The following is a 72,089-nucleotide window of genomic DNA, read 5'->3' on the forward strand; positions in this document are numbered from 1 at the left end:
GTCTATTACAATTATTATTATTATTATTATTCTTAGACAAACTAGATTCATTTGATTGGGATTGCTCTTAACAACAAAAGCAAAAGTTAGGAGTGTTATTGATCACGTTGATATCGTTAATTATTATATGTCAACGGGAGAATAAGTTATAGTATACGTTATTAAAATTTAACAAACTGAGTTTTGATTATCCAAATTCCCAAGTATGATATGCAGACTCATAATAATTCATATTTCTAGTTGACCAATAACAAGCCTAACTTTTACCTTTAGTTGCAAAAGCAATCCCACTCACATAATAATTATTGATTTATACTTTACATCAACTCGATTTCTCTCACAATGATTATTATAAGCAAAATAAAGAAATGCAGAAGAAAACACGAGTATAAATCAAACGTAAATTGAGTGCAAAATCTACTATGATTATGCTAGCAGAATTGCCCTGACAACAAAGTGAAAATTACAAGTGTCAACAATCAAAATTTTATTCTCTCTTTTTCATCTATACAACCCAACCCAGTTCAATATTTTATTCTCTATCACAACCCAACCTAAACTAATATTTTATTAAATAAAAATGCTTTAGTTTTTAATAAAATTTATATCAAAATGTTCAATATTTTTTTATTAATAAAACCATGCCTGCATTTTTTTTAAAAAAGGTTACAAGTTGTACTTTTCATGAAAAACCAAGTTATGTAAAAGTTTGGTTGCAAACTTAGGTTGCTGGAACAACCTAGGTTGCAACCGGTTGTGGACAAAAAAGAATTTCTTATTTTTTAATTAAAATGTTTTCTTGTCCTTTTGTATCACCTTGCAACCGGTTATGATAAATGGTCACCATAGTGGATAGCCCCTCCGCGTTACAACGCGGGGGACGTAAAACCGTAACAAGTAGCGCCCATGTCACTTCACGTCAGCGACCACCAACACACACAAAAAAAAGAAACTCGTATAAAAAGAAAATAAAAAATTGACAATTTAAAACCGAACGAAAAGTAGCCTAAAAATGCAGGTTAAATATAAAAGACAGAAAGCAATAACTAAGTCGATCTAGAACCAACGCGATGCGACAAGGCCGTTAAATGAGAAAAATCTGCTTAGAAATGTTGAACCACACACACACAGTACGACATGTTAACTCTCAAAATTTAGATCAAAATGTAAAATTAAAAATTCGTAAAAAATAAAAAGTATAAGGAAACAAAGTTGAAAGTAAAATCTGCTGAGGTTAAATTGTAAATGATGTAAAAGTTTTGTGCTAAAAATCAAAATATTAAAGATAAAAAGAAAAGAAAAAAAAAACAAAAGTTGCTATTTGTGTGTGTATAAAATTAGGTTAGAATAAAAACCCACTTGAGTTGTGAAAACTCTAGAAACTCATTCTCAACCACATGTTTTTAATTAAAGATTAAATCTTGTTGTTCACAATTAAAGTTAATAAAAAATGTAAGTTAATTAACATTTCCTCTCTCTTGAAAACATATATAAAAATTGGTAAAAATGTAAAAAAATAACAAAACATTTTTTTTATGTTTTCGATATTTTGTATTAAATGTAACAACATATATTACATGTACAAAAAAAACCGATGTTACATAGGGTTTTCACAACTCTCAAGTGGATGGGTTTTCATTTTATACTTTGTCTATATATATATATATAACTGCGGGTCCGTTGTCTGGCTATCAAAATAAAGCCCATAAAGTCCAGATGTTTCATTCGCAAGCTAAGTTTTATGGTCTTTAATTTCCGTGAAGTCTTTAAGTTTGAAGACTACCTATTTGTTATTTTGATAAATAGTTATGGGACCATAGTTATTTTGAAGATTTTCACTATATTTGCTCTATCGATTATCTTTTTTGTCGGATAAAATATACGAATTATATGTCACTCTTTTTAATAATGATCACACGTTTAGTCGGATTACAAAGCCAATTATCTCATGGAATTTCAAGTATGAAGTTGTTTTGAAATGATCTTTTATCACACACTAGATACTATAACCTTCAAAATCTCAAAAGATTTTACCTATGAGATACAGAGGACAGATTGTTGAGCGACATGATAATGGACGTCCACGTCAAATAGGAAAACAATGAATACGTGGCGGTTGTGCTGAAATTAAGATTCCACTTAATACCCAGGTACCGTCATTAGGTCGAGTACTAACAATACAATAGCCTTTCAAAAGAAAGGTAAAATATTAAAAGAAGATGAACAAAACATAATGGGACTCTGGAAGCGACCCATACACAATTACATCCACACTTCATGTCATCCAGTAAAAGAATAATTCAAACAGTAACTACCAGATAATAAATGTCAAAAGACCTTAACTGTTTGTCTTTACAGATTATTATCCATCAAACATTCTAATTACCTAATGAATACAACTTGTGACCACTAATTAAGGCCCAACATGAGCAACATTCATGCTCTTCATGTTAAATCACCAAGTGGTCCTGTTTTTAGAACGCTAACACATAAAAGTCCTCTAAACCCACTCTTGAATATACATTGATGTTCACTATGGGACTCAAATCCTCGACCTCATGGAAAGGGACACAATTTTACACACCATAATACTACTAGACTAGGTGTGTGTATATTCGTCAAAGATTAATCGATTGTTTCTCATATGTTGCTTATTGACACGCCATAAGCAAGGTACAATATAAAATCTCAGAATGCTAATAAACCATTTACTAGATCCGTAATTCATTTACTAGATCCTCAATCTAAGTCTAACCTTGTAAAGTTTGATAGCAACACACTTACTTTTGAGTCGCCTTCACCATATGCCTTATGTAGCTTTTCTCTCCACTTTGAACGTTTGAGAACATATCTACCATTTTACTTTATTCTAAGGCTCTAAGCTTTAAATCTCCTCGGTCTTAACTCCTAACTTTACTCTATTATACATTTAAAAGTAATAAAATGAAATGAGTTTTTTTAAAAGAAAAAAAGAGAAAAGTTTAAATATATAAAAGTGGTCTAATTATCAAATGAAATGGATCAAGATAATTTGTTAGCCGTACCAAATGGAATAGATCAAGATAATTTGACTACTAAATATATTAATAGCACATTTTTTTCGATTAATTAAATTGCAAGTCAGCAAGTGCATAACTTAAAAAATAAAAAAATGATGGTCATGTAAAATGCAAGTCACTAGGTAATAAAATATGGCAAGGTGTGTAAAATGTTATTAAGTACGTTTATGTAATTTTCATCTAAGACATTGAAATTTCTAATTACAAGCATGAAGGTTTTTTTCTATTTATATTTATTTTTTTATGTATTAAATCATGGTTTCAGGCAATAAAGATTTTAATAAGCCAATCATGTATTGTATTATGTCATGTGCAACGGTAAGACAATCAAGATGTTATGAGATATTCTGTGTAGTCGAACGACAACAAAAGTGACATGTCATGGCATATGTGTCACCAACTAGACGATTGTTACATGCATCAACATGTTTTTCAAGCAGTGTTGTGAAATGATTACCACTAACCTAGTTTTGAGATTAAAAGATCATTTGTTTTGGAAAAAAAAATGTCGTTAGTACCTTCCTATGAAACAGCCACTTGTGAGTCTTTAGGGCATAATTAAATTCATCTGATCAATTTTGTAATTATGTTATGTTTGATATTAAATATCAAACAATCTCACTCAAAAAGTTGAAATGACAAAATTCAAAATTAAACAAGCTTCAACATATTATAACATAAAATAATATTAATTATAGTAATTTCAACCTCTTAATTTAGTTTTAAATACATGTTTGATTACTCAGTCTCTCGTGTCCTTGTGAGTATGGTCTGGTTCTACATGTTATTGCCTTATAGACCAATCATAAACAAATACTCTTTCAAGTGTGATTTCTTTCTATTTGATTATTGCTTAAATCAAATTGATTATCGTTTTTCAAGGGGTGCGACGCCTCCCAATTGAAAATTTAAATTGAAGTGAAAATAAAATAACGGGGATAACATGTGTCAAGCCCATGAACTTCAACCATTTGATTGTTTGCTTGTTGCTGTTAATTAAATATTAATATATATGTTTAGTCTGGTTTTTATGATTTCATATACATTAACCATTAATCAAACACAAAAAAATAAAAGAAAACAGTTGTAAAAAACCATAACAGAACCCACATGCGACATGCTTATCTAAAAAGAAATAAATAATATTTTTATTAACTTCTTGATCTAGTTAACTTTTATAATTTATATTATTTAAAATGGCAAATCTCAATATTCAAGCACTAGATATAAAAATCCATAAAACCATGACCCACACGCTTTGTAGTTATTATCATCGTGTGATAATAAGAACACGACATTCTAGGTGTGCAGATAAATATAAGTAAAAGTTGATTTATTTTAAAATAATTTAATGTCTTTTCTATACAAAATAGTATTATTATGTCTTTTATCTTATCTATCAAATATTTATTATTTCATCCTAATATAAATCTAAATAAACATAGTTATTTCTCATAACAAATTACACTAATGCAATCATTATATGTTTACAAATTTAAGACGGTCTAGTTTTATTATTACGATTATGGTTACATGTCCGAATTTTCATACAACAAATGCTATAACAATGGCATTCAAGTAGCGATGTTTGAAGCACTGCATAATCGCAAGTGTCGCTTACTACTTGGTTGGGCAGAAGGTGCCAACAAGCAATTAACTGGTCTTGAAATTGTTCAAGAGAACATTGAAAAGATTTTCAAAATCCAAGATCAATCGAAACAACACGTGATTAACAAAAGAGCTATGCCAACAACCACCGGAATTCCAAGTTGGTAAACAAAATACTTTCAGTTCTCTTTACTTTGATTATTAGTAAGGGAGGAGTGATCATCTAAGGTGCCTCAATCCCTATCAATCTGATAATGTTATATTTATACTCCTCTCAACTACCCTAAATACATTTAAACAAGAGGCAACACTTCTCTCAGCTACACTAATTTTTCTTCTTTTTTAAATAAAGCATATATATATATATATATATATATATATATATAATAGAAACCATTCCATTAAACCTTAAAAATAAATATTGCACTACAATATAATTACTTAGAAAAAACACACACGTACGAAGAGTTTAAAAATTGCATGTCCAACCATATTTCCCTCTATTTGGTGTTTTCGATCTAGAGTCACTTTCAACATTTCACTGATCAAATGGTCATGGACGCGAGTAAACGCTTTCAACTCCCAGTCATACATAACCGGGTCCATCGCCTCTTTTTTTGTGCTAAGAACTCGATGGTCGCCTCTTCTTGCCTCTTTCACTTCGACATACTCCTTACACTCCGATTGTTTTCATGTCGTGTACTCGCCAAGTGTCTCGGCCATTTCCTTTTTGGTTGACATTGAGCTTGACAAAGTGGGCACTTTATCTTTTCGACGTGGCCTTGTTGGTGTGGAGTTTTCATTGAGTTCCGGCATACTCAAAGTCAAGAAGAAACTCCCGGATTCTAACGACCTTCTTCTTTTCTTGGAATTACAATCCGACTCTTCACCCATCAATGTGACCATGGGACCAAGGCCCATTTAGCATGTGTTATTATAATCTCTCATGAGTCAACATGATTAAAACCGTTCGGATAACGTGATTGGTAATCACTTAACTCCTTTATCACGTCAAGGTCGGCGCACACACTTTTGCATAGAGGTTCATAAAATTATAAAATATATATTAAATTATAACACTGCAAATATATATCTTAAATTATAAAATAAATTTTACCGCTTGGCATCAATAAAACTTGTTCATTTTAGGCCTGATTGCCTCCTAATTAAACTAATTTAAATCATTAACAACTCCTCACATGATCCCAAAATACTGAAATAGTCTGAATACTAATCTCTTCTCACTAGGCTTACTCGCGAGAGGCCGACGGGTTCAACGAAAAAAAAAGGATAATTAGATCGACCAAATTTAAATTGACAAAATGAAGGAATGAAAACAAATCAAATTATAATTCCAGAAAAGAAATTAAATAATAATAACAAAGCATGCATACAAACTTGTCCCCTTTGACTAAATAAATAATTCTCAAATTTACAATTTACCGGACTTGACCCGACCAAATGTTTGGGCTTTTACCATCAAAATCAATGGTGACAAAAGTTATTTCATCTGTGTTCGGAATAAAGTCAACCGGCTAATTGGGTTTATGGGCCCCTATGTTGTACGATTTGGGTGTTAAGTGGCCATACATTTATTTTACTTTAATATTTGGTTTTGTATGTTGTGACTTATATGCAAAATAAATCTTACTACGTTGCCACAACATTCTGCTATTATTTTAGTTTAATTATTTGCTTATGTGCATAAGCTCCACATGTGAAGGAATATAGCTATAGCCTACATATACGCATTGCATATAGATATATGTATGCAATATAATCTATATATATGTATAGCCTATAGGCAAACGATACAAATTAAAACAAATATAACAAAAGTTAGTTTTGATCATCCAAGCCATTCTCGTCTCAGGTAACACATCCAAACCATTAAAATTATCCTTCATGGTTTGTGCATGACTACATGTTCAACTACTGTTGTTATTGCTGGTTTTGAAAAATAGCTGAAAAGAAAGTTCGTTAGTAAATTTTGTTAAGCAACAACTTTAGTAAGTTGGGCCTTTTTCAATTAGGCCTTTCATAGCTATTAGTTGCCTTTTAACGACACCAATGACTACCCTTAGTTGCTACTGCTCTCTTAGCATTACTAAATTTATTTGATCCTCCTGATGTATCTTTTGGCCTAGATGCATTAACAATTGCCCTTTTGGCTTCGATTCAAGTGCTACCGAAGAATCTTTGGGTACGCTAGTAGTAACTTTGATCTTTTATCAGCAGCATTGATTACCATTAAGGCATCAATACCATGTTTAGGTTTATTGATAGTAACACTTGCCACAAGTTTACTACTTCAATGAACACTATGCTATGAAAACGATTTTAAAAATTGTAGCAATCGCATGCAATAATATTATTTGACCTCCTACGTATAAAGTACCTCCTAACTGATAGTTTTTTGAAGTTTTTGTGCCTTAAGTGGCTAAGGTTTTTTGAAGGTATATCAAATGTATGTTTCCAAGACATATGTCAAATTTATAAGATTTGTAAAAGAATCTGACTGTAAATTCTTGGTTTTCTCTTTATAATTGTAACCCAAATGAATTCTCTTTTAAGTTCTTGAAAATTTTTCGTATGTTTCTGAGTAACCAACAACTGTTTTACAAAGAAGATTGCATAGAGTTTGCCTTGGCTAGGAGTCTCATGAGGCATATCTGATGCACAATGTCCATATCTTCAAGATCATTTGGATGAAAGTAATCCATATATTTAGTAACAAGTGAGTTGTCCTTACAATTAGTCAACTTCTAGAAACATAAAGCTGCTTTAGTAAATGCAAACTGTTGCTGGGAACTTCAAGTTATGATTGCCCGAATGTTATGTGCAAACTGTTGTGCAAAACATACAGATTGTGTCATACAAAATTAGTTTGGTAATATCATTAGTTAGAACCATAAATGATACAACTCTAGTCAAGCAAAACCACAAACACCAAGGTCACAGCATAAAATGAAAATGAAATCAAGATAACACAAAAAAAAAAAAAAAAAACAGGAACTTTATATAAACTGAAGTCTTTATTTTTAGCATATATATTTAGTAACATCCCAAAGTTACAGAAATACTTTTCTGCTATTTAACTTTTAACCATCTACTTCATTACTTTCTACTTTAAGCCACCAATTTTCTGCAGCCTTGCTATACTTCTAAAATAAAAATCAAAATATAAAGAAAAAACATAACTTAGTTACATATCATATTTCTTTCTTCTTTCTGTACCCTTTTCTGCAACCATCTTTGTCGCCCCGAAAACATTCTCTATATAAACCCTTTTCTCATATTAAATCGCCTTTGACATTCTGTTATCTCTAACCCTATAAACCTGCTCTTGTTATCTATCAAGAAACTATATTGTTGTTGATATTTCACCGCCTAGTCCTGATGCAAATGGGCTGTCCGGAAGATTCAGTCCCTGGCTACTGCATATTAATTTATAAAATCATTAATACAACTTTTATAAAAAAAGGGGGGGCTAATACAACATAATACCAAGATACTTCCTTATTCTTTACAAAAAATGTCTTGTCAACCTAATTTTTGTGTGTATGTGTGTGTAGGATTCCGAATAATTTAAGAAATTTAAGATCGCCTAACAACCAATCATTTTATATTAAAATGTTGAGTTTCACACTATTAATAAGTCATTATATATTTTTTTCCCCACAAGTTAGCGCATTTTAGACCAGTTTAGGAACTTTAAAACACATTTATAAATATAAGAAAGTATATTGGTTTTATATAGTATTAAACCATAATAAATTGAAATCTTCATATTTATTGCACACACACCTTTCTTGCTCACTGTATTTGGTCTTGATCTGCCTGATTTTCTCTTGACTAGTGTCCCCGTTGCTTAAAACATTTAAAAAATAATTGAAATGCGGGAATTCCATTTGTTGTGCATGAGCATTGCCTATAAATATATATAATAGAAGGAAATATTTAGAAACATAGAAACTTTATCAGTATTCGTAATTTTTTTTACCTTCTGATATCATCAAATCTTCTAGTGAGGTTCCAGAACTTGGCCATTGGTTATTGGTTGAATTATCACAAATTCTGGACACTGCAATTAATATTTAAAAAGTTTTAATTAGCAAATCCCGTTCACAAAATATGCCAAGAATACTACAAAAATCTCACTTGATTGAAACCCAAGTTCGGTATCAAGACGATGTGAACCATGGTACATATGATTTTGATATGTGTCTCCATGTTTCCTGAAATATTTACATTAATGCCGCAAGAGTATAACAGTAAACTCAAAAACACAATCTTGAGCCATATGATATTAGTAAGAGAACAACTGATAATAGTATAATAAAATTTATAATTTGAAAAAGATAAAAATTGTAAATTTCTTACCTCTCATCAAGCTTACATTTTTCGCGATATGGTTTAACCAAAACGCGCGCACCGCTAACAAAATGAGGGTTACCCTTGTTTAAAATAAGCCTAACTGTATCAGCAAACGAAAAGGTCACAAATCCAAACATTCTCTTTTGCTGACATGGAATTCTCACGTCATTGACTGGGCCGAATTTTCTGTTATATTGAATTAAAAAAAATGAAAATATAAAATCATTTCATGTCTATGATATATACACATGTAACTTGAAACTAATCTAACATTTATCATTTCCATTATAACTTACTTGAAGTAATTGTAAACATCAAGCTCGGAAAAAGTACTGTCGGCTGGAAAAGTCAGATATATCTGTCTAGATCCAGCCACAATTCCCCCATGTTCGTTTCTATCGTCCTTTAGATCCATACATTTTGCCATGTCATCGGCCAACACAACGGCGTGTTGTCCATGCGGCCTATTTACACAATATCAACATAAATAAGGTTCATTATCAAGAAATGTGACATAAACTTCTCACTTCTGTTAAAACTTAAGAGAAGTGAAAGTTTATGTTTAAATATCTTTAAAAGGAACAAATTACATAAATGATCCATGTGGTGTACCAAAATTACAGAGTCGATACATAATTTTAACATATTTACACCTTTAAGACCACACATTTTCAAAAAAGTAACACATTTAGTCCCAGCCCTTAAATGAGGTAATTTTTTTTAAATAGATTTAAAATGACTAAAATAGCCTTGATAATAAAAAAAACAAAATAAAAAACTATTTAATAGGGCCCCATCTTTTTTAATAAGAAAATAATTTTTTTTGACATTATTCAAAAACTAATCCAAAAAATTAATGACCCTATTAAATATATGTAAAATGACTTGGGTCTGGATCAAATACAAATTAAATTAACGTGCTAATCATGAGAATCAAGTAGTGAAATTATATATACAACATAGTGTAATTATATTGTAGTGTAATTGCAGCATAGTGTAATTACATTATGATGTAATTACATAATTACACTACTTGTATATATTATTACACTATTTGATTCTAACAGTTAGCACATTAATTTAATTTGTACATTAACTTTCCCCAAATGACTAAATGTGTTACTTTTTTGAAATGTCTAGTCTAAAGGTGTAGGATTTGAAAAGTATGTATCAAATCATTAATTTGCGTAAACCACAGAGACCGTCCGTGTAATTCGTTCTTTTAAAAAAGTTTAAAAAGTAACGCATTTGGTCCTTAAATTTATCGAAAACACCAAACTTACAAATATTCCTTCTTTTAATAAGCGTGTTTGGGATTGCTTATTAAAACTGAAAATCTGCATTAAGTTATGAAGGTTGAAAAAACTGACCTATCGATGAGACAAATGCTTTTGAGGCGAGCAAGAAGTTTGGTCAAACTATAATCGGCTTTCCCGTGCCTTTGACTTTCGGTCAAATACCCCTCGGCTTGAAGGGTTTTCCCAAACTTTTCATAATATATCATTGGTAACGAAGCTATGGAAACCGGAAACCCTCTTCTTGATTTTAACAACTCAGTGAGTTCCATCTCTAGGTTATCAAGAGAACCGGGTGAAAAGACATTATCGTCCTCAATAACATTAGTGTTGTTAATGATTTGTGACAAATTTTCAGGGGTAGGATGCAAATACCTACAATTGTTTCCATGTCTACAAAACCCTTTAACGAAATAGTGACAAATCTTAAACGGAAATTCGGGTAAACTTGACGACCTCCTATTGGTTGATGCCGGTTTGACTCGATTGATTGACTCGATTTGATCTTCTAACGACATGAAACGGAGATGATTGTGAATGTTGTAATCATCTTCAGGGTATGAACCCAGGCTGACCATGGGGAAAAAGTCAACGGGTTGACCATGAGGGTCACGACAACGGGTAGGGATTTGAATGGTTAATGGTGATTGGCGGGTTGATGGAGAGAATGGCGTGAAGTGAAGCAGGCCAGAGTTGACCCGAGGAGGTGAAATGGGTTGACCATTTGAAGGTAATTTGAGGTCGGTTTTGGCTTTGTTGATTAACGAGTGGATTAAATTATCGGGCCCGAATGCTAATCTTATCATCTCGCGTTCACCATGGTCTTGTAAAAGAAGGTACCCGATTATCTTGGAGACGTTTTCGGGTTCTGTTTTTTGAATTCTGTCATATACGATTCTTGTCGATTCTGAGAAATCCATTTTGCACAATAACCTACTAACTAATAAAAACAAAAATGTAACAATGATTAATTCAAGAACAAGGTGCATTAAATTAATTCGTGGTCAAATACCAATTGAACAAAAATTGTACAACTATAAACAATTAATCCACATTAATAAGTAATAATAAAAAAACCAAAAAGATTACTTGTAGCACTGATGGTAGGTAAACATAAAAGACTTGCAGTACAGCTGAATCTAAAGAAAATTAAATTTATAGATATAAAATCACTGATTTTGAAATCAATGTATGCTGTAATTTGAAATTTGAGCGAATTTAAAGAAAATTAAATTACAATATTGGATTTAAAAAATCAATGATTTTTAGCTTGATTTTTGGTGTAATTTGAAAATTGAGCCATGAAATTGGTATTCCAGAAATACCCTTGAAGGCATTTGATTCCATGAAGTGCAAAAACACAAAAATGATTACAACTTTATGAGCAAAAATGGGATGAACAAGATTCCATGATGAAAACCATGATTGAAAAAGTACCAGAATTAAATGGCAGACCAGATATGTTTTCCTTACTTTAACTAGCAAAAACATATAAATAATTACAAATTCCACTTAAAGAAAATAAAATAAAATAAAAAATAAAGGAATTTTGAAATTAAAGGTGAAAAAAAGAGGAAAACAGCACCAGCAATATTTATGCTATCCACAAAACTAATGTGTGTTCTTTGACACTTTTTCACAAACAGTTGGTGTGCATAGAAATTTCACATGAAATCATTTCACAAAACTCATATAATTCAAGAAAAACCTGTCTATCGACAAGAAACACTGCAAGCAAACACAAAACATGCAAAAATCATCAAGTGTTTGATTCAGTGAATAAAAAGGAACAATTTTTGTGGAAACCCACAAAAACTTTATGGAAATGAATGGGATAGTGAAGAAATAAAGAACAAAAAACTCACCGAATCGAAGGGGTGAAGAAATTAAAACCTTGTCACGGCCTCAGAAACTCCTCCATGAATAATATTATGCTGCTCCGCAAAAAAACAAACGAGACATTGATTGATATAAAAACATAAAATGACAGGGAGGATGATACTGAAAGCAACAAACTCAGTGGTAAATTATTATTATAACAAAATGGGAGTGAGGAGTAAATTAAATATGGTGGGTATTGTTCAGTATCGGTGAAATCTGGGTGTTGGGGACATTGAAACCTGCGAATTGTGTGATGGCTTCAAACTCAATGAGAGAGAGTAGGAGAGGAAGTTACAGTGTTGAATGATCTGCTGCTATAGTGTGTGTGTGTGTGTGTGACTGGTTAAAACTTTAAACACTAAAATGTAGGAGATTATAGAGGTGACAGTTCCACAGGAACAAATCAAAACTGTTTTATTTATTTTACTCTTTTTAATTTAATAAACTACTGGGTTAGGTATCCGTGTATACACGAGTTCAACATCTAAAGTTGTATAATTATAACTTTATAAATAAAATAATAGCAAATAAATTCACGTATTGAGTTAAAATAAGAACAAATTAAATTACAGTTTTAATTCACGAACGTTGTGTGTCACATTATAAACAGGAAATTATAGGCGGGAAATAGATAATTAGACAGTTCCGGGCAGGATATTGAGGAGTGAGAGGGCCTAGTTAGTTAACACATGACAAGTAAAACATTTATTTATCAAGTAAAACATCATATTATGGCAAAGTTTGGACCATTTAGAGTAAACGGCTTATAGTCATCTCTAAGAAAAAAAATGTGATCATATATTTAATGTGTAAAAAACTATGAAGACATTTATGATTCATAAAAAAAGTTTCTAATCTGATGTTTATGTAGGAACATTTAAAATTAAAAGTTGATTGAAGATTTTGGTAGGGTTAAATCGCAGGAACATTTATGACCCGTTTACTAAAAAATAGTAATTTTTGACTATTTTACCGATGCAAAAAACTTTATTATGGCTCTTTACTAATGACATAGTAAAAAGGGAATTTCCAAAACAACTATCATCGCTAGTTCAAATTCGTTTTGGTGGGTATTTTAGTATCATTTGCATTGCCCGAATAACCAAGATATAAGAATAAAAAATGATTGGGCTCGAAAAGATAAGATTTATTTATATTAAGAACACAAATGAGCGAACAACTAATCCTACAATCGGTGATACAATAGAGTTAGCACACATATTTGCATATGTTTATACAACTGAATTATAATATTTCAAGTACAACTTACTTTCTTTAATTAATTTGGTCCTGATTCCTATAACTTCAGAACATAGGAGTCACAACAACTAACACAATTTTTAGTATCAAATTATATAGCTTAAAATATCAACAACTTTAAGTTTACAAAAGATAAAAAGATGGACAAACACCTATTAAGCCAACCCAAACCGTTTTACACACATCAAAGGAAAAAAGACACTCATGATATGGAGTCCCTTTTACTCCATAGGAGATCCATTCTCCTATTGTAAACCCTAACCAAAAATAAATTTGTAACTTACAACAAAATCAAATCAACCCACAACTAAAAGATATAAACTAAACAACTTTTGTTAGAAAATAGGTAAATTGATTGATGTAAGAATCATCTGATGAATCAGTGGTACTAACAATGCATGAATCGATTTGAGTTGGTAGTTGATTGTTTGAGGTACCAATGGCTCCAACCATCATATTTATATACACATATGGAGAGATGGATACGAACCAAAGTGATAATCACTGAATGTCATCCCCCTTTCTCATTACTATCCTCCATATATATTTACAAGTATCACAATATATTAAGAGAGAATATCTCAACATATTAATTATGAGATCTTATGAAATCATTTAAATACATAAGTGATATTATTTCTATTATACCTCCGCAGTTGAAGCGGGAGGGGAGCGGATGCTGAGACTGGACCAAAAGTCTTCAAAGAGAGCCCGTGGTAAGCCTTTGGTGAAGATGTCTGCGATCTGGTGCTGTGTGGGCATGTGAAGAATCCGAACTCGACCACGTTGAACCTGTTCCCGCACAAAATGAATATCAAGCTCAATATGTTTAGTGCATTGGTGTTGGACAGGGTTACCCGACAAGTAAATGGCGCTAATATTGTCACAGTACACAAGAGTAGCACGTGACAAAGGGTGTCGGAGTTCCAAAAGAAGGTTTCGTAACCAACAAATCTCAGCTACGACATTAGCAACCCCCGATATTCTGCTTCAGCACTTGAGCGGGAGATGGTGGGTTAACGTTTGGAGGACCATGATATGAGGTTGTCCCCGAAATACACGCAATAGCCCGAGGTGGAGAGAATATATTAATTATGAGATCCTATGAAATCATTTAAATACATAAGTGATATTATTTCTATTACAAATATATTATAATCAGGTTGTTTGCTAAGATGCCTCTTTTCCCAAACCATCACGTCATCCTTCCTGACAAATTATCAATACGAGGCATAACAAAAAGAATGGTACGTGGACTTACTTATGAACTTCAGGGTCCCCATGCATCCTAGTCATTTGCCATGTTAAACCTCAAGTGCTAGGATCCAAACCAGGTCACCGGGCTAAGATATATCTAATTGATGCTTCCTCACAAGTTTAACACTGCATTTTGAAGTTTGCTTCCAAACACAAATAACGTAAATCATGAATTTGAGCTTTTAAACCTAAATCTTATTTTGTATTAAACACCAAACTACATTAATCAACAAAACAAATGGGCAACACTTAAATAAATACCTGGTTTCTTAGGTGCCTATGATTTTGTGAATGCAATAGCAAATATCAACATCATCTGCAACCCAAACATATGTGATTATCATTAAAGATTTATAATAATCAGTTGATTACACATCTTTTTCATTTTCAGTCTTCAGTATTTGTTAGATTCTAATTTAGGGCTTTCAACCATAACAATTACCTGGTTATAATGCACTATGTTAGAATATATTCATAAGTTAACATCAAGCAAAACCATGAAGAACAAAAAAATAAAATAAAAAATAACAGTTAGTTAAATTCAAATAAGCATGCCATAAATTTAGTAGAAACTTCCGAAGTACATGAAATACTTTCATGTCAGCACCTCAAAATTTCAAATTTTCAAAGTTCAAATTTAAAAAATTAATAAAATACAAAGTAAAAAATAAATAAATAACATGTTACCATGCAGTGCCTTCATTAGATAACACATCATAAATCAGTAGTCTACATATTAGTAAGAATCAGAAATTCAACTCGAAACGAACAACAAAACCCGATATGAATTTCAAATATCATAGAACTTCAAATTTTACCCAATCAATTAGGCATTTCCATCTGCAAACTACATACATGCTATAAAACACTGAAATTTGAAATAAAACACTATATAAAAATGAAGAAAATGATGTGATACTCTATGGAGCGGAGGGGCAAGATGCAGAAAAGGGAAAGAAACGATGACTGAACACTTTTAGTAAAATACTTGCTAGAGCAACAGACTGGAACATAAATCATGTAGAATGCCACAAGAAACGTAATCTAACCTGGATTTTGGCAAGAGTTAGAGGAGGCAATCAAAACCCTAATCGTTAATTAACCTTTGAATTAGTGGGATTACAGATAGCAAATTATTAAAATTAAAAAGAAGAATGCATTAGGCACAAACTTACAGTGATTGAAGATTAAGTAATGAGAAGATTGAGCAGGGGGTGGGACAATCTCAAATCGATTTGCCATTGAAGATTAATAGAGAAGGACTGTACATCGACGTGACGAAAGCCTATTAGCAAATCAAAATCTGAAAAGAGTAATAGGATTACTGTTTCAAGTGATAGATTGCGGTGAGAATGGACAGCCGACATGAGAGTCAGAACGAAGTAGAAGACGGTGATTAGGGTTTCTGGCCGAGGAGTGGGTCGGGTTGAGGAGTTCAGGTCTTAAAGATCCAAGAATTCTAGGCGGGATATTGAGGAGGGAGGATGGTCTGGTTATTTGACATGTGGCAAATAAAACTTTTATTTATTAAATAGTATAAATTGAGAAAATAATATTTTATTAATTAAAATTACTTTAATTTAATTCACAAAAAAATGTTTATAGTTGATTAATAGAATGGAATTATCTATTATATAGTTCATTCAATTTTTTTAAAGCATCCTAAATTTATTTTCATCCGTCTTTGTTGTTTTTTATACCATTCTCGTTTTTTGCGTACATCACCACTACCATTGACGCCGCCACCAACCACCACCGCCACACCACATGCCATCGCTAACCACCATGACTGCCACCACCCATCACCACCACCACCACCTGTCGTCGCCACGGGTCACCACCAACTACCTCCACCATCACCATTGCTTGTTACCACCAATTTTTTTTATTTTATTTGTTTGTTTTTTCTTGCCTATCAAATAATACAAATTAATGATTCATTTCAATTCTACTTGGTAAACAAACAGGATAATTGAATGATCAATTTCATTCATTTAAACATTTCATTAGCTTATATCAAAGAGAGTATTTTGACCATGATGCTCGGAAGGGAGAGAATGAGAAAGAAAAGAGGGATTACAATTTTGGGTAAATTAACATGACTTGAGAGCATTCATATTATATCTTTCATTTTTTTAAGGATTTTATAATAATATAGGGCGTGATTTAGAGTGTTGTGAGCAAAGAAAAGATAAAAAAATACAATGGATTTTCAATATTTAAAAAGCTGTTGTTCACCCCTTACATTTTTTAATATTTGTTGAAAGTGTTTGTGAGTGGAGTAGAGAGAAAATGTAATGATAAAGATATAAAAAGTATTATTTAATTAAAAATGAGAGAAAAAAATCATGATTTTTAGAGTAATTTTAAATTTAGCGATAGAAAAATAGATGAGAACGCTTTTAATAGTAAGAGAGTGTATCTTACTATATTAATAAACAAAAATAATGACTCTTAATTGTCATAATTTCATTCAATCCTAGCATAAAATTCCTTTATAATATTCTAATCTCTCATCCCTTTAATGTATGCTATCAATGGGTCGTTGGTGAAAATAAGTTGACCCATGAGTTACAACATTTTCAATATATTTCAAGATATTATACACATATTAATGACAAGTTAGAACAATTTAATACCTAAAATATAATTATTATGTATATCTTACTTTTTTTATTAAAAAGTCAGCATTTTATTAACAATAAAGGACTCGTGAATTCAGTTTGAAGTATGCAAAGCTTCTCACTTCGCGTATATAAATTTTTAATTATGCTATTTAATTTAAATTTCCAATTAACGTGATTATTTAATTTTGAATTATTTATTTAATTTTCTAATCATAATCATTCTAAAAAACTATTAAACATTAAAACCATTGTTAATTATACCTAAAAACTATTAAACATTAAAACTAGGGATGGGCAAACTCGGTACTGGTACCGGTTGGTACCAGTACCGTACCGGTAGTTTCGGTATTGGGACTTAGACCGGTACCGTTATTTCCCGATTTTTTTACGTTTGGTATCGGTACCGAACCAAAGATTTCGGGACCGGAATTTTCAGGACCGGGACCAGTCGGTACCGGTACGGTCCCGATCTCATCCCTAATTAAAACCATGATTAATTAAAACCATTAAAACTAGGTTGTTTGTTTTTTTGGAAACCGTCAATTCCGGTTTTTTTGATTTCATAAACATTTATCATATAATCAACTTCAACAAAAGAAATAGGATCATATAAAAAAACAACTTTTCCTCTTCGTATTGAACTCATAGACATGTACCAAATCATTCTATGTACTTTCATTTTTTTTGTATTTATTATTGTTGTGAATCATTATTACTACAGTATTTAACTCATAGCAATATTTAATTTGTTTCTAGGTGTAAGGCCCTGAACCCGGTGGCCCTAATTTAGCGTCGGATTTACTCATAAACACAATTCTTCAAATCAGAGTTTATTAAAACTTTTCGCGGAATATAAAGCATCAATCATTTGTTACAAAACATTAAAACTTTTCTTTGATACCATAACACAAAACTTTATATTTAAAACATCTTTACTTCTTTCTTCAGATGCCAGCCGTTCAATCCATGCCATGCGTCATCCTCATGCTAACTCTATAATCAGCTCACCTGCGTGCATACTAAAAGTCAGCTACGCTGAGTGAGTTCTAGTTAATCGAACGCCATACAATACATACACATACATACATATCCGTAGATACATATCTATACTTCACTAGTTACCCTTCTGTTCTACATACATACTTGCTACCATACATACATACATATCTACAATCACTAACCTCAGTCTACCGAGAGTACGTTCATGGTTCACCGTCTATACCTGTACTCAAGGTCGTGAACAGGTACAAGGTTCGCAGTCCTTACCTATGTTCACCATTTATGGTACGTACAAGGATCGCGGTCCTTCCCTATACCATAGTACATCCACAACACGTACAAGGTTCGCAGTCCTTCCCTATGTTGCAACCTAATTCATAGCACGTACGAGGTTCGCAGTCCTCCCCTATGCTACAAAATCAGCACGTATAAGGTTCACAGTCCTTTCCTATGCTGAAATACATCCACAACACGTACAAGGTTCGCAGTCCTTCCCTATGTTGCAACCTAATTCATAGCACGTACGAGGTTCGCAGTCCTCCCCTATGCTACAAAATCAGCACGTATAAGGTTCACAGTCCTTTCCTATGCTGACGCCTATCTACATTACGTATAAGGTTCGCAGTCCTTATCTACGTTACATATATCATCTACTTCACGTATAAGGTTCGCAGTCCTTAACTACGCCATCACCAGCCGAGTCTATGTCCGACAGAAGCTAGAGGGATTTGCCATCCTAACTTACTATGTCGAACGTAGAACTCACATGCCATTCGTGTACCTATATACACATACTTACATTATAACAGAAGAACACTCTAGGCATTATTTACCTCATTCATTTAACAACCATACCCCTTGTCGTTACGTGCAATATCCGAAGATCGTTCACGCCCCGACAAGTATTCATTTGAAATATTCATACATCTTCGATATATAATATTCGTACCTTTATTTTTAACCTGACAGTACGCGCAATATCCGAAGATCGTTCGCGTACCGACAAACAATCATTCATATCTATCACACATATCACATATGACATACACTTATCACTTAGGATAAATGTATTAACAACACATCGAGTATGCACACAGCCCCGAAAACATAACAAGGAATGGGGCTAGAAACTCACCTGAACACGGTTACGTTCACCGTTGATCGTAATCCCTTTCTTCAGTTGTGCACGGCTGACTGTATAACAAGTATACGTATCAATTAACTATCACTACTCATATCATCTTTCCAGTCTTAACTACTACCCACAACGAACGGGGGTCCGGGGGCAGCGCCCCTGGCAGCGGGGTCTAGGGGCGGCAGCCCCTAGCAGGGTCCAAGGGGCAGAGCCCCTGGCTGGGGTCGAGCTGCCAGGTCAGCTTGGAAAAATTTTATTTCCATTAACTGTCTTAACACATTTTTCATTAGATTTTTAATTTATTTTCTAATCGAACTTGACTTTAGGCGAAGTTAAACCTTAGGCAAACTTAGCTTTAGGCGAAGTTGTCATCAGGCGAACTTAGCTTTAGGCGAAGTTGTCATCAGGCGAACTTAGCTTTAGGCGAAGTTGCCATCAGGCGAACTTAGCCTGCAGGCGAAGTTCATCAGGCGAACTTAGCGTGCAGGCGAAGTTCATCGCTTTGAAGGCGAAGTTGCCCAGTTGCAGGCGAAGTTGCCCAGATCAGCCGCTGTTCGGTTTCTGTCCAGCATTTTGAGCGATTTTAACACCCTTGCTATGGTTCAATATCACCCACTACGCTTCCCGACCATTTTCGGTCGTTTATACACTAAAAAGCTTGGATCTTTAAACTTCAAAGATCAAGAATCATACCTTTTTGAGCTTGTTTGGATCTCGTTTAACTTGTTAACACAACTAATCGCTCTCTCTCTCTCTCTCTCTCTCGGATCTGCCCGTTCCTCTCCTCGGCCCGGCGGCGGTGTAGATGGTGTGTGTGTTTTTGGAGTGTGTGTGTAGAAAGTAAGGAAATGAAGATATTTTTGGGTTTAGGGGATATTTATATCCCTGAAATCCCATGGACCTAAGGCCCATTCTCATTTAACCCGTCTCCATTAATCCAACACTAGCCCGACTCATACAAACTCCTACTCTATTATTTATTTCCCGAACCCGAGTCAACTTTCCCTCTATTATTAAGTAATATAATTAATATCATTTTGGAAATTTCGAGATGTTACACTAGGTTATCCATACGAATGTAAATTTGAGATCTTGACTTCTTATTGTTTGTACTATACGTTTAATTTCTTTTTTACTTTTAATTTTGTGTCTTTATTTCTAATAATGGACTTTATTATTATTTTTTATTTAATAAATCACGTATAATACACAAGCTCAAAAGCTAGTTAATCTATATACTGAGATGGTGTTAATTTTAACAAAATACACAATTTCATGATTTTTTTTCCAAACAACCCACCAAGCCAACCTTATAATTTAATTCATAAAATGTTTATTTTGTCTTGAATTAATGAAACATCTGGCTCATAAAATAGTAGGGCTGTTCACGAGCCAAGCCGAACCGAGCGAAGGCTTGCTTGTTGCTTGGCTCGTTTACAATCGAACCGAACCGAACGACTGAAATTCGAATCGAACGAAAAACGAAACGAGCCAAAATCAAACCGAGCATTTTTCGATCGAACATCGAGCGATTTCGAGCATTTTTTATTTCTTTTTCACCTTAAAATTTTCAATAAGAAACAAGTTTGAAGGTTGTAAATAATATATTTTGTAAACAAATTAGTAGTTTTTAGACAAACGTATAATAGGTTATAAATTTTTAGAAGAATGAAGTTTGAAGTGAGATATAATGAACGTGTAAACAAACTTTTAATATTCTGAAAACTTGAATCGAACTAATAAAACTATAAAATTAACGGAATATGAAAAATTTAAAAGGGTTTAAAAAATTGCATACTTATATTTTATGCGTGTTGTCTATATATTTCTATATTTGCTCATATATAATTATATATAAAATAAATTAAAAATATTCGAGCCGAACTGAACCGAGTAGACCTTTGCTTGGCTCGTTTACAAACCGAACCGAGCAGAGCGGCTCGTTTACAATCGAGCGAAAAAATGAGCGAGCATTTTTCGAGCAAATTCCGAACGAGCGGCGAGCGAGTTCGAGCGTCGAATGGTTTGGACGCCCTATAAAATAGTACTTGTCAGTTTACTAAACAATGATTAGTATCGAGCCCATGTAGTGTTCATCTTCAGAAAAGTGGGCTTTGGCCCAATAGTCGACTATTTTCTGTAACGGTAGCCTTTTATATTGTATCGACTATCATCAGATAAGTTTTACTTTATGAATTATGCCGGTTCAGAAAAATAAAATCAGGAAAAAAAAAGGGAAGAAGAAAAGAAAGAAAAAAAAATAAGTTTTACTTTATTGGAATATTATTTAATACACTTTACATATTATTTTAACATTTTCAACATTTTTTAATCTATCTTTTTATCTCCTCTTAATTTTTTTGACGCCCAACAAACGTAAAATGCCTAGATACTTCGTACGAGATAACCCAACGGCAAAAGGCCACCGCCAGCTGGCCCTACCCAGCCGTATGGAGCCCATAAGCACCTCCAAAGTATCTCCAGTTATGGGGAAAACCCTCCCGCCCGAATGCTCACTGGCAGTAAAACCAGACGCCCTCAAGATCTATCCGGAGATCACAAGGATCTTAGTCTTCCTTCATTGAGCCTAGCCACCCTAAAGTGTTGTACGTGAGGACTGAACTTGAGTTTCTATTAAGATACCCATGTTTCTACCACTAGACCACACAGGAATGGACATCCCCTCTTAACACCATGCATATTTTGGTGTTTATTAAAACTGTTGATTAAAACAGTGTAAAAAATAGAAGGAACAGTATATCCAAATAAAACCAACAAAACTTGAAATTTATATGATTTCCAGGTTTCAAACGTAGCACCCGAAATGTGTATGTGTAACAAATCATTATTATTTTGGAGGTGAATTTGGGGACAACGAAATTACTAGAAGATAGGAGGATAAAGTAACAATGAACTTGAGGTTTGATCGTGATAAAGACGCTTGGCAGATTATGAAAAAGTTAGTAAACCCTGCACCCATCCAAAGAATTGAGAGACCGTGTGTAGTGAGACCCCCTTTTAACATGTAAAATGTGGTAAACCAACCAACCAAGTAACATAAAGTTTGGCCAAGGGAATCAAGAACAAGGTACAATAGACTAATAAATAATAAGCATATTAGTAACTACCAATTACAAGAAATGATAAGGGAACAATTTTCAATTAAGAAATAGAGCTATAAATTGGAAAATTTAAGTGAATTACTGAAAATGGAGCTATTGCTTAAATGATTGATTTTTGCAACTCTCATAGAACATGCATCATATATTCATAAAGGGAATGCGGCCCGGTTTCATAGATGGTTTCTACAAGTAGCCAAAGACATCATTTCGATTCAACACTATAAACAAATTTCTTTAACAAGAGCCGATTGTGTCGCTTGGCTAGACTAACTTCCCATGTTGAGTACTTGAGCATGAGACGTTTACAAGAGCCGATTGCGTCGGCAAGATTAAAACTTTTTATAATTTGTGGCACCATTTCAAACATGTACAATAGGAACACTAGGAATAACTAGAAAACAAATGCGTAAAGATAAAAAGATTAATCAAGATATTATAAGATGGCAAGACGCACGCGTCATTATTTGAATATTGGCTAAGGTACAACCAGACAAATTCCAAAGCTATCAACTTGGTACTTTGTAAACCGACAGAATTCTAGTTTTAATATTCACCTTAAATGTTTGTCTATTACAATTATTATTATTATTATTATTATTATTATTATTATTATTCTTAGACAAACTAGATTCATTTGATTGGGATTGCTCTTAACAACAAAAGCAAAAGTTAGGAGTGTTATTGATCACGTTGATATCGTTAATTATTATATGTCAACGGGAGAATAAGTTATAGTATACGTTATTAAAATTTAACAAACTGAGTTTTGATTATCCAAATTCCCAAGTATGAAATGCAGGCTCATAATAATTCATATTTCTAGTTGACCAATAACAAGCCTAACTTTTACCTTTAGTTGCAAAAGCAATCTCACTCACATAATAATTATTGATTTATACTTTACATCAACTCGATTTCTCTCACAATGATTATTATAAGCAAAATAAAGAAATGCAGAAGAAAACACGAGTATAAATCAAACGTAAATTGAGTGCAAAATCTACGATGATTATGCTAGCAGAATTGCCCTGACAACAAAGTGAAAATTACAAGTGTCACCAATCAAAATATGGGGTTTCCAACTCTTGAGAAAACAAGTTCATAGTCCTAACAGTTTGTTCACTGATGAGTTACTGAAAATGAACAAATACGTTACAGATGAACAAACAGTTGAAACCATATTGAAACCAAACTTAAATCACACATAATGTAACTTAGTCATAATGTAATTTACTCCTATTATTAATATTGTTTATTGTTTTTTATTTTGTTGAGAATTTTGGAGAACAAAGGAATGAAGAAAGTACACAAACAAGAAACCAAGGATGTAGACCATGGTATCAAACCTAACCTTATATTCCCACAAAAACAACATTCCAAATGCTATTGGATATATTCTCCCACCCTTTATCTCAATCAAAAAGTCCTTTTGTTCTCAAAAACTATCCTTTCTCTTTGTACCTTGTGCTCAAACCGCCGATTCTGGGCCCCACGTAGCTCACCCAGAATCAACAAAGGGAGGCTTGCACTTCGAAATATCATTATTATTTACACCTATGTTATAATATAAAGACTCACATAACCATATGCTGAATAGAGTTAACACCAAAAAATAAATCAGTATGGTTCTTCATTCCTCACAGAAACAAGGCAGCAGCAGTGGCGGTGATGGTGGTGGCGGTTCGTCTATAGCTCTCCTGCAAGAAAGATTCAGGCAGTTGCAGAGAATGAGAGAAAAGAGACAAGAAATGGAGCTTTTAAAGCTATTCCCTGAGCCTGAAAGTCAAACTAGTCAACCTAACCGTTATGAGCCGCTGGCGCATCCTGATATGATGAAAACTAGACCAAATTTTCAAGATTCTGCAACTATTGGACTCAATTTATACACCAAAAAAGCAGATTCCAAAAAACCTGCAAAAACCGCACAATTTATGGACTTTTGGCAAGCAGACTCAACGAAACATGAAGTCGACACCTCGCTTCGTTTATAATAAAGCTTAAGTTTTTAGTTATTATCTTGAATCTTTTTTTGGTGTAACTACGTAAGTATAATAATAACTGTGAAAGTTGATACCTTTATTATTATTGTTTGTTATCTTCTAACAAGATGTCACCACCACTTGAATTGTCATCGTTTCTCCATTTCTTTTTCCAAAATCGTGGCACGAGTCGAGCGGCTTCTTTGATTTCTTTTGCTGAGTTATTGTTTATTCTTTCAAATCTCACAGTATTAACTTTTCTACAATTTCCCGCTAATATCTGCAAATCAATGAGAACAATATTCATTCTTTTAACATGGCAAATTGTATAAAAAGGTAATATAGTCGTGAAAATAATTTTCACATTCTAAGAGAAGAGTTCACATCATCATTGGAGAGTGCAAGATTAGCTAAAAACAAACTTTAGAAAATTTGATATTGTTTTATTTATCAAATTCCGTTCTTTTTTTGCGTAAACTACCAAAGGTTTTTCTAGTTGTCTTGTTTTAGTCATTACACTTCTATTTCATACATCTTAGTCATTAAAACATAACTTTGTGTCCTGTTGAGATCAATTTGCATGCAAAAAACCAATTGTTGAAAAAAATCTTTATATAGAAAAATGTGATACTTATGTATAAATATTTTATTTTTATAAATAGTGTTAACTTTTTAACATAAATGTTAATTTTTTACCAATTAACAAAATGTGATATTTATGTATAAGTTAAACGACTCAGATGCACAAACAAAAAGAAACAAAACAAGTCAAAAGTACATTTATATGCTATTAAAAAAAATCCAATTTTGAAAGTTGAATCATTTAATTACGATATTTTCCTAAATATAAATTTAACCAACATATGTTACTTTTTTTAAGATTAGCCCTTTTCATATAAATATGTTATAAAATATGAAGTGCATTTATATAATAAACACTGTTATCAGCAATTTAGTGAAATTACCCCAAGCTTGAATGTTTGAGATCTATCTTTTTGATCTTGACCATCATTTTCTTGTTTATTCTCTTCATCATTATCTTCTTCATTTGCCTTTTTTAAAACTACTTTAATAGTTTCACCTGTTCTTGGTATATATCCAAATGCTTCACAAATGAAACCTGAAACCGTCTCATATTGGTGATCCTGCATGTAATATATAATTCAAATTAACAAATAAAGTAATTAACAATAAATATTGAAAGACATACAAATGTATATACACCTCTGGCAACATAATATCCAAATCTTCAGAAAGTTGGTAGATTGATGTATTTGCATCAACATCAAACACTCCTTCCGCTCGCTTTACAATATTACCAGTTTTTCTGTCGATTTCCTCCTGTAATCCAACGTTACGTACGATTTCTGAGTACGAACATTATAATATATATATATATATATAGATATTTTTTAATTATCTACCTTCGAGTCATTCTCATCAAAGATTTCACCAACAATTTCCTCGACAACATCTTCAAGGGTTACAATCTGCTTATTGAAAAACAAAGTCAAAGTCAATGTTGCTTTAAACTGCTTGAAAAACGTAAAATAAACAAAAGTCAAAGTCAATGAACATACACCCACAGTTCCTCCATATTCATTAAGAACAACAGCCATATGAACCTTCCTGATCCGGAATTCCCTCAAAAGATTCCAAACTAACATCGAATCTGCAAAAATAAAATTGCAAGTAATTTAAGAGTCAGTTTGACTCTAAAAATGTCAAAGCCAACTATTACCAGGAACAAAATATGCAGGCTTGTGAACAATCTCTCCCACCACTGCAGTTTCTAGCATATCTCCCTTCAAATTTTCAAGACAAATAAAAATCTATACTATAATAACAAAAATATAATAAAATAAAAAATAATCAATATCTTACTTTCTTAATAAGTTCTAACAAATCCATTGCATAAGCTACACCCACAATATTATCAATTCGCTGCTCAAATACTGGCACCCTGTAAGTGCAATTAATAATTGTTTTCACTAAATATGCATTTAGAAGTGTTTTATTTAACATAACTTTCTCAATAGTTACCTAGAATATTGATGAGTCACCCATAAGTGATGAAAATCAACTAATGTTGCACTAGAATCAACTGCAACTACATCTACAAGTGGGGTCATAACCTCTTTCACATGGGTGTCTTTTATTTCCAACACATTCTCAATCATATCCTGCATAAATATGTAGCACGTTAATTATAAGTATAATTATAATAATTTTTACTTTTTGAATAAAAGCGATTTAGAAGTTAGTGTGCATTAAAATAGATCCATTTGACCTATACATTTTTTAACGATTTTTTTTCTGATTTGATCCGTTTGTGATTAAAATATTTATAAAAAAAAACAAATTGACCTGCTTAGTAAATGGGTCAAAATGCCACGTCATATACCTGTTCCTCCTCTTCAATGGCCCCACTTAACTCAGCCACCCTTAACATCAACTTGAGTTCATCTTCAGTGACAGACGGTTCACTGGTCCATAGTTTAATTAGAAACAAAATAAAATAAATTATATAAATTTGATAACATATTTATATATGTATATATATAAACAATAATTAATTATTTACCTCTTTCCTTTCAAACCAAGTATTTTAAGCATCACCATCGAAAGAAATGTTACCACTCTTCCAACTGGATATAAAACCACAGAAAGCCAAGCAACCGGACGAACCTATGTAATATTTGAGACACTAATTATATTGATACTAAATAATAAATTAATATTTTGTATAAACAAGTTATGCTTACCACAGCTCTAGCAACAGCTGTAGCATTATGAACAGCTATACTTTTTGGAGTAATCTCGGTGAGAAGTAAAACAACAACCTGAATTAAATAAAACCACCAAACGATTTAGGTTTTTTAATGTAAACTCTAGTTTTAAGCATTTAATAATGTAATATAATATTTTTAGGCACAAACCGTCATAACACTAGTTGCTGCACTAACACCAGCTTCGCCAAATACTGTTGTGGCTGCTTCAGTGAAAAGTGCAGTAGCTCCAATGTTGACCACACTGTACAAATTATTATAATCATCACTAATAATAATAATAATTCAATTCGTATCTTTCTTTAAAGATGAGATTTTTACGTTGTGCCAATGAGTATGGTGGTGAGGAAACGAGTGATATCTGTACGAAGCAACTTGAAAACACCATTTTCTCCTTCCTTTTCTGCAAGCTCTCTCACCTGCAAACAATATCATTATTCATTTGGCCTGTAAACAAACTGCACTGGGCGTTTATTAACCCAATAAGCATTTAAAGCTATTTATTAGTTATCAGTAAAACTAGTGGTATGAAATATGAATGAGCCAAGCCGCTCGCGAGCTACTCTAGATCGGCTCGCAAAAATTGAACCAGGCTTATACAAGCTCGAGCCTATTATTTATGCAATTTTTATTCAATACATTTAATGTAAATTTCTTTACTAATTGTTATTTTATATAAACTTATGATAAAAAATAAATAAATTTTATGCATTATATCAAAAACTATAATTAAAAAAATACATAAGTATAATATATATATACAAACCTATATAAATTAATCAATAAGTAATAAACGAGCCAAACTTGAGCTAGAAAAAAATCATTCATGATTTGATCACGAGCCTTAGAAGCTTGAAACAAGCCGAGCTAGAGCCTAGTTGAGCACAGGTTCGGCTCGTTTACACCCAAAACTAATCGAGTAATTGGTCCATAAGTATCATACCCAATAAGCATTAATAAATCTTGTAGAATGTCACTTTAGGAACTACAATTCTAACTAGTCAAACAAACACAACACATTGATACATATAGCAAACAAATATGCATACATACCTTCCATGGCGAAAGAGTGGTAATTGAAGTTTCAGCCAATGAAAAGAAAGCAGATAATCTCAACAGTCCAGCCAAAATCAAACCTTGATCTCTAAACACTCTCATAATCTGTGGAAACTTGGGCCCATTCACAAAATCGTTCACACAAACAACACCCTTCTGTGCAAAAACCCCTAAACCACCACCAGTATCCATCGCCAAAGCCTTTTGACATCTAATTACACCTAAAACAAGCAAACCCACCATCAACCCACGTCTAATTAATCCTGCAAACCCGTCAAGATCATATTTTTTTGACGAATTGATGGTAGATTGGCCACATTCAGGTTGATTGTGGATTGAATTCGTTGAGTGAAGTTTGGGGGTAGTTGAAATCTGAAGCTTTAGCTTTGATGGTGAATTTGAATAATATCGATGGTATCGAATTGGGGCAAAATGTTTGGATGTTGTTGAAGAATTGAAATGGGGATAATGGGTAAAAGGTGATGCTTGGGGTATGGTACTAAACCCGGTTTTACGATCCTAAATTTATTATGTTTGGCTTATTTTATTATATGGACTAATACAATGTTATTGGGCTGAGGGGGTTTTGTGGAGGTAACCCTAACTGGGCTAGGCCCATTAGGGTACCATGATGGTGGCCATGAGGCTCTCTATATAAGGAGGTCTCCACCTCCTTATTAAGGGGTCATGCTCAATAAGAGCCACCACCACTTTTTTGTGTCTGTAAACAAGAGATCTTTGAGATTTCTTAGCAGTCACCTCCACACCCCCGAAAAACCATTGCAGGTCTCAAGCAACCGGAGAAGAAGATCAAGACGTGGTTCGTTCATCTCGAAAATCCGTGGAAACATCGTCAATGATCAGGTCAGATTCATTTCATGATTCGACAGTGGGATTAGTGGCAGGCGGCGAGAGAAAGAGGTCTTGATGATTTTAGCTAGTTATGCCTTTAGGGTCTCAAAATGTTGTTGAGAGTTTTATAAGAAATTTTCTTTAATCCAATCAAATTTAATGAAATATTTAAAAATAAATCGAACGGCTAATTTATTTAGCACTGGATACAACTTTCAATGGATAAACGGTTGAGATGACTAAATTATTGAAGTATATCTATTGGTGGATTTAAGATGCATTTTAAAAAATGGACTTGTAACAAATATTATTTGTGACTAATTTATGATAAAGTTGTGAAACTTTTAGCAAATAATGGGGTTTTTTTTTACATATAGCATTTACAACTTGAAATTAATAACAAACATTTAAAAAAAAGTTTGTAAATATTTGTGATGAATAGGTCATTTGTAATTTATTTTCTTGCATATAGTTTGTAAATATGCACGCCTATCACACTATGTGCACTAATAAAAAAAGAATAGTGAAAACAAAATTTCAAATTAGGTAACAAAAATATCCAAATTTAATAACTAGTATTAAAATATCTTAATTTGGGAATAACATAATATTCTTTAACATTCTTGTTAAAATTCGCTCCTTTGTCCATGTCACACTCTTTCGATTTGATCATATATATCCGCTTTTCTCTCTTTTGTTATTCAAACGCTTCTTGTGGTTTTTGTAGTTTGTATCTACGCTTCTTTTAGTTTTTGTAGTTTGTATTATATAACTTGTCATTCAAACGCTTTTTGTGGTCTTTGTAGTTTGTATCTATGTTATATAGATGTGATGGCTAATATTAAGTGTTAGCACGCTTTATTAGTTACAATGTGGAATGCTATGTCTAACTGAACTAACACCCAATAAGTAAATAAGTGAATATATATATATATATATATATATATATAGAATTTAGTTCATTTAAAAAGTGTTTTTAGTGTGAGAAATACGAGAAGAGATTATAACCAATCACATGATTTCTTTTTTAATTTCTTATTATTTAAATAAAAGGGTATGTTAGTAAAATATAAAATGTTTTGTTTTGTAACTCATACTCATTAATGGTTTAATTAATGTTAAGTTACTATCAAATGATAAGTTGTTGTTGTTGTTGTTGCTATTATTATTATTATTATTATTATTATTATTAATTTCATCTAAAATTTGAACAATTAAAATCCATTTGATCTAAAATAATTTTATTCTAACACGTGGTTAATTAATTTTTTTATTTGATCTCTAATGTGAAGTGTTTTTTTTTTTATTTTTTGTTTGATTTTAATCAACCTAATGTAGTGTAGGCTTATCTTATGTAATGTAGATAAAGTTACGTAATCTAGTGTATGCATACTTTCAACTTTTGTATAGTCATAACTAATGTAGTGTAGACATGTCATATGTAATCTTGAAAAAACAAATGTAATGTAGGCTTACTTTCAAATGTTGTATAGTCATAACTAATGTTGTGTAAATATATCAAATATACTGTATGCAAAACTAATATAGGGTAGGTACCTTTTCAAGTGTTATATAGTCATAACTAATGTGGTGTAGACATATCATATGCAGTGTAGGCAAAAATAATGTAGTGTAGTGTAGGCACTCTTTCAAATGTTATGTAGTCATAACTAATTTATTTTTGGACATATTTAATGTAGTGTATGGACACTTTCAAATGCTGTGTTATCATAACTAATGTAGTGTAAAAATATCTAATGTAGTGTAGGTAAAACTAATGTCGTGTAGTCACTTGAGACAAGTTGGTGTATGTTTTTATGTATCATCATGTATATATATTAAATTAGTATTAATCATCTTATGAGCATTGATTATGTTAGAAAAAATAACCGTCGGATAAATTAATGTCTGGTTTAATTAGGCCAACACCACAAAAGACATGCCCTTTTTAATTAAAAATATGTCATAAATATGTGTCTTTATTTACGATAATGTCATTTCTATTGTTGACCATTGATTAAACACAATCAATGGTTTAGATTCATTTTTCGCACTTCTCGCTATAATATCACTTATTGCATGATCTATCCCCTATATATATATATATAGCTCATTAAAACCTATTTTTACACATGTAATAATATAGGTCATATCAGTCTTAACGAGTCGTATTCAACATATATGTGCTATATGTTCTAGAATGGCCAAGTATGACTTAAGTAACACCCAACGTGTGAAAAATAGAACAAATTTATTAAGACTCATTACAAACTATTACTAACCATATTGACCTATATGGATCATAATGTAACGTTATGTTTTAATGAGTTAGACTAGGTATGAGTAAGTCATATCATACTTGAATAACATGTAAATATGCATATAAACTGATTTTATGTTGTTAATAGAAGCTAAACTCTATAATATATACATTGACATGTTTGAATCAAGTATTAAAACTATATGTGACTAGTGGCTGACCCAAAAGAAGGGTGATATTTTTTTACGTCTTTTGTATATCACTAAATATTTTTATATTCCGGCTTAATAATTTTTAGGCCAGGTCAGTTCAGGTCACATAATAATCACATATCTCATTGCTGAAAAGCATCCATCACTTATTATGACAGGTTAAGCTAATAATAATTTAAGTTATCTAATAACTAATATAGGAAGTAAGTTTGAGAAATCGTTCCACATTATATTCATGTTCCCTAAACCACGCATTATCAAATTTCACACTAGCACACATTAAATACCAATGATAATAATAATAATAAGGAAGATTGAAATTTATTAATCTCATATATTTGTAGTTGGCCGATAATCCCACATGAGAATATTTTTGTCACCACTTCCACATTTACACTATTTTTTCTCATTAGGCATCCGCTAAAAAAACAAGCAAACTTAACTCCGTTAATTTATATTTGAATTTCAAGCATATGTTTTAGGTTTTTTATCGTAAGAATATACACTATGTTTTAGATTTTATAGATTTATATAAAATCTATATATCTCGAAACGATAGTCCAAATGATGAAACCGCTCTTCAATTCAGGTTTCTAAACTTCCAATTAGTCAAGCGATCGTCATTTGGAGCATTACAAATCCTAAAATACGTGTTCACGTCATGATATACTTGTCATGAACTGAATGGTGTCTCCTTATTCATTCAACTCATTAAACATTCTTATACATACACTAAAACCATAATAATATAAAAAGTTGTTTTGGAAATATCTCACACATTTTATTAATTAATCAATTTCTATATAGTGAGCATTACAAATCACAAGCATGCTATATAAACATACTAAGGCTTACAACATATATTCTTTCTTATATGATCCCAACCAATCATATATATTGGTCGATCCCTTTGATATATAGTATATACTACATCAAAAGGAATATAATAACAAGTTCGATGTATATAGTTTATAATTCAATGAACTTATGGTTTTATTAACTTACAACACGCTTACTTAGCTAGCAGAACATCCACCTGCTCTTGCACCAAATCCCACAGCATACTCACATGCCTGTCTTCAATAAGAGTTGCACCTGTAGCAACTCTAATCACATAAACCCCTTCGATCACCGCATGTGTCACGTAAACACGCCCAGTCCTATTCAACGATTCCAACAACTCCTTGTTCAACCGGTTCATATGATCTTTATCACAACCTTGGTTACTCACAGTTGGCGAAACTCTAAAACACACAGCAGCAAAGTTCCTAGGAACCACAACTTCAAATCTCTCATCTGTAGACAAAAGTTGTTCAAAACGTTTAGCCATTTTCACATGTTTTCTTATGAACTCTCTTAGCCCAGATGCTCCATGAGTCTTCATCACCATCCATAATTTCAAAGCTTTAAACCATCGACTAAGCGATATCTGCCAATCTTTGTCGTCCACAACTTGTTTAGACTCACTTGGTTTGTTTTTCAAATATTCAGGATCAGTAGAGAGCGCTTTTGTAAGGTCCGATCGATCTTTAACCCAAAGACAACAGCAATCTAAAGTGGTCAAGAACTATTTATGAGGGTTAAAACTGAATGAAGTTGCACCTTCTACACCATCAAGAAAGTGACGAAACTCGGGGCATATGCATGCACTTCCTGCATAAGCAGCATCCACATGAACCCACATATCGAACCGGTTTGCAACCTCACACAAGTTTCCCAATGGGTCCGTTGCTGTTGTTTGTGTTGTTCCAACTGTGAGACATACATATAATGGAATCAAACCTGATCTAACATCGGATTCAATCGCCAATAACAATGCATGCGATGATAACTCATAATTCATGGACTTCGTTGTCACGATTGCACGAACATTTTCTGGAGTAATCCCGACTACTCGACATGCTTTTCGAAGAGAAAAGTGTGTTTGATCCGAACAGTAAACAACTAGCTTTTCTAACATGCCTCCCATGGTCTTGTTCTTGGTTAACTTTTTTTCTCTAGCAGCAATCAATGTGCACACAAAGCTCTCGCATGTACTCCCGTGTATCACACCACCTCCATCACTTGAAAACCAGAAAGATTTAGGAAGTTGAAGAAGATTCAAAACCCATTCCAATACAACCATCTCTAACTGGGTGGCCGCAGGAGAAGCCAACCAGTTAAAACCTACCGTGTTAAACCCTGTAATAAGCATCTCACCAAGAAATTTACCAATGCTTGCATTCGATTGGAAGTAAGCAAAAAAGCCAGGACTTTGCCAGTGAGTCATGCCTGGAATGATATGCTTCTGCACATCTTGCAATATAGTTTCAATAGGTTCTGGATGCAAAGGTGGTGATTTGGGCATAGTTTCTGTGAGAAAACCCGGTTTGACTTGGCTACATACAGGATATTTCTCTATATTAGAGTAGTAATCGGCTATGAAATCGACCATCGAATGGGCTTGTTTCCTGAACTCATCAGGGTCTAAAGGGTTCAGTTTGCTGGTTTCCATAATTATTTGATAAGAAGGTTTAATGTAGTTGTGCTTATGCTTTGTTTGAGATATATATAGAAGATATATGTTTTGATTGATTGATATAAACTAGTAATTGTAGCTAATTAAGAGGAGTGTAGGAACTCCAATACTTAATTTATTTAATACCGAGACTCGTTGCTTAATACAACTCACAACCAAAAACCTTCACAACCTATAACATAACTCAATCTAACTCACATTTAAAAAATTCATAATTAAAAAACCCCAATTTTCTTAAACAACTTTCACAAACCACCACATCATCATCTATTTCTATAAATAATTTATATTTATTTAAATTGCTTTTCAAATATATTATTTTTTAATATTTTTATATATGTAGTCGATGGGAGGTCGATTGATACCCCTCACTTCTGTATAAGGTCCATAGGTATTTACTTAATGTCTTTATTTTTATTATGTGTGAAGATAAAAAATATATATTGGAGTCGTTGAGATTGTTTTTCTTTCTTTTTTTTTTCTGGACGATAAAAGGAAAGCTTAGAAAATACTTTTTGAGTTAAATGGGATTTAATTTTGTGCTCACTCAAAAGTGACGATGGAGATTCTTCAAATATCCGGATTTTCCCTTGGGTAAAGGTTATTAAATCAATTCACATGGACTAGTGGGTGGTTTGCGTTTCGTAACGGTTTCGTAAGAGAATCTAACCCGTTGTTTAACCTGACTTGCCTTAAACACTAATTATATTTGGGTATTATTATTATTATTATTATTATTATTATTATTATTATTTACATAGTAATCATATTGGTGATTACTTTAAATAATGTGGTGAATTAAATATGAATTATTAAATAATCTATAATACTTATTAATGGTTACTAACGATAATTTTACTCTTTAAAAAAATTATTATTGTTTAAAGTGAATGTATACTATATGAATAAAACTTGTAAAACTCTTAAATAAATAAATTCTTAACATGCACTTCCCAAATGTATTATTTGATATAGATATATATGACGGGATGTTCCTTAGAAGGTATTAGTGTGGATAGGAGAAGCAACTCGGGGCATCAAATGGTGAAATATGCGGTTGGTCTTCATTCCAAGGACGTTATTCCTAAGAGCAATAGTTTAGAGATTGGCTTCTTAGACAAAAATTTCCTCATTTGTTCAGTCATGAGAACGTGAAGAAATGTGTACTTAGATTGGGGTGTGAGTTTCATCTTGGCGTCGTCCAATTTGGGGAGGGGTGGAGGAATCCCAATTCAATGAGCTAGCTGTGTCACCTGGTTGAACATGTTACTTTTAATACAGATTTTGATACTTGGATTTGGGAGGTGAATATGGATTCAAATTTTATGATATGATTAAACAAGTTAGGAACTCTATTGACCTATAATCCGAAATGTTCTTCCGGAAAGTGTGACTTTACCTAGATGGAGCTAGTTTGTTCCTAGGGAAGTGAATATTTTGACACTAATAATTCTTTTTCATCGAATCCCTATGAAAACTAATCCAAGTAACAATGGAATCAGCATCCCATTGATCCTCTGTTTGGAACTACTATGTGTTTGGCGTGGGAACAAAGGGTCATGTTTTTGTAGGAAACCGTTCGCGTATAAAAATAAAACACTTTTAATAAAATGATTACAATACAAGGAATCAAACCTATCTAGGAAAGCAAGTAAATTACAATACGAATTACATTGGAAAAAATCAAAATTACAGTACAATTGAAATAAAATAATGCAAAATAGGTGTAGAAGAAGAATGGTGTCGTAGTATTTGTGGCCGAGGATCGTGTTTTACACGGGGCCTTTAAAACAAATTCCTGGTCTCTCCCCGTTTTGTTTCCCAAGGTACAACAGCCTAAGCAATATGTACTGCCGGGGAGGGCTCTAGCACCCGAATAGTACCTTAAAGAAAATGATGAAGATGATCAAGAATGTCAAAATTGTTTAGGGAGAAAGTTGGAGAAAACACAAGAAAGAATGTGTTGTTTGGTGTGTTTTTGTGTGTCTACAACCAATGAGCTTCCTTGGTATTTATAATAGTAAAAAGTTGAAACCATTCAACCATCATTAACCAAAACTTTAATTTTTTGACCAAATTAAATGAACCATTAACCAAAACTTTAATTTTTTGGACCAAATAAAAGGACATTTTAATGACTTTGACTAATTGGCTAACAACCTAGAATAAAATAATTCAAAGTTTAAACACATATATTTTTTTTTTCACAAAAATTTTCCAACAATCCCCCACATGTGAAAACAAAACTTATTCATTTCCATATATTTTTCAACATCCCCCACATGTGAAAACAAAATTCATTCATTTTCACATTGAGATCAATCCATATATGCAAGTTTCTTAGATTCAATTCAACAGTTGAGCATTACAGGATAGGTAGGTATTACCCTTTGAACCTTCCTTTGTGAAGCATACTTAGTTTCCTAGCGGTGTGTAGACACAATGTCTTTGAACATACCCCCATTTATGTAGACGACAATACACTTCACACAACACTCTCCCTGGTCTGGCCAACCCCTCACTGTCGTGTCCTATTATGGTCCTAGAACACTAGCCTGGTTCTGCGAGAGCTCTAGGATTTTTGCCCCAAAATCCATTCGAACCGACCCTAGTTCTCTTTCACATAGGTGATTCTCGCTCGAATCTTTAAAAGCAATAGGTTTGTTGATTTCCACAAATTATTAACCTTTATTATGCTTATCCTTACAACATGTGTCACTGATTGGAATGGACTAGAACGCGCGCGCGCAACACTTTTTAGTTTGGTTTAGGTTACTCCCCCACAGTGACCACTTTTGGTTTCATGATTAAGTTGTCCTATTGAACCTAGATCTTGGGATCTCCAGTCAACTAGGTTAGGTTTCCCTCATGTCCCCTTTTCCCATGGGCTTTAGTCCCATTCCTTTTGACGACTAGTTAACTAACTCTTTGCTTAAGCCTTTTGTTAACGGGTCTGCAATGTTTTCTTTTGACTTCACATAGTCAATCGTGATAACACCCGTTGTGAGAGTTTTCGTACCGTGTTATGTCTACGTCGAATATGCCTTGATTTGCCGTTGTACATCACGCTATGGGCTCTACCAATCGCTAATTGACTGTCACAATGTATGCAATTAACCAACAAACGCTTTGGCCATATTGGAATATCTTCCATAATTTGACGTAGCCATTCCGCCTCTTCACCATATTTATCCAAGGCGATAAACTCTGATTCCATTGTGGATCTAGCTATAACCGTTTGCTTAGAAGACTTCCAAGCAATAGCTGCACCACCAAGTGTGAATACATATCCACTTGTTGATTTAGAATCTTTTATATCCGAAATCCAATTTGCATCACTGTATCCTTCGATCACAGCTGGATCTCGATTATAATGGAGTCCATAGTCTCTTGTGTATCTTAAGTACCTTAGAACCCGTGTTATACTTTTCCAATGTTCCACGCTCGGATTACTAGTATATCTACTTAGGCTACTCACGGCATAAGCTAGATCGGGTCGAGTACATGTCATAAGGTACATTAGACTAATAATAATTCTTAAGTACTCTAACTGAGCCACACCCTCGCCTCTATTTTTAGATAGATGGTGGGTCGTATCAATTGGAGTTGACGCGACACGCGTGTTATCCTTATGGAATTTCTCAAGAATTTTATCCACATAGTAAGATTGACTCAAGATAAGACCATTTTGGGTTCTAGTAATTTGAACCCCAAGAATCACGTCTGCGAGACCCAAGTATTTCATGTCAAACCTCGCTTTCAACATATCTTTTGTAGATTTTATCATTACTCCCAATGATAAGCATATCATCTACATAAAGACATAAAATCACATAACCTCCTGGCGTGTCCTTCACATACACACATTTGTCACACTCGTTTATTTTGAAACCATTGTCAAGCATGACATGATCAAACTTTAACTGCCATTGTTTTGGAGCTTGCTTCAAACCATACAATGATTTGACTAGTTTACATACTTTTCCCTCTTTCCCTGGGGCGGACAAACCCTCGGGTTGCTCCATGTAAATCTCTTCATCTAAATCGCCATTTAGAAATGCGGTTTTTACATCCATTTGGTGAATTTCCAAATTTCGTAAGGCCGCGATTGCAAGAACCAACCTTATTGAGGTTATTCGCGTGACCGGCGAGTAAGTATCAAAATAGTCTAGACCTTCTTTTTGTCTATACCCTTTGATCACTAACCTTGCCTTGTATTTATCAATACTTCCATCGGCTTTCATCTTCCTTTAGATTATCCAACAATATCCAAGGGGTTTACAACCCGGGGAAGATCTACTAACTCCCAAGTATGATTTTGCAATATAGAATCTATCTCGTTCTTAATTGCTTCTTTCCATTGAGGTGATTCCGCGGAGGTAACTGCCTCGCGGTAGGTATTGGGCTCACCCTCAACCATGTAGCTCACGAAATCAGGACCGAAGGATTTTTCAATCCTTGGTCTTTTGTTTCGTCTAAGTTCACCTTCCTCAATTTCGGGTCGTTCATGTTTCTCATCATGATCAGTATCATCAATCGCTCTTGATGTACTTGCTTCATCAACCGCTCTTGATGAACTCGCATGTGTTTTCCTTAAACAGGGAAACACATTTTCGAAAAAACCGTTGGTCTTCCACTCAACAATAATGCCTTCATGTACATTGGGATTCTTGGACTCTGTACAAGAAACCTATGCACATTACTATGGTGTGCATATCCAATGAATATACAATCCACGGTTTTAGGTCCTATTTGGTGGCGGAACCGTCACCTTGGCAAGGCCCCCACATTCGAATGTTATTGTGAGGAAGGTTTTTTACCCTTCCATAACTCATACGGAGTCACGCCCGTTTTCTTGCGGGGTATCTTATTCAAGATATAATTGGCCGAGAGAATAGCCTCCCCCCACAAGTCATAGCTCACGCCCGAGCTAATCAACATGGCATTCATCATCTCTTTTAATGTACGGTTCTTTCGTTCCGCAATGCCATTTGATTGTGGAGTATAAGGTGGGGTACACTAATGTATTATGCCACTTTTTGCGCATATTTCCGCAAATGGTGAAACATATTCACCACCCCTATCACTTCGAAAAGTTTTTATTCTATGTTTTTGTTGATTTTCAACCTCATCTTTACAAGTTTTTATTCATATAGTATACATTCACTTTAAACAATAATAATTTTCTTTATACAAGACAAACTTGTCTATTGCTTCATCCTTACTTTTAAGTAAGTATACATAGCAATACCAAGTACTATCATAAATGAACGTGATGAAATACTTATTTCACCTCTTGTGGGAGTGGCTTTTAAATCGCACACATCAGTGTGGATTAAATCAAGAGGTTCGGTTATTCGTTGAACCGATTTGAAAGGCTTTCTCGTTAGTTTGGATTCAACACATGTTTCGCATTTATATTTTGAATCGATTTTAAAACATGGAATGCTATTTAATTTAATTAAACGTCGAATTGAATTAAAATTTACATGTCCTAGTCTACCATGCCAAACACAAGAATTAGAATTTGACGACTCAATCATGTAAATAGAAGTTGCAATTTTATTCATAGAATTTTTGACAACAATAACATTCAATTTGAACATAGCATTGTCGGCATAACTCTTGCCGACAAACATTCCATTTTCGATAAAATAAATTTATCCGATTCAATCACCAAGCGAAATCCGTGCTTGTTGAGCATCCATCCCGAGACAAGATTCTTACGAATCTCGGGAACATAGAGAACTTTGGTCAACGTGAGCTCCTTGCCAGAAGTCCACTTCAAGACCACATCGCCTTCCCCCATGATGTCCGCAGTCGCTTTATTCCCCATGTAAAGCTTCTGGTCACTCGCCGCCTCTTTGAAATTCTTAAAGAGTTGTTTGTCGCCGCAAACATGGCGGGTTGCGCCGGTGTCAACGTACCACCCTTTGGGAGCGTCTCCCACAATGTTGACTTCCTCGATGAAAGCCGCTTCCTCGGTAATCTTCGCCACGAGAGGAGTGCCATCCTCGTCCATCAAATGCGCGCGCTCGCGCTTCGGTATCTTGCTCTAGTTCGCCCGGTGCCCCATCTCGTTACAGTTGTAACATAGTCCTTGGAAAGGTGGAGGCTTATTTTTCACAACCCCTTTCTTCCCGCCAAGGTCCACTTTCGCTTTCCCTTTGTTACCTTTGCCTTTGCCCTTGTTGCCCCCTTTGGAGGATTGACCGTACTCGACTAAGTTAGCCTTGGCGGAAACATCCACTAGGCTACCTTTTTGAGCTCTCTTATTGTCTTCTTCTATCCGAAGTCGAACAATAAGATCATCAATGGTCATTTCCTTTCGTTTGTGTTTAAGATAATTCTTAAACTCAACCCAACTATGAGGCAATTTTTCAATCATCGCTGCCACTTGAAATGTCTCACTAAGTGCCATTCCCTCAGCAAAGATGTCGTGAAGTATAACTTGCAACTCTTAGACTTAACTAATTACAGTCTTAGAGTCAACCATTTTGTAGTCCAAGAAACGGGTGACAACAAATTTCTTTGTTCCTGCATCCTCCGTTTTGTACTTTTTGTCTAAATACTCCCATAATTCTTTGGCAGACTTTATTGAAGAGTACACGTTATACAATGCGTCAACTAAACCGTTTAACACATAGTTTCAACATAAGAATTCCGAATGCTTCCACGCATCTACCGCACTCAAAGTTTGAGCGTCGATCTCCCCCTCCGCGTTAGTGGCTAGTGGAGCGGATTCTGTTAAGAACCTAGCAAGGTTCAAGGTGGTCAAATAGAAGAACATCTTCTGTTGCCACCGTTTAAAGTGCAAACCCGAGAACTTCTCAGGTTTTTCAGCGTGATTAGCCATGGTAGTCGCTCCTACCATAACGGACAAAGGCGTACCGGTAATCTTGCTCGATGACAGTGATGCCATTTTTTTCTGAAAAATAAACTATGCTAAGTTAGTTTTTCGGAAATATTAATAGTGGTCGCTCCCACTAAATTAAAGTTACTCAAAACTTTTTAATCCGAACTCTCGAATTAACCCACCGAAGGTGTTCTAAGTCCAACTTTGAAGGGATCAAACAATGGGTTTTTCCACGAGTTTAGCGTTAAAAAATCCGAATTGTAACCGGTTTCCATTTCTACAAAGTCGCTCCTTTGAATAGAAATGGAAAAAAATGTTTTTTTTAAAACACAACCGCGTGAAACAAAACTAGTTTGAGTCACACGAGAATGTTTAGAATACACGAACGGTGATTTAAAAAAAAATTGTTTTAAGATTGTAGGAAACCGTTCGCGTATAAAAATAAAACACTTTTAATAAAATGATTACAATACAAGGAATCAAACCTATCTAAGAAAGCAAGTAAATTACAATACGAATTACACCGGAAAAAATCAAAATTACAATACAATTGAAATAAAATAATGCAAGAAAGGTGTAGAAGAATGGTGTCGTAGTCCTTGTGGCCGAGGATCGTGTTTTACACGGGGCCCTTAAAACAAATTCCGGGTCTCTCCCCGTTTTGTTTCCCAAGGTACAACAGCCTAAGCAATATGTACTGCCGGGGAGAGCTCTAGCACCCGAATAGTACCTTAAAGAAAATGATGAAGATGATCAAGAATGTTGGAATTGTTTAAGGAGAAAGTTGGAGAAAACACAAGAAAGAATGTGTTGTTTGGTGTGTTTTTGTGTGTCTACAACCAATGAGCTTCCTTGGTATTTATAATAGTAGAAAGTTGAAACCATTCAACCATTATTAACCAAAACTTTAATTTTTTGACCAAATTAAAGGAACCATTAACAAAAATTTTGATTTTTTAACCAAATTAAAGGACATTTTAATGGTTTTGACTAATTGACTAACAACATTGAATAAAATAATTTAAAGTTTAAATATATATATATAGCTTTTTTCACAAAAATTTTCCAACAGTTTTAACTTCTATAAGATTGTCAATTTTTCCGTTTACGGTTCTTCGGTAAGTTTTCTAAGGCTAGATAAGTTTTGTTTATTGGTTAAAAAACCCGATGATAGTGACATGATTTATGTGTTTCTTCTCTAGTGCTTCTTGCCAATGTTTATTTGACATAAGTTCAGTTGTAGGTTTTTTTTATTATTTTTTTTAATATTTAAGAATGAATTATGTTGCGTGATCGTTTTGAATGATGTGAGTCAATTTTGTAGCAAGGATATGCTAACGTTGCATAATTATATAATGTGTGATTATTTTTGTAAGCGTTATCTTTAAATTTGTTGTTCTCTATCCATGACTTTATGCGTTATGTTTTAAGATATTAATAAAAAAGCACGATTTATAAATAAATGCATGATTATTTTTGTAAGCTTTTATCTTTATGTTTGTGAGCGTTCTCTTCTCTTTATCTTCGGTGCTAACTCATCAATAATGAGTTTATATATTTTAAGATATTACATAAACACTATTTATACTATTATATTACAGCCAAATAAAAATCCTACCAAACAATTTACGTATTGAAGTTCTATTTTATATTAGAAATCCGTCTTTTTGTCCTTAGATCAAGTATATCCCTTGAGATTTTGCTTATTTTTAAAATCGTTTAGGTTAAAAGACTAGATTATTATTCATATTAATTCATTGCTATAACAAATAACAAGCAAATACTTGTCAGCACCCTCCTACAAACTAATCACTAAGGGGCTTAAGTACTAGTTTCTATCAATGATGCACTATGTTGTGAATAGAGATTCCTAAATTAAAAGTTACTGAATCTTCTAAATATTATCAACTAGTTAATAACCCCCGCCAAAATGCGAAAGTGAAATCGGTATTGGTTTTGTTCATTGTTGTAAAGCGTGCTCTTTAAGCGTTAAGTAACTTATTAGGTAAATAGAGAATAATATATCAACTAACTTAGTATCTTATAAACCTACAGCGACATTTTAGTTATGCTTGGTGAGAATGTAGACACAAAACAAAGAACTGTGTTTGATCTACCAAGCCATCAGTATAGCCAATAACCAAATTGAGAAAAACCTAAACGCGGAGTCAAAACCAACAAAATACAACCTACAACATATATTCAAAAAAGGGATATCATTACTACATATGCTTTAAACATATATTAAAAAATCGAACCGTCGAACCTACCCAAATAATCAAACCAACCCGACTTTTTTTATATATGACTCTATGAAATTGGAGCATCTAAAAACGATGCACCCCGTAAAAAAAATTCCTAGATTCATCACTGGATATAATTCTGCTTATTTGTTAAAATTAGCTCGAATCCGCTCGAATCCAAAGCTGATGGCTGATCATCAATAGTGAAACAGATAATTTATAAAAAACTGATTGGGCGTGAAAATATAAAAACTGATGCGTATTCTAATAACCAATGCATCATAAGAAAATCGCACTCTTAAATTGTCATGATACAATACATATTACAACCAACAAACAAGAAACCAGGTTTGGCAAAAACATTTGTAAGTCAATCCCAGCAGTCCAACATGAACATATGTAAATATCATATATGTTAAATTGGTACTAGCAATAGCATTAAGGTATAATAAACTTAAGTGTTAAAAACTTAAAATGCATCCTCAAAAGTTTTCAAAGATGACAAAACTAGCTCAACCCTCAACAGATGTGATCTCATTGCCGCCCGCCGCGGACGGCCGCCATGAACCACCTTATGATCCATTCCAATTATCTAAATTCCTCACACACATTACTATCTGTTACACTTACACCTCTTTACATCATCAATCTTCCATTTTAGCTCCCGGTTTGTCCTCAATTGCAGCCCGAAGAAGCTCTTCTGGGGTTGCAGCAGGGTCAAGATCCCAACACCCGTCGGGCAAATTAAGTGCTTGCCCTCTAAGTAAGCATGACGGAACTTGGTGCGAAAAACGAAACATTTCTTGCCTCGGGATCCGACGGGACCCGTTCCCGTTCCCGTTCAAATCCCGTTGGTACACCGTTTTATAACCTTCTAGTTTCACCAATGGAGTTACACAAACACCAAGTTCCTCACTATAATCATCAACAATCTCCACCATTTCATACTGATGTATCACTTCTTTTGGTGTCTTTTGGTTCCAATTAACCGACCAGTTCCGATACACGGCCCACACGTCTCCACTTTTCGGGTAGATCTTAACACACCCACCTCGGCCCGCCTTTTCGCGACCCAAAAGATGCGAAAAGATGTTGACTTGGTCAATGGTTTCCGAATGGAAGACACGGAAGCTTCCACATGATTTAGTGAACCCCGATTCGATCCATTTTATCGACCCGAATTCGGTGTCAGTTTTTGAATTCAAGTAGCTGATGTGCACTTGAAACGGGCTGACCGAGATGACCTCGCGGATCAAACAATATAAACGTGGCATCCCGTCTTCTTCATCATATATAGCCCATATTTGCTTAGGTTTGAATACTTCCTCAGATCTATCGGTGTCAAAATCATGGAAATCCGGGTCCGGGACCGTTATCGGGGCCGGGCTTTGTTTCTTTACGGCTTTCCCGTTCTTTGAAGCTAGTTTCATTTCTTCTAACTTACACCGAATAACCGATCGGGCTTTATCGATTAACAACTTTCTGACATCGATGACTGGGGCCGGTGGGTACCATCGGGTCAATGTCTCGTTGACCACATTCCCGTTTGGCACCACCAAATCCGGGCCTGGCCCGTTAACATCTTCAACCTTTCTATTCTTTGGCGGCCTACCGAGCCTAACACCCGAGAGGCCCGTGACTTCACCGGGCCCATGTTTTCCGTATCCCTTTGCTCTTCCATTCGATTTATGACTCGTCGAATTACTCCACTGAAAAGATAACCCGCTCGCGTATTTGGGACCATGATCTGAATGAAACACCGACGACCCGTTTCCACCAAAACATACCGATGAATTAACATTATACGAAAAATTCGCATACCCATTACCATTATTATTCTCAGCGGCATACGACCACGGGCAATAAGTCACGGGAGCCGACCCAGTTTCAACCGAAACAAAAATGCCCCGACAATTCTTACACGAAAGCCGTTTATTAACGTACTTTCTAAGATACTCATACTGCACGCGACACGACGTGCAAACCGTCCAAAATGTGTCAAGTTTACTGACCGACTGCGAACCCGCCGCTAAAAACTGACTATTTCTCTTAACATCATAACTATATCTTTTCAATCTATCCGATAACACGCTCCACGCGTCCGAAACAAGCTTAAACGCTTCAGCAGCACCGACTGTTCTATTATCATCCGGGTGAAGAAGAACCACCAGTTTCTTGAACTGTTTCTTCAACACGGACCGCTCTGCAGACGCGTTTACTCCAAGAACAGAGTACAAATCAACCTCACCATTAACTCTGTTCTGCAAAGTGGATAATACTTCAAAAGTAGTCACCATTTGCGGCACGCCTTCGAGCTGCGGGCAAATCGATTGAGCTTTCAAAGCATAATGTTTTGCACCCATGAAATCTTTAACTGCAAATAGCTTCTCTGCACTCTGTTTTGCTTTAACTGCTTCTTCCATGATCGAATTCATTTCAAAATTTGATCTTGATTCTTGAAATTAGTTGCAGGTTATCAATGGCTACATATTCTGCAACAATTTCAAATAAATTACTGAAATATAAATTACCAAAATCCCAACTAATTTCCCCCAAATTAAATTAATTTCCGTTTCGGGAAAGTTTATAATCAGTCAACAACATTTCAAAAATTAAAATTAAAAACAGAGATCGCATCAAAAATGAAACAAATTCCCAAATTAGAAACAAACAATAAACCCTAAAAATGATTATTAATTTAAGTAAAACTAACCTGGATCCGGATCCGACAGAAATTGAACAGTAATAAGATCTAAAATCAGTCGGTGGATTCGTTATTGTTTGCTTCAGATCTCGGATAAATGAAAGGGATAAACTTTATTGTAAATCTTGTAAGTGAAAATTAAAATAATAATAATAATAAAAGTTATAACTTTAATTAATAAATTAAGTACTAATACTTTTATACGAAAATTCAAGATTAGGGTTTCGAAAAAAGGGGAAATGCTGAATTAATGACGGCGGTGAAGAACCGAAGATTCCGTCAAATCGCCGACCACAAAAAATGAAGGTAATAAAATATACAAAAAGAATCAAATATGTGATGATAACAGTAGTAAATAATGTGGGTAGTACAAGTGTTAACTTTAAGCAAGTGTTTATTTATTTATGTAATAAAGTGGTAAAAGTGCGCGGGTGTGTGTGATACGCACCCACCTTGGGTTTGCAAGTAGCTCATTGGTTAAGGTTTTGATAGTGGCATGGTGTGATAGGGACCCCTTTTGACCCGAATGTTTGGGACATCATATGCGCCTATGGTCCGCCCGCTAGATTCGCCACCATGGTTGTCACTTTTACGTGAGGTGATTGTGATTTCTGGTCGGATGTTTGTGGTTTGCGTATGCTCGTTATTTATGGGTACGGTTGTCTCCAACAGACACGATGTGGTGATAAGTTTTAGGTTTTAGAGAAGAATTTTATTTATTACGGTTTGGTTAACTTGCTTATAGGAAAAAAAATTTGTCTGATGAAGAGGTATGTACCCGCCTCAACATCGAGCGGGGCGGGTCAACCCACAAGATATATACAAGACATTAGAAATCAAAGATATTATCAAGGCACAAAGCCAAAACTTATGCGCACAGCGCATATCGCATATGCTCAAGCTTCACATGCTTGCACATATCACATATGCTCAAGCATCACATATGCTCACGCATCACATATGCTCATGCATCACATATGCTCGCGCGTATCACATGCTCACACATCATATATGCTTATGCATATCACATCGTGCGTGGCGCATCCGCGCGCGGCGCATATCACATACTCGCGCATCATACATGCCCACCCATATCACAGTTGCGCATGGCGCAGCTACGCGTGGGGCATCCGCGCGTGACGTGTATTACATGCTTGTGCGTATCACATCTGCACATGAAATATCTGCGCGTGAGAATAAAGAGAAGACCTCGCGCATCCTCAGGATGGGCGCATATCACACATGCACATAATCAACCTCGTCCTTATCCAAATCAGGATTAGGGCAACCTTGATTGTGCACGTCAGACAACCTTCCAGAAGGCATCTTTTTAAGGAATAAGGATATGCTGATGTTGACAGCTGCTAAATGAAAGGTGGACAGCTCAGCATGACTCATGGGTTACCACGTGATTATAACCAATGAAAGAGCACCAGGTGTCTCCAAGGACACGTGGCGCAAATCGATTGGAGGAGGCCAACAAAACCCTAATTTGGTCCCAGCTCAATCAGTGGAAACCCTAGCACTATAAATACAACATCAACTCCACAAGGAAAGATACACAAAAACACAGTCACACAATCATACAGAGTAACATACAGTATTCAGCTATTAAGCAATACTCTCCAGATTCCCTTACTCTCACATTATTATCTTCTCCTACATATACTTATTCTCACGCCGGAGGGTTACCCCAAAGAGGACCCCTCTGTCCCTTTCTGAGGGGTAAGTTAACGGCGTTGTTCATTTTGTAGGTGGAAGAACACAGATCCAGAGGAACCATCGGTGAAATAGTACAATCAAAACCCGAGGAAAGTAGATCTGCTACCACTGAGTAGATCCACGTTTCTTCATTGGCGCCATCCACTGTTACAAACGGCAATCAGATCTCATCAGATCTACATAAAAAAAATCAATCACCATGGTTTCTGGCGTTCGCAACGCTGATCAAGCTCTGGAGGATATTGAACGTGAGGGTGTCAATGAGGGACAGCAGTTTCTGAGGGTGCCGCGTGATTCTACGCGCACCACCAGTAACCGTCCCTTCATCACAACCCCTCACGGCCAGACTGAAACTCCTCCAGACGATCTCACGTTACAAAATCTTGCCGGCGCGAAACTGAAAGGACCAATGGGTCCAGAAGAAGAAACAAATGATCCGAATGAATGGCTCATAAACGAGCAGCGGCGTCTAATGGAAAAGTACAATGAAACGGTCAAACAGAAAAAGCTAGCCGACCAAACACAAAGGCAAGCGTTTGATAAGCAGACTACAAAAAGCCCGCGCGCGCCGGAAGACGGACATTCTGCTCACACTGCACACACTGAGTTCAGTGATGAAGAAGTGCATAGCATGAGGAAGACGCGAGATACTCATGCAGGAGGCTCACAACTCCGCGCGCCTGTGAACATGGCGCCTGAAGCCAGAGCAGATCTGGATCTGCACATGCCGTACAGCCCGCCAGTGAGGGGGCAAGTGGACGTAACCACGCCGTACAGGCCGGCCATCTTAGTGAAGCACTCAAAATTTACTGAGCGCATCGCTAAGGCCCCCATCCAGCACAAGACCAAGATGCCAAGTGGTCTGGGCAAATATGATGGCACAACAGATCCAGATGACTTTTTGCAAGGTTTCTATAACACGGGAAACCTAGAGAGCTGGACGATGCCAACATGGTGTCACATGTTTGCCCGCTGCCTTACGGGCGCGGCGCGTGTCTGGTTCGAGAGCTTGCCGACTGGGCAAATTGATGGGTTCGAGGAACTATTGGAAAAGTTCCAAGCCCACTTCGTACAGCAGCGCAGACACACGCGCGATCCTGATGACATCATGCACTGCGTGCGCAGGAATGATGAAACGATTGAGGACTACATCACTCGTTTCAATCAGGAGTCTCTGGCAATCGGGGGTATAACTGAGCAACTCCTGCGCGTGGCTTTTATACAAGGCGCGCGCAGTGATCAACTCCGCCGAGCTCTCGTAAGCAAAGATGGTATGCCCACCACTTGGGCAAAACTAATGGAAGCATCGCGAGTCTTCGCGAGAAATGAAAAACAGATTGCCCAAGATAGGGCAAGAGAAAGAGCGCATCAGGCTGAATCACCGCGCAGCAAAGAGAAGAGGGCCAAACAGAACTCTGTATGGTCCAGGTTGCAACCAACAAGTTTTTCTTCCGCAGAAAAGCAAACGCAACCAAGCTCACCCCAGCCCCAAAAAGATGTTCGTAATCGCGGGGAGGGTGACAAGAGGGAGGGCGGCAGAGATCCTAGCAGACCTCTGCCAAGAATATGGACTCCCCTCACTAAAACACCTTCACAGGTGTTAAGTACTGAGAATGTCCAATTCAAGCCCCCCAAGCAACTACACTACAAGGGACCGCAAAACAGTGGCAAATATTGTGAATTTCACAGGTCCCCGGGCCACAACACCGACGCATGCCATCATTTAAAGGATGCGATCGAGAAGGATGTAAAATCAGGCAGGCTGGCTCACTTGGTGAAAAACCCAAGAATAGAAGATGAGCAACCGGAAGGAGCCTCGGCCAGCAAGAAATACAAAAGAATCTGTGTGGCTGAGGGGGGACGACAAGGGCAGACGTCAAAAAAGAGAAGCGCGCAAATCCACGGAGATTGGCGCGAGCAGCAAGTTATCTTCCCAAGAATCAGGGGAGGCCCTTCAATCAACAGCCCTCTCGTCATCACCACACACATTGCTCATTACGAAGTGTCAAAGGTCCTGGTGGACACTGGAAGCGAATCTGACATTATGTATGAGCAATGATTCAGAAAGTTAGACCCGGCGGACCAAGCGCGGCTCGAAATTGTGAACGCACCAATCTGTGGTGTTTCAAATGAAATCATCCATCCCCTAGGTCAAATTCAGTTTGAACTAACTATGGGGGATGATGAGCACAAGCGAGCCGAAGTTGTCAACTTCTTGGTCTTGCCCACCACGTCATGCCACAATATGATCCTGGGTAGGGGAACGATTGCCCAATTTAATGCTATACCGTCGCCAGCGCACGGCGCATTGGGGTTCCCTACACCAACAGGCGTAACATTTGTTTACCGCGATCATTTGTGCGCAGTGACAAGTACGCCGCGGGAAGGGAGAATGAAACTTCCAATGGCGGACAATGCGCCAGAGAAGTGGATTTTAAACCCAAAATTCCCAGAGCAAACGGTCACAATTGGCGCTACCATTTCAGAGGAAACGAGATTGAGAATGAAAAGGTTGCTCACAAAATACACGTCGGTCTTCGCGTGGCAACACTCCGATATGACTGGGGTCCCGCGAGACTTGGCGCAACATTCTCTTAATACGTTCAAGTCAGTGGAGCCAATTGCTCAGAAAAAGAGAATCATGGGGGATGAAAAGGCGAAGGCCATGAATGAGCAAGTTGAGGACCTGTTGCGCGCAAACATCATCCGCCCGATCCGATACCAGACGTGGGTAGCCAATCCTGTGATGGTAAAGAAAAGCAACGGGTCATGGAGGATGTGTATTGACTTCAAGGACCTCAACAAAGCATGTCCGAAAGACTGTTACCCCCTCCCAAACATCGACGCAAAGGTGGACTCCGTGGCGCCATTCAAGCTCAAATGTTTCCTGGATGCATACAAAGGCTATCACCAGATTCAAATGGCACCATAAGACGAAGACAAGACTGCCTTCAGAACCGACAAGGGTGTTTTTTGTTACACAAAAATGCCCTTTGGTTTAAAGAATGCGGGCGCCACCTATCAGAGACTTATGGATTCGGTTTTCAGTGAACAAATCGGAAGAAATCTAGAAGTCTACGTTGATGATTTGGTGATCAAGAGCAGGGAGGAGAGACAAATGCTCAAAGACATCGAGGAAACTCTTCAGCGCCTAACGGAAGTTAACATGAAGCTTAACCCGAGCAAATGTACTTTCGGCGCGGAAGAGGGGAAATTTCTTGGTGTAATGGTCACTAAGGATGGTTTCAAGGTGAACCCTGAAAAGGTGGAAGCCATCCTTGACATGCCTTCACCATCCACCATGAAAGGGGTTCAGAAGCTGAATGGTAGATTGGTGTCAATCAATAGGTTCCTAGCGAACCACGCCAGCAAATCTACTCCATTCGTTAACACTTTGAGGAACTGCTTGAAGAAGAGCCAATTCAAGTGGACGCCTGAGGCTGAGCAAGCTTTCAGTGAGATAAAAGAATGTCTCATAAAGCTGGTCGCGCTCACAGCTCCACTTCCTGGCGAAACCCTTACATTGTACTTGTCAGCTGGAGACCGCGCCATCGGCGCAGTATTATTGGTGGATCGCAAGGGGATCCAAACGCCAATATACTATGTGAGTCGGGTGCTGACAGACCCTGAGACGCGCTATTCCATCATGGAAAAGTTAGTTTTGTCACTAACACACGCGTCGCGCAAGCTTCATAGATACTTCAATGGTCATCCTATTGAAGTTCTGACAGGTTACAACATCCAGCAAGTCTTGCGACGCCCCGCGCTCTCCGGAAGGCTGACAAAGTGGGCGCTGGAATTAGGTGAACACACGATCACCTATAAGCTCCGTCCAGCAATAAAGGGTCAAGTTTTAGCGGATTTCATCACGGAAATCCCAGAGGGAAAGATTGAAGAAGCTCAGCGCGAGGTAGACCCTCCGCGAGCAAATGATGAAGAAGATGTTTGGAGGCTGTTCACTGATGGAGCCTCCAACAGCGAAGGGTCCGGCGCAGGCCTCAAACTGGTGGACCCTGATAATCATGAATATACTTATGCTATTAGGTTGGACTTCAAGAGTACCAACAATGAGGCTGAGTATGAGGCCCTGCTGGCTGGTCTGCGCATTGCGCGCAAGTTTGGAGTTAAAAGGCTAGAGGCCCATGTTGATTCTTACTTGGTAGCTGCACAGGTCAATGGCCTTTATGATGCCAAGGAGAACACCATGCCTCTATATCTAGAGCAGGCAAAAAAGCTCGTTGAGCAGTTTGACTTCTTCAAAATCATACACATCTCGCGCAGCGAAAACAAGTCCGCTGACGCGTTGAGTAAGATGGCATCAACTAATTTTGATCACTTTGGCAAAGATGTCAGGGTGGAAGTGATGAGCAACCCGTCAGTGCAAACGCAATCTGTCCTTGTAATTCATACAACCCCTGCATCCTGGATAACTCCAATAATGGAATTCCTGAAGGAGGGGAAGTTACCGGACGATCGCGCACAGGCTAGAAAGATAAGACACAAGGCGCAGAACTATGAACTACTTGATGGTACATTATATCGACGCTCTTATCTTGGACCGCTCATGAAATGCCTGGATGCTGAAGAAGCAAGCTATGTGATTAGGGAGATTCACGAAGGAATCTGCGGAATACACGCTGGCCCGCGCATGGTGGTTGCCAAGGCAATGAGCTCAGGCTACTATTGGCCAGGCATGTACTTGGATGCGCTAAAAGAAATCCAAAAATGCAAGGCATGTCAGAGCTACGCGCCAAACACCATGCGGCCAAAGAACAACTTGATTCCAGTGACCTCCGCATGGCCTTTCCACAAATGGGCCATTGATATTGTGGGGCCCCTGCCGCAAGCGCAAGGGCGAGTGAAATTTTTGGTAGTGGCAGTAGACTATTTCACAAAATGGGTTGAGGCCAAGCCACTAGCAAAAATCACAGCTGAGGCGATGAAGCAATTTATCTGGAGCCACATCATTTGCCGTTTTGGCCTTCCTATGGAAATTGTGAGCGACAATGGCAAACAATTCACTGACAGGAAGATATCCAGCTGGCTCAAAGAATTGCACATCAACCAAATCTTCACTTCGGTCTACCACCCTCAGGGGAATGGCCAAGTGGAGCGCGCGAATCAAAGTTTGTTAAATGGGCTGAAGAAAATGTTGGAGGGAGAATCCCATTCTTGGGTCGAAGAGTTACCTAATGTACTGTGGGCGCACAGGACATTAAGCAAAACTAGCAATGGCGAATCCCCGTTCAGCCTAACCTATGGGACAGAGGCTATGATCCCAGCAGAAATTGGATGCCCATCCCATAGGGTACTCATGATGAGCAAGACTGATAACGAGCGCGAAAGAAGATTGGACCTCAACTTGCTTGAAGGGCGCAGAGAAGCGGCTATCATCAATGAAGCCAAATACAAGAAAAAGCTGGAAAAATATTATAATCAGCGCGTTAAAGAATGCCACTTCAAGAAAAATGATTTTGTCCTTCGAAACAATGAAGCTAGCCGCGCAATACCCCCAGGAAAAATGTCCCCCAATTGGGAAGGACCTTATCAAATCTCAGAAGAATTGGGGAAAGGCGCGTACACTTTAAAAGATTTGAATGGAAAAAAGATACCGCGCGCGTGGAACGCAGCACAGCTTAGAAAATGCTTCATGTAAAAATTCAAATATGTAATCAAGGCTTTTAAGCCATCATGAATGATGATTCGCGCAATCTTTCAATATTTGTTCTATTACCTTTGCATACATGTTTCACACTTCCTTTATTAATTTGGAGCAATATGACAACACTATATTGACTTCAAAACAAAATAAAACGAAGTAAAACATACATGCGCGAGCCTTAGCTCAAACGCGTTAACGAGTCTTAACTCTAAAACGTCAGGGCCTTAGCCCAAACCTACGAGCCTTAGCTCAAACACGTTAACGAGTCTTAACTCTAAAAACGTCAGGGCCTTAGCCCAAAACAAAGAGCCTTAGCTCAAAACACTCACAAACATCCATCTTACATCCCGCGCAGCCTGATCATAAAAATCCCTAAACACAACTAAGGCAAAGTACATGCCAAATCATAGTTGTTAAGGTCTCAGGTCGAGGTCGCGCGCGGAATCATAGTGGATATCTGAGTAACACATGCTGACATGTAATGGCTAAAACTCATAATTCCATATAAAAAACGCGCGACAACGACGCGCAAAAAAGGAATAGTGAAAAGTCATCGCGCGTGTCAGCATAAACAAGATACTGCGAAACCACTTACAAAATAGGACTATGGTTAAGTAAATAATTTCCTTACAACCTTGTTCTTATTTTAACGTGCAAGCATATCTTATATCTATACAAGCAAACATGAAGAGATGAATGGAAATGCGCAATATGTGAAAAAGGGAAAACAAATTTCATTCCATAGCATTGAAATTTACAACTGTGATGAGATACAAATTACAAGTATAACAAAAAAAAAAAAAAAAAATTAGAAAGATGAAGGGCTTCTCAAGTCTCCACGTCGACGTCAGCCACTTCATCACCCTCATCATCTCCAGCAGCATCTGGCGCGGCCCGCTCCTCATCTCCAAACTGACCATAGTCAAGTTCTTCCTCCTCAATGGAGTCTTCTATCACGACGGTGTCAGGAGCAGATTCTTTCGCCGCGCCAGAGCCGCTGGCAGGGGCAACATCCCCCGCGCCACCATCATCGCCACCAGCCCTCTCGCATTCATCGAGCAACTTCTTTAGCGCGCCGAGGTCGGGCTGGTCAGCAAGCGCAGCTAACTGCAAATCATTAGAAAAGTATTGAGTACAAAACACTTGGAAAATTAATCAAGAAAAACTCATTAAGGTCAAGGTACCTGCACAAGGATGGGGATGGGTGTATTTATATACTTCTCCCCCACCGCGGCCATGTCCGCGCAGGCCGCGTCGCTCTTGTAAGGGTACTCGGATGGGTTCTTCTTCAACATGCCATATTCATAGCCATCCGTAAACCTTTCAGCTCGACCCGCCAAGCGCGCGGCAGCATTGCAGTCCATCACAAGGGCCTGAAACTCGGCAGAATATTTCATCGCCAAAGCGCAACGAGTCATGCCCTGTGACACCAGCCATTGGCGATCCTGCGCGAGGCCAGCAACAGACGTCTCGAGGGCAGGAACCTGGGAGTTTAATAACTCAACAGTTTCCTTGGTCTTTTTTAGCTCCTCTTTATCAGACGCTGCTGCCGCCAAAATTTTTTCTTTCTCCGCCTGCGCAGCATCAAGTGCTTCCTGGCTAGACGCTGCCGTCGCCAAGGCCTCATCTCTATCGGCCTGCGCGGCCGCCAACTCCTTCTTCAGGCGCGCAACCTCACTCTCCAGTGATGATTTCTCAGTGATACTCTGGACGATAGCTTGGTCACGCGCCTCCGCCTGCAGTTCCAAGACACGCACTCTCCGCGGGTACTTGGCAACTTCGGCCTCCGCCACCTGCTGCTTCTCCCGCGCAGCTTGGAGCTCATGCCCGCGCTTAATAAAGGCGGTGTTGGCACTTGCTCGGTTTTCGCTGAGCTCCGCCTGGAGTTTCTCAGCTCGTGCGCGAGCATCAGAAAGGTTCCAGGCAGCCACCTTAGCCTCTTGCTGGGCTTCCACAAGACCATCGCGTACTTTAATATAATCAAGATGAAGCTCTTGGGAGGCAGCAAAGAAAGCCGACCCAGCGAAAAAGTGATCGTTGAGCAAGTCAGCGCGGGTGCGCCCCTCCTGATACCTCCTTTCAGTAGGAGGCAAGGCATGAGCCCAGAAGTCCTCGCATACACCCATGGATTGGAAGGAACTGTCTTCGTTAATATTCCATCTCGGGCGGTAAACGTGGTCACCTTCCTGCAAAACACAAGAAATGTTCTAAGTCATAAAAACATACTTATATGGAAGTACGCGCAGCGGAGCAACAAATTAAAACATACCTGCGGGGATGAAGCAGAAAAGTCAGCGCCAGCCTCACCAGAAGTCTGCGCTGCGAAGTCTTGTGGCATCGCAGGGCTGGCACGGACTCCGAAGGAGTCTTCAGCTTGAGCTCCCTCATCCTCCTCATTTTCTTCAATCGGCCTCTTCTCCTGCGACCTGGAGGGCTCCAAACCAGTCTCGCGGAGAGGGCTGCGCGTAGGAGGAGGCGAGGGAGGTCTCGACGCCGCCAGTTCGGCGCGCAATACGGCTTCCTGCTCCTTTGTAATCCCAATAAGGGGAGACTCAGCACTAGCAGGAGCAGGAGCAGAACCAGCGGCGCCGGCAACGGCGCCAGGAGTGTCACCAGCAGCTTGTACGCCAGCTACAACTCCTATGAACAAATCAACAACAAAAAATGGTTTATGATTTGATCAAAACAAAAAATTCAGAAGACAATGGCGCAAAACATACATTGGCGCAATTCTGTTCGCGCGGCGAACATTGCCATAAAGTTCATTCTACCCTTTTCTGAGGGTAGAACAGGGGACTTCGAAGCAGCCCCCGGCGCAGCCTCAGCACCTTGTTGCGCCTGCGGCTGATCTGCTACCGTCGCCGGTCCTGCAAACATTCAAATGCGAAAAGATTTAATAATAATTCAATCAGAATCGCCCTCATTGAACCATTATGGGTAAGCAAAGTATACCTTTCGCAGGCGCGGCACTGCTTCTCTCTTCAGCCGCGCGAAGGGAGGAGGTCACGCCACCATACCTCAAGTGGACAGGAGGTCTGCCCACTTTCACAGGCAGGGAAGCTAAAGAAACCTTGGTGGTAAACCCCTGGGTTTCCTCAGGTCCCTTCGTTTGAGCATGGGGATGAGCGACAGGGGTGTCATCTTTCTTCTGTTTCTTACTGCCCCCTGCGCCAGATTTCCCCTTAGCTTTGCGCTTTAGTAGGGGCGCCTCCTCTTCCTCCTCCTCCTCTTCATCGAGCTCCAGCTCGTAGTTTTCGAGCGCATCTGCAAATACAAGGAACAGAACTGTTAATAAACTTTGGTATTCTAAAGGAATAAGCATAAGTGCGAAGGCTTACCAGGCGCGTCGCTATCAAAGTCAAATTCCAGATCCACAGGGATGAACATGTCATCGAAGCGATCTGGGAAGCCCACATCCCCAGCGCCCAGCGGTACGGAGCCACCCTCCACTTGATCGTCGTATGCGGCGTGGACAAACTCCTTGGTTACTGAGCAAAAACAAGACAAATAATATCAGCAAAGGCAAATTTTATTAGCTCGGAAATAAAGCAATGCGATAACTTACGCAAGCCGTCCACTTGGATGACAGGCTCCGCCGCGCTGTCGGCCCACAGCTTACTCATGCCGACCCCCACCAGCGCCTCCTCGCGAATTTTCTTGGCGGGGGATGGTTCGGCGGTCAGTTTCTTAACCCAGGCGCCGGTTGGGTTCTTAATAACATCCGCATCCGCGGGCGCAGAATCGATCGCGCGCATCGTCATGCGGATGGGGATTACACCAGCCCTGATGTAGAAGAACCTCTCAGACCAGTCATGAAGGCTCTTGAATGACACGGTGCTGCACTTAACCTTCTGACTGCGAGGAATAAAGGAGATCCAAGAATCTTGGATCTTGGGCTTGTAAAAAAATTGAAAGCGCCGAGGGGTGGGCTCCTCGCGCTGTGATTTGCACATGAACTCGAAATGAGTCATGCGCACAAGTCCAAACGGATGGACTTGGGATATATGAATCCCGAAAAACCGTAACACCGCGCCTACAAACCTTGTCATCGGAAGACGAAGGTTGCAGTGGGTGAAAAAATGGGTGTACAGTGAAATATAGCCGGGAGGCGGGTCCGCCGCCGTTTGCCCGGCCACAGGCAACATGCAGCCAAACACAGGGAGATAACCCTGTGACGAGATGAGGCTGTCGAGATCGGCCTGCCTCAGTTTGCAGGGAATTTCATTCCACCTTTTCGTGGCCTTGGTCCTCCCTACTTCCTCCGATGTGGTCTCAACAACCCTCTTCCCCTTGCCCTTTTGCTTCAATGTCGACATCACCACAGATTTCACACGGCGTCTTCGGGAGGCAATAGAGGTGATGGAGGGGTTAGAGGAGTCTGAACTATCAGACATACAACTGCAGCAGCAGATAATCGAAGATTCGAAACGATGAATACACTCAAATCAGAATATGAAAGGCAGAAATTCGAAAATTAGCAACAATGAAGATGAAGATAAAAAATTTCCTAAGGGCCTGCTTTTATAGGCCCATGAGAGAGAAATTTGGCAACTGATCGGATTTCACGCGCCCCCACTCGCAGCTGTAAGCCAACGTGGCCGCGGCACGTGTCCTTGACACTGTTTGAGGGGACATGAAAACGTAACGGAACAGCCACGGAGCAGAGACGCGCCCCCACTCGCAGGTGCAAACCAATGCGAGCGCGACACGTGTACCAGACAGCTGTGCGAGGGGACATGAAAGGCAACTGTAGCACCTCGAGCACACGAAACGTCTGACACGTTTCCGGCGCACGTCACCACCAACCAACCACGTGTTTGGACCATTCGTTTCAACAAAATGGATAGAACTTCGCGCAACGATGGAAACAACCAAGAAAACGACAAAACCCCATTAAAAAGACCAAATCAGTAAGTCTAATATCTATCTTACCGCGCTCGCGCGAGATAAGACACACATTAGACTGGGGGGGCTTGAAGAGGTATGTACCCGCCTCAACATCGAGCGGGGCGGGTCAACCCACAAGATATATACAAGACATTAGAAATCAAAGATATTATCAAGGCACAAAGCCAAAACTTATGCGCACAGCGCATATCGCATATGCTCAAGCATCACATGCTTGCACATATCACATATGCTCAAGCATCACATATGCTCACGCATCACATATGCTCATGCATCACATATGCTCGTGCGTATCACATGCTCACACATCATATATGCTTATGCATATCACATCGTGCGTGGCGCATCCGCGCGCGGCGCATATCACATACTCGCGCATCATACATGCCCACCCATATCACAGTTGCGCATGGCGCAGCTGCGCGTGGGGCATCCGCGCGTGACGTGTATTACATGCTTGTGCGTATCACATCTGCACATGAAATATCTGCGCGTGAGAATAAAGAGAAGACCTCGCGCATCCTCAGGATGGGCGCATATCACACATGCACATAATCAACCTCGTCCTTATCCAAATCAGGATTAGGGCAACCTTGATTGTGCACGTCAGACAACCTTCCAGAAGGCATCTTTTTAAGGAATAAGGATATGCTGATGTTGACAGCTGCTAAATGAAAGGTGGACAGCTCAGCATGACTCATGGGTTACCACGTGATTATAACCAATGAAAGAGCACCAGGTGTCTCCAAGGACACGTGGCGCAAATCGATTGGAGGAGGCCAACAAAACCCTAATTTGGTCCCAGCTCAATCAGTGGAAACCCTAGCACTATAAATACAGCATCAACTCCACAAGGAAAGATACACAAAAACACAGTCACACAATCATACAGAGTAACATACAGTATTCAGCTATTAAGCAATACTCTCCAGATTCCCTTACTCTCACATTATTATCTTCTCCTACATATACTTATTCTCACGCCGGAGGGTTACCCCAAAGAGGACCCCTCTGTCCCTTTCTGAGGGGTAAGTTAACGGCGTTGTTCATTTTGTAGGTGGAAGAACACAGATCCAGAGGAACCATCGGTGAAATAGTACAATCAAAACCCGAGGAAAGTAGATCTGCTACCAGTGAGTAGATCCACGTTTCTTCATCTGATAAATACAGTTACTGGAAGAAAGTAGTTTGGTTAATTCACTTAACCGTCGGCTTTGAACTTGCGCGGATTCAAACTAATTTCACTTAATATACCAAATCAACAAAATAACATGTAGCTCGATCATACCAATGTGCTCTCTATAAGGTGAAGCCAAATGAGGTCCAAGTCACATTACAGGCAAAATGGTGTAGAAGATGTTATGGGTGTGTTAATTTGACGCTCAAAAAATAAATAAACCAAGTCATATCTTGAAAAAAAATAATAAAATAAATTAGTAATACTTAATATATAAATAAAAGCACAAATAAATATTTTTCAAAATATGACAAATTAATGTTAGTTTACCCGGTTAATTTGGTTAACTTCTTGTATGGAATGTTGTAATTTCTTAACTGTCATAGTTTCTACTCCTGCTAATAGTTTAGCATATTCTTTGTTACTACTATAGGGTCCTGAAGCACAAGAAGATTTTACTTGTTCGTGTCAATTAGATGGTTTATGGACTTTTGTTGCTCTCTACGAAGCTTTTGAACTAATAGGTACCATGTTACATCAATTTGAACTTGTTCGACCTGTTCAATTGCGTTAAACACATTTAACTATAATTGAACTATAAAAAACGGTTACCAAAAAATTATAGTTAAGTGATTGAGTTCTCAGTTGTATTGGTATTTTATTTGGTTTGTTAGTTGTTGTTGTTGTTATTATTATTATTATTATTATTATTATCTTGGTTGGTAATGGTCATATTCGGTGTTTCTACTCAACCTTAGTTTGACCGATGAGAACACCATTCCCATTATTTGGTATGGAGCGGAACGGGAGAACATCGATACAACTCTTTCAAATTGGAGTAAACACAAAATTGTATCTTTCAAATTGGAGTAAACACAAAATTAAGATAGAAAACTCGGAACATCATTTTTATATGGCATACCAAAGATGGGTGAAGAAACACTAACCGGACCCCAGACAGATTACTGGTAACCTGGGGGTTGGAGAGATGTTTCCCACGAGGGGTTAGACCCTTGGAAGATGGTTCTTCTGATAACCTGCAAAACAGACACCGTGAGCTCGTCACTGAGAAGGGGGGGGGGGTTCCTCCTTGTGACCACCCTCCGGCGTGAGAATCAGACTAGATTGCTCTTTAAATATAAAAGTATATTAAGAGATTGCTAGAGCAGATATCAGGTATATTATGATGATAATGTGATAATGTAATGTTGAGATGATCATACCATTTGGGGTATTTATAGCCGAAGGTAGGTTTCCAAGGAGGTATGGCCGGCTGCTACAGTGTTCCTGTTCATCAACAGTTGCCTACGCACGTGCCCCGTTGGTAGTTGGTGGGTAGGCAGCGGCTGATAGTGACCAGGCCTGCTGTGTACTATTCCCTTTCCACCAACTGCCGGCTACGCACGTGGTATGACAGTAGTTGGTGAGTAGGCAGCGGCTAATAGTGATACAGTACAGGAGCATGCTGCTCGCCATACTGTATTAGTGAGCTGTCGTATCTCTGATCAGATCTTTCGCCCATACCTCGTCAGGTACAGTAAAAGATCCTTCAGTATACGGACTGGCTTATTTGGGCGGGAGTATTCCCCCTCCCGCCTCTGTGCGGGATTGCTCCCGGCTTGGCTCATTCCTTCAGGTGACACTGAATGATCGAGAGCTAAGTGCCTTGTGCGTGTAGCCATGCTGCGCGGGTGGCCTTCCCTAATGGCTTGTATCCGAGGCTGCGGGGACAGGCGGAGTCCTTCACCATTGGGAGGCATTTCCTGCGGGACCAGCTTGCGTACTGCGCGTAAGGACGTCACGTCTCTGAGCATGGTTGGTCCTGCGGATCCAGTTGGTCTCTGCGCAGACGTCCCTGTTTAAGGTGAGTCTTGCGGGTCCAACTGGGCTCTGCTGGGACCTACCTCTTCAAGTCCCCCCAGTCCAATGTTCTTCTCCTGAGTGTTTAATAAAGTGAGGTGAACTTTTGGACTTGAGCAGAGGGTTTTGAAAAGGGTTTTTTAAGGTTTTCCATGGGGATTCTTCCCGCGGAAGTCCTTGTCACTTGCAGAAATTCCCGAGTTTCCTGCTTGGTCTTTGGGTATGATGCGGGTAGGCTGTAACCTCCTCGCAAGTCAGGAGCGTTGAGTCCCACTTGTGTGGATTCTCCATGAGGTTTTGGTAGTTTTGAACATAGTGATCAATTATGTTAAAACCACCAATTCCATCCTGGAGCTTCAAACAACGTAGTTCTCGACGTTCCCGCTATGCGGGGATGTTATTTCCGTTTCCGCAAGCATTGCCCAGAAGATCCTTCTTGGTTTCAATTCCCAGCGGAGCGCTGGGTATGTGAAGGGTTTTGCCTTAACACTGTACCTGCGCTCGTCTTACGGTTACTTTACTTCCAAGGTATTCCTGGCGTCAATTCCCTGCGGGTGCTAGGTATGTGAAGGGTTTTGCCTTTACACTGTACCCGCACCCGTCTTATAGTTACTTGGTTGCCGAGGTACTTGGCTTTAATTTCCTGCGGGTGCTAGGTATGTGAAGGGTTTTGCCTTAACACTGTACCCGCATCCGTCTTACGGTTACTTGTTGGCCAAGGTTTTCTTGGCTTCAATTCCCTGCGGGTGCTAGGTATGTGAAGGGTTTTGCCTTAACACTGTACCCGCATCCGTCTTACGGTTACTTGTTCGCCAAGGTTTTCTTGGCTTCAATTCCCTGCGGGTGCTAGGTATGTGAAGGGTTTTGCCTTTACACTGTACCCGCATCCGTCTTACGGTTACTTGTTCACCAAGGTAAGGGGGTATTTTCCCGCTTACTTTTTAATATTTTTAAATTTTGAATTTTGAAATTCGAAAGGTTGGTGGAAAGATAGGAACAGTCCAAACCTCTGAAACGTCGTGCGACAGTTTCTTCTGACTGTGTCAGGACGTGCAGGAAGTTATGGTGACGTGACATTAGATGGTCATTCCAGACGCTTTTTACGGCGCGTGGGCGCGATTTTTCGGGCGCGTGGCCGCGAAATTACTGGCACACGTCCTGTCAACAGCTGTTGCCAGCCTGCTTTTTGCCACGTGTCATAGTTTCATTGCACCTTCGATTTCTCTCTCCTCCGCATTAAATTCACCGCATTAATTGCGATTAGTATATAAAGGAGGAGAGGCCTCTTTGTAATCCACACTTTCACCTTTCTTCTTCTTCTTAGTGATTTCCGGCAAATACTCCCCTTTTCAGGCAAGCATTTTCCCGAAATCACTTTCTTCTTTCTGCAAAATGTCTTCTCATGATGCTGAAGCTGTAGCCGACGATAGGAGTACTGCTGGCGAGTGCCAGTGTGCTCTACCTGTCGATCAGTACCAGTACATTGTCAGGAAGTTCATGCTTGAGTCTCTTGAGCCTGAGTTTCCTGAATCCCACAAGACTGTGTACGATGCCCCCAGTGGCAAGATCGGGGTATATGCTGCATTCTTTGTCTATGGGAACCTTAGGTTTCCATTGACAAAGTTTATGTACCGTGTCCTGGAGAGGCACGGTGTGCACCTGACCGAGGTGCATCCGATGGCGATTGCCAAGGTCCGGCACTTCGAGTGGGTGTGCCGGATTCTGGGTATTGAGCCCTATGTGGACCGCCTGATGACCTTCTATACTTGGAGGTGCGTCCAGGGGTGGTACACCCTGACAACCCGTATTAAGGGTTTGAAGATCTGCGTGACCGAGCGCAGTCTCCGATCGTGGAAGCGGGAGTTCTTCTACATCTCTGCCCGTGCCATCCCCATTGCCATGAAGTTTAAGAAGGGTCAAGCACTTCCGAGCCTTCACGCTTCCAGCTACCAGGAAGCGGAATGTCACACCCTCAAAATCCACTAACGGAGTTTTACCGTCAGAGGGTGTGAACTGGCAGGATCGGAATCATTAGTTATAACCAAACCAAAGAAAACGTTTAAATGAAAAATAAGTGCGGAAGCGTAAAACCTTAATTCAAAAGTTGCGTCACGCAGGACGACTTAAAACCAAATGTAAATGTTAAAATTAAGTTTGCAGAGTAAGATGTTTAACAATTAATGCATGCTCCTAAACCGCGCGCCCGCCTCGGCTACCTGAGAATAACATACTAAAAGGGGTCAACACGAGGTTGGTGAGTTCACAAGTTATATAAGATAAATCGTTTAGCGTTTGAGTTCAGCGTTTTCGTTAAGTGTTTTGCGTAACCACGTTACGGCGTTTAAAAGTTTTGCGTAACCACGTTACGGCGTTTAAATGTTTTGCGTAACCACGTTACGGCGTTTAAGTGTGTAACCACGTTACAGCGTTTAAGTGTTACCAGATAATGTTATGTCAAATTATATATCGATAGGTAGCTAATCTATACAACAAGTATTACTAAGTGGTTCGAGACCGAAGCTGACTGTTTATCAAGTGCCCGTCACCAGGTCAACCCAGACCATGGTAAGTGTTAGCCAAAATTACACCCACTCAACCTCCAGTTGAGCTTAGCGTCGGGTGGGGTTTGTCAAACCCAGTAGTACTACTCAACAGTGACTCGCTATTCCAAATATTAACCGGTTCGATGCGTGGGACTTCAAGGGTTACGTGCCGCTTAGCCTCTACAAGTGATATATATAATTTATAACAAAATCTTAAATATGTGTTTATCTCAAAAATGCGTTTATCGGAGTATGTTATCTCCCCCAAGTGAAAAACGTTTGAAAACAGTTCAAAGAGCGGGGTAAGTGAACTCACTGTTTGCGAAGAATATTCCAAATTAGATCACCGAGTGATGCGCGTCGTAGAAAACTCTCTAGCGTTCTAAAATAACAAAGAGATTTTCTAAGTATCGGAACGTTTAACGAGTCTCTAGACTCGGCACATAATACCTATGCACGTATCATGTTTCGTGTTTCGTTTGTGAACCGTGTGTGATTTAAATAAGTACAATTGTGATACGATACACGAGTGAGCAATTACTTTCGTGTCATGTATTAATAACGTACTTACAAGCAATTATTCCCGTAAGGGCATTTTGGTCAACAAACAAAGACTAACTAACCATTATTCCCCATAAGGGCAATTTGGTCAATTCATGGCAATCAAACTAGCAACTATTCCCCGCAAGGGTATTTTGGTCAAAATACAACAATTATATAAAAACTATCATATTTCATGCATTCCTACACAACTCAGCAGCTAGTTTCATTGTGACAGAATTTCTACTTGAAAGATTGTACTATTTCACCGATCATATCATCTCAATTAATTCACCAAAAATCACCACTGAAACATACATGTCTTAGGTTTCCAGAACATATTTTATATTATTTTTATTCCATATAGATTTCTCATAATGATCAAAACACTACAGTAAACTCATATCAGTCAGATTCATGCACAACAGAATGTTATTTGCAATTCCCGGTAAACGAAAAATCCAATAAATGCAAGACCACTTGGGTTTGGTTCCTAACTCAGTGAGTCAACTTCCAGAAGTGGAACCAACCCAATTGGCCTCGTAGTTCATGAGATATAGAATTTACAATATAACCTAACAGCAGGTCTAACAGCTCAGCTTTGCATCACGTTTTTGTAAAATCATAAAAGTATACTTCCACTTATCCAAAAATTACGAATTTATACTTTATAGAAACTAGACTCAACCTAGTTTACTGCAGTACCCACAATCTCAATCAATTTTCACGTTTACACTTCGTTACAGTCAGTTAAACATCGTATATATATTCTGTCCAGAATCTGTTCACATCAAAACTCAACATCATAACAATCTATGAACTATCATGCATCCATATAACCCTCTAGACACCATAACTACTATCCATGCATATAAATCACACCATACATACAAGATTAGGGTTTGTGTTTTAATTCAAATCAAGAACAACAATCAATCATGTATCAATATCAATCTAGTTATCACTTTATCATCAAATCAATTCAAGAATCACATGAACAATATAACACCTAGAATCGGCCAGCTAGGGTTTGTTATTAACCCAACAAACATCAAATTCAATCAACAAGGATGTGAAGGATGATCAAATATACCTTCCTAGCACTTAGTTCTTGGATCAAAGACTTGAATTGATGGTGTATGTGGGTGTTCTTGTGGACGGCAGCCGTGGAGAAGGGAGGTGAGAGAGAGCCGATCGGAACTTGTAGGTTAGGGTTAGGATAATAATAATAGTTAGGGTTAAGTTAATAATATATTTATAGATATACAAGTTACATTCTAATCCCTCTACTTTCCAAGTGTTGTTTTTCTAGAACATTCTATCATACTTGCACAATAAGTTAACATGACCATAATATTATCACATAGCACATAATCCTAACACATAGTAATCACATAGTTCGTGTTTTGACGTTTGTCGTTTATTTATCAACTCGTTTGCGTTTCGGTGCAAATCCCGAAAGACTACTACACATGTAGTAAATGTTAAGCGTCATTTAAACCCTAGTTTAAATGTAATGAAGTATGCGTTATAGATTCAACGATCTTTAAAGTTTGAATTAACGGAGTTGAGTTAACGAGGTTAACCTGGAATTGACGATTGTCACATCATTCCCATGTTAAAGAATTTTCGTCCCGAAAATTTGAGTCAAGTCGTGATGAGAGCCTGAAAAAGTAAGAAGAAAAATTTTCAGTTTGTCATATCATCCCCTAGTAAAAAGAAATTTCGTCCCGAAATTTAATTCATACCTTCGGTGATGTTTGACGGTTTGCCGGGTTTCGCGGTTTTCGGTGTTTGGTTAGCCCTTCAAAAAGGTGAGGATACTTTTTCATCATTTGATCCTCGCGTTCCCACGTGAACTCCGGTCCACGTCTCGAGTTCCAACGAACCTTAACGATTGGAATTTTGCTGTGTTTGAGTGTTTTGGTTTCCCAATCCAAAACTTCGACTGGTTCCTCAATGAACCGTAACTGTTCATCAACTTGCAGTTCCTCCAAAGGGACTACTTGGGTTTCATCAGATAGGCATTTCTTCAAATTTGATACGTGGAATACATCGTGTACGCCACTGAGTTCTGTTGGTAGGTCCAGTCGGTACGCCACCGGACCAATGCGCTCAGTTATCCGGTACGGACCAACATACCGTGGGTTGAGTTTGTTTCGCTTACCAAAGCGAACTACACCTTTCCAAGGTGAGACTTTGAGTAACACCCGATCGTTCACTTTAAATTCGAGAGGTTTTCGGCGCTTGTCGGCGTAACTCTTTTGGCGATCCCGTGCTGCTGCCATGCGATTTCGGATTTGAACAATCTTTTCCGAGGTTTCGAGTACCAGTTCTGGACCAGTGATTTGGCTGTCACCCACCTCTGCCCAGCAGAGTGGTGATCGACACTTCCGTCCGTACAGCGCTTCAAACGGCGCTGCCTTAATACTTGCGTGGTAGCTGTTATTATACGAAAACTCTACCAAGGGTAAGTGGGGTTCCCAACTTTTTCCGAAATCTAAAACGCATGCACGCAACATATCCTCCAGGGTCTGAATAGTCCGTTCACTTTGCCCATCCGTCTGAGGATGGTATGCTGTACTCATATCGAGACGTGTGCCCAGTACGCTTTGCAGCGACTTCCAAAAGTGTGAGGTAAAACGAGAATCTCGATCGGAAATGATCGAGACAGGCACTCCGTGTCTAGACACCACTTCTTTCATGTATACTCGAGTCAGTCTTTCCATTTTGTCCGTTTCCTTAATCGCTAGGAAATGTGCCGATTTAGTCAACCGGTCAACGATCACCCAGATGGTATCGCATCCCGTCGGTGTCTTAGGCAAACCCGTAATAAAATCCATTGAGATGTGCTCCCATTTCCACATTGGGAGTTCCGGTTGTTGCAGTAGACCAGATGGTTTCTGGTATTCAATCTTGACTCTGGCACAAGTCAAGCATTTGCTCACGTAGGTGGCAATGTCGGCTTTCATGTTCGGCCACCAGTAAAGTGCCTTTAAATCATGATACATTTTATCTGAGCCAGGGTGGATAGAATATCGGGACTTGTGAGCTTCGTCCATCACTAGAGTTCTCAACTCTCCGTATCGTGGAACCCAAATCCGGTTCTCAAAATATCGGACCCCGTCCGATCTGGTTTCAAGTTGCTTGTTCATGCCCCGCATGAGTTCCGATGGAAGATTTTCATCTTTCAAAGCTTCCAGTTGCGCATCGCGAATCTGATCGGGTAAGCTGGCATGAATCGTAAGTTGCAATGCTCTTACTCGTCTGGGTTTATCTGTTTCTTTTCTGCTGAGGGCGTCGGCCACCACATTGGCCTTGCCCGGGTGGTACTTGATGGCACAATCATAATCTTTGAGCAGCTCGACCCAACGACGCTGTCGCATGTTCAGCTCCTTCTGATCGTAGATATGTTGGAGACTCTTGTGGTCGGTGTAAATGGTAAACTTGGTACCGTACAAGTAATGCCTCCATATCTTAAGAGCAAACACCACAGCTCCGAGTTCCAAATCATGGGTCGTGTAGTTCTTCTCGTGAACCCGTAGTTGTCTAGAGGCGTAGGCTATAACCTTCTCGAGTTGCATCAGCACACAACCGAGACCTTGTATAGATGCGTCACAGTGTACCTCAAAATTTTCTGTTCCCTCGGGGAGGGCTAAAATAGGGGCGCTACAAAGCTTGGTTTTCAACAGTTGGAAAGCGGATTCTTGCGCGTCACCCCAGTTGTACTTAGTGCCCTTGTGAGTCAAAGCGGTGAGGGGTTGAGCAATCTTTGAAAATCTCTCGATGAAACGCCGATAGTAGCCGGCCAGTCCTAGGAATTGTCGCACTTCAGTCGGAGTCTTAGGTGCTTCCCAGTTTTTGATGGCCTCTACCTTACCGGGATCGACATGGATACCATTCTCGTTGATCACATGTCCTAAAAAGTGAACCTCGCGAAGCCAAAATTCACATTTCGAGACTTTAGCATACAGTTGTTCCTTCTTCAGTAGTTCCAGAATTATCCTTAAGTGCTCTTCGTGGTCAGTCTCGTTCTTGGAGTAGACAAGAATATCATCGATGAAAACAATCACGAACTTGTCGAGGTACGCCTTGCATACTCGATTCATGAGATCCATAAATACGGCTGGCGCGTTGGTTAGGCCAAAAGGCATAACCGAGAACTCGTAGTGACCATACCGTGTTCTGAAAGCCGTCTTTGAAATATCTTCTTCGCGCACTCTCAACTGGTGGTAACCGGATCGTAGATCGATCTTCGAGTAGTAACTCGATCCCTGAAGCTGGTCAAATAAATCATCAATTCGGGGTAAAGGATAACGGTTCTTGACCGTCACCTTGTTCAATTCCCGGTAGTCGATGCACATTCGGAAAGTCCCGTCTTTCTTTCGAACAAACAAGACAGGGGCTCCCCATGGCGATGAGCTAGGTCGGATAAAACCTTTATCCAACAAATCTTGCAACTGGGTGGACAACTCCTGAAGTTCCGCCGGTGCGAGCCGATACGGGGCTCGTGCTATGGGTGCTGCACCGGGTGTCAACTCGATTTGGAATTCGACTTGACGAATAGGAGGGAGTCCGGGCAAATCCTCCGGGAAAACTTCCGGAAAGTCTCGCACAACCGGTATGTCTTCAATTCGTTTCTCCTCCGCGGGTTTCTCAACAATCTGCGCCAAAATTGCCGGATGACCCTTTCGTAGATACTTCTGTGCTTTCATAAGGGTGATGATGCTGTTGGTCATGCCGCTTCTCTCGCCTCGGACCGAAATGATCTCGCCGGAAGGGGTGGTAATATGGACTATTTTATCATGGCATATAATCTCCGCTCGGTTCTCGGATAACCAGTCCATGCCGACAACGACATCGAAACTACTAAGCGTAAAAGGAATAAGGTCGATGTCAAAAACATGACCTGACAGTTTCAACTTACATCCCGCAAGTATATGAGTTGTTACTACAGTTTTACCATTAGCTAATTCAACAGGAAACTTAGCGTCTAACGGGGTTGGAGTAAGGTCTAAAAGTTGGCTAAAGGCTTTCGACACAAAACTCCTATCAGCTCCAGTGTCAAACAAAATAGAAGCAAAATAATCGTTTACAGGGAACTTACCGGACACCACATGCGGATCATTGCGGGCTTGACCCGATCCAATCACAAACGCTCTTCCTTTGCCATTTCCTCCACCGTTACTGCCACTTCCATTGCCCCCATTGTTGTCATTATGTTTCAGCTTGGGGCAATCCTTCCGGAAATGACCTTCCTGTCCACATTCAAAACATCCCTTAGTCGTCATCGGTTGCTTAGGAGCACCCTTTGCCGCAAGGTCTCCTCTACATTCTTTCGCTTGGTGACCTATCTTTCCGCATCTTTGACACTTGACACGGTCACACTGGCCAACATGATGATAGTTGCACCTGTTGCACTTTGGATACTTCCCAGCATATCCGCTCGAAACCTGCCCGCTACCGTTGTTGTTGGAGTTGTTGTTGTTGTGATTCTGAGTGTTAAAGCTCCGGGTGAACTCGGGTTTACGGTAGTGTTGTTGCGGTGGGAGGTTCGAGGATGAAGATCTGGTGTTGTCGAACTTTCTCTTCCCGCTGTTCGGGTTGCTGTTGTTGTTACTGTTGCTGACGTGGTCATTACTCGGGTTGTCACGGGCTTTAACAGTCGAACCCCTCGGTGGTAACGCACCCTGGGTCACAGCCTGATCCGTCAGTTTGTGAGCCAAACGGATCGCTTGTTGGATCGTGGCTGGTCTGGAAGACGTCACCATACCCTGAATCTGTGGTGCTAACCCATCAATGTACATCTCTATTCTCTTGCTCGGCGGATCCACCATCCGCGGACACATCACAGCCAACTCGTGCGAACGAGTAGTGTAGGCTTCAATCTCCGAACCTACCATCTTTAGTGACCAAAATTCTGATTCTAACTTCGAAATTTCTTCCCTCGGACAGTACTCCTCTCGCATCATGCTTTTGAACTCCTCCCAGTTCATCGCGTTAGCCAGTTCCAATCCAAGGATCTGGACGTTCGAATTCCACCAAGTGAGGGCGGAATCCTCAAGTGTCCCAGCAGCGAATTTGACCCTACTGGCAGGGGGACAGTTACACATCTCAAAGGCCGACTCGGCCTTCTCAGCCCAACGCAGGAAGCCTATAGCTCCCTCAGTGCCCTTAAACGTACTGGGCTTGCAGTCACGGTAGTTCTTGAAGGTACACGTTCCATTCGGACCTCCTGTTTGATTCTGAACGTGTGCGGCTAAAGCGGCCGCGACATGGTCATTCAGCAGAGTTTGGAGTTCAGCTGCAGTCATGCTGATGTTACCACGTCCTCGTCCAGCGTTTCTTCCAGCCATTTCCTAGAATCACAGTATAAAGATGTTAAACATGAATTTTTCTTTCATATACAACACACCATACATGTAATGAAAAGATAAGTAAGAAAGAAATAAGAGACAACATCACATCACAACCACACATTAGTCTAAATAAAAAATTCATGATTAAAACCATTGTATCCGCCACAAAGTATTTCCAATCAATCCTCAATTCATAGAAAAATAATAGTTAGGATGGAGACAACCCCTCCATCTAAGCATCATCATTACTAGATGTCGTCATCTGAGGACACCTCTGAGTGTGCCTCCTCCTCAGCCGGTTCTTCCTCCGGTTCTTCTTCGGGATCTTCCTCGGGATCTTCTTCGGGATCTTCCTCAGGCTCCTCTTCGGGATCTTCTTCAGGTTCTACTTCAGGCTCTGCCCCAGGCTCGGCCTCAGGCTCTGCCTCAGGGTCGGCTGCGTTCTGAGCAATCTGCATTTGTAGGATATCGCAACGCTCTAACGCTATTTCGGTTCGGGTCCTTGCTTCTTGGAGTTGCTCTTTCAAGTCTATCATTTCGGCTTGCATCTTCATCATAACCTTCGTTTGTTGATCACTAGCCCCTTGCATATCCTTCATTGCCGCCGCCATGCGGGCAACCTCCTCCTTATTCTCGGTTTCGTCTTTTAACAATCTGGAAACGTTCTCTCTCGTGTAGCGCATGTAACCCACATCACGCTCCAAACATGAAACAACGGCTGCGAGAACTCTCTCTACAGGTTCGGTTATGGGTGGTAGGGTGTTGGGATAAGCAGGGTGGTTCGGGTGTGGCAACGGGGGAACTTGTTCACGGTAGACCATACGTCTGATCATGTTAGGGTACCAATCCCAGCTAACGTTGTTTTCGTAAAGGCTTCCGGATAGGCGGTACCTCTTCGGTGCGGGAGCTGCGAGTTCCGGGACTACGCGGGGTGGCGAGGCGGTAGGTAACTGAGGTTCCTTCCCGTGAGCATGCGTCATCGAATCGGATGATGATGAGGGTGGCGTCGACATTCCTACAGGTAAGCCGTGTATGCGCGCGCGTATGAGCGAAAGAGGTAAGAGATAAGATTACAAGACTACACAAACCTATGCAGTGCGTATTATTATAACTAATGGGTCGTCGCGGTTATAGTCTAGTATGCATGCAGTTTCTAGTTCGCTATAACCAATGGCTCTGATACCAATCTGTCACACCCTCAAAATCCACTAACGGAGTTTTACCGTCAG

At 38.3% G+C, this 72,089-nt stretch overlaps 3 protein-coding genes and 1 pseudogene across 3 annotated transcripts; all 4 read right to left on the reverse strand.

Annotated features, from left to right (window-relative positions):
* Positions 1–7,721: 7,721 nt before the first annotated feature.
* On the reverse strand, positions 7,722–12,269 carry LOC143601074 (zinc finger CCCH domain-containing protein 18-like). Its single transcript, XM_077078580.1, has 8 exons — positions 12,205–12,269; positions 10,415–11,272; positions 9,341–9,508; positions 9,051–9,230; positions 8,829–8,905; positions 8,671–8,751; positions 8,475–8,598; positions 7,722–8,104 (listed from the first exon to the last, which is right to left on the reverse strand). Exons 2-8 carry the CDS (start codon positions 11,257–11,259, stop codon positions 8,032–8,034), a joined length of 1,548 nt encoding a protein of 515 aa, XP_076934695.1. The 5' UTR covers positions 11,260–11,272; positions 12,205–12,269; the 3' UTR covers positions 7,722–8,031.
* An 11,624-nt stretch (positions 12,270–23,893) lies between these two features.
* Positions 23,894–28,838, reverse strand: LOC143601509 (putative DUF21 domain-containing protein At3g13070, chloroplastic). The gene is made up of 15 exons (XM_077078905.1): positions 28,442–28,838; positions 27,710–27,807; positions 27,539–27,632; positions 27,365–27,442; positions 27,184–27,287; positions 27,004–27,085; positions 26,643–26,782; positions 26,484–26,562; positions 26,341–26,404; positions 26,180–26,271; positions 26,024–26,089; positions 25,824–25,940; positions 25,565–25,744; positions 24,695–24,879; positions 23,894–24,531 (listed from the first exon to the last, which is right to left on the reverse strand). The coding sequence occupies exons 1-14, from the start codon at positions 28,685–28,687 to the stop codon at positions 24,703–24,705; spliced, it is 1,617 nt and encodes a 538-aa protein (XP_076935020.1). The 5' UTR covers positions 28,688–28,838; the 3' UTR covers positions 23,894–24,531; positions 24,695–24,702.
* A 3,942-nt stretch (positions 28,839–32,780) lies between these two features.
* Positions 32,781–40,308, reverse strand: LOC143602454 (tyrosine decarboxylase 1-like; annotated as a pseudogene).
* A 3,721-nt stretch (positions 40,309–44,029) lies between these two features.
* Positions 44,030–46,242, reverse strand: LOC143602464 (uncharacterized). Its single transcript, XM_077079558.1, has 2 exons — positions 46,099–46,242; positions 44,030–45,877 (listed from the first exon to the last, which is right to left on the reverse strand). The coding sequence occupies exon 2, from the start codon at positions 45,818–45,820 to the stop codon at positions 44,030–44,032; it is 1,791 nt and encodes a 596-aa protein (XP_076935673.1). The 5' UTR covers positions 45,821–45,877; positions 46,099–46,242.
* Positions 46,243–72,089: the final 25,847 nt, after the last annotated feature.

The sequence above is a fragment of the Bidens hawaiensis genome, unplaced genomic scaffold, assembly GCF_021521415.1.
Source record: "Bidens hawaiensis isolate Kalapana, Puna unplaced genomic scaffold, B.hawaiensis_p1.1 tig00001960_1, whole genome shotgun sequence".
Taxonomy (NCBI): domain Eukaryota; kingdom Viridiplantae; phylum Streptophyta; class Magnoliopsida; order Asterales; family Asteraceae; genus Bidens; species Bidens hawaiensis.

What these genes read in the sequence shown, in the direction of transcription:
- LOC143602464 (XM_077079558.1), bottom strand. Translation starts at nt 45,820, where the DNA reads ATGAATTCGATCATGGAAGAAGCAGTTAAAGCAAAACAGAGTGCAGAG.
- LOC143601074 (XM_077078580.1), bottom strand. Translation starts at nt 11,259, where the DNA reads ATGGATTTCTCAGAATCGACAAGAATCGTATATGACAGAATTCAAAAA. An exon ending in CGAACTTGGGTTTCAATCAA is followed by an intron (nt 8,752 to 8,828) that starts GTGAGATTTTTG and finishes TATTAATTGCAG; the next exon opens with TGTCCAGAATTTGTGATAAT. An exon ending in AGATTTGATGATATCAGAAG is followed by an intron (nt 8,599 to 8,670) that starts GTAAAAAAAATT and finishes ATATATTTATAG; the next exon opens with GCAATGCTCATGCACAACAA.
- LOC143601509 (XM_077078905.1), bottom strand. Translation starts at nt 28,687, where the DNA reads ATGGTGGGTTTGCTTGTTTTAGGTGTAATTAGATGTCAAAAGGCTTTG. An exon ending in CAGCTGTTGCTAGAGCTGTG is followed by an intron (nt 27,288 to 27,364) that starts GTAAGCATAACT and finishes AATATTACATAG; the next exon opens with GTTCGTCCGGTTGCTTGGCT. An exon ending in TGTTAGAACTTATTAAGAAA is followed by an intron (nt 26,405 to 26,483) that starts GTAAGATATTGA and finishes GAAAATTTGAAG; the next exon opens with GGAGATATGCTAGAAACTGC.